At 52.8% G+C, this 56,045-nt stretch overlaps 1 protein-coding gene across 2 annotated transcripts; it reads left to right on the top strand.

Annotated features, from left to right (window-relative positions):
- The first annotated feature begins 11,715 nt into the window (after positions 1-11,715).
- On the top strand, positions 11,716-43,880 carry PRMT2 (protein arginine methyltransferase 2). Of its 2 annotated transcripts, none has more exons than XM_004780258.3 (11): positions 11,716-12,157; positions 14,325-14,423; positions 19,795-19,902; positions 20,794-20,976; positions 23,945-24,106; positions 25,038-25,202; positions 37,012-37,187; positions 39,636-39,765; positions 40,832-40,968; positions 42,468-42,639; positions 43,297-43,880. In XM_004780258.3, the coding sequence occupies exons 2-11, from the start codon at positions 14,385-14,387 to the stop codon at positions 43,327-43,329; spliced, it is 1,305 nt and encodes a 434-aa protein (XP_004780315.2). In that variant the 5' UTR covers positions 11,716-12,157; positions 14,325-14,384; the 3' UTR covers positions 43,330-43,880. The 2 variants fall into 2 exon arrangements, with proteins under 2 accessions (XP_004780315.2, XP_044940206.1); XM_045084271.1 differs by lacking the exon at positions 11,716-12,157 and adding an exon at positions 13,229-13,361.
- The last annotated feature ends 12,165 nt before the right edge of the window (positions 43,881-56,045 follow it).

The following is a 56,045-nucleotide window of genomic DNA, read 5'->3' as shown; positions in this document are numbered from 1 at the left end:
GTCAATCCAGAAGCCCGATTCCTGGTGGTTTTCTATCGTAGAGCAATATTTTTTGCTTTTTAAAAACAAACTTTAAGTTAAAGATGCTATAAAGAGTCCACATTATATTCAACATTTTTGTAGAACTGAAATATATACAAGGGTTGATTTATGATCTAATAGGTCAAATGAGTGCTAATATAAACAGAAATGTACAGAATACTTAGAAGAGATCATAGGAAGGATAGACAATATTTAGAAATTGAAACCTTAAATAATAATATAAATAATATAAAATGATCTCTTTGTAGACTTTTAAATGTATCTTATGTAATATTTTTGCCTCCCTAGCTCAACTGATGAATTTCTTTTTTAAAGATTTTATTTATTTATTTGACAGAGAAAGAGAGATCACAAGTAGGCAGAGAGGCAGGCGGGGTGGGGGGGGCAGGCTTCCCGCTGAGCAGGGAGCGGAACTCGATCCCAGGACCCTGGGACCATGACCTGAGCCAAAGGGCAAGGTTCAACCCACTGAGCCCCCCAGGCGCCCTCATCTGATGAATTCTTAATATATTGAAACTTGTTAAAAGATGCCTTGATGAGGCTCTTGCAACGGGCTCTGGGGCTTCTCTTGGCCTCACGCTCGCGCCCTCCCATTTCCCGAGCCAGAGCCCCAGGCCTCCAACGAGGACCCCAGGATGCAGAGGCGCACAAGGACAGGACTGGTTCATGTCATGGTAAAGTGCAGACCCGGGGCCCAGGAGTGGGCGTGTGTCTCTGAGAAGGTCCTGTGGGAAAGGAGAGATTGTTGGAGGCAAGTCTGGGAAATACGCTGGTGTGCTCTCGGGCCGTCCCCCACGCACGTGCAAAACCAGCTCCCAGGACCTCCAAGGCCTCGCCCCGCCGGGGACGCCAGCGCCCCAGACCTCAGCACCCACCTCAGGCCCGGGCGGATTTGAGGCTCCTTGAGGGGGACGCATTAGGAACAGCTTCTCCAGGGTGTTCGCCGCGCAGCTGAAGACACGAGGGGCCCGACCCCAGTCCCCAAGCAGGGGCCTGCTGTGTCCCCAGGGACGCTTCTCCCTAGCTTCTGGCCCCACGCTCTGCGGTCTTGACTCCATCCTCTAAGTCTTTCTTCCCTTTCTGTAGAAAGCAGCCCGTGCTCGCCGCCGAGGAGTGTCCCGAGCCTGCGGCCCGCTGCGGGGCTGCGGCCTTCACCGGCCTCTCTCCGTCCTGCCGTCTCTGCTCTTGCAGCCCAGGCCGGAGTGGACGCCGCGGGTTGGCCCTGGCAGCGGCGTCTCGTACGACGTCACCGACTGTCACTCCACCAGGCAGAACCGACACCCGAATCCCTTTGACACGGGCCTCTCCTCTCCGGGGCCCGGGGCCCGGGACCCGGTTGCGGCCGCGGCCTTCGGTGGCGAGAGGGCTGGCGGTGAGCGGCACCGGAGGAGGGCCCGGGAGGCCTGGACCCCTCCGAAGGGGTCAGCGAGACGCCCACTGAGCTTTCTGGAGCCTTCACGGGGGCTCTCCCGTCCCTGCCCGCCTCACTGTCCTCCGAGGCCGCCCTTTCCCTGCAGGGCCGTGGGCGCCGGCTTTGCTCTGGGCGCTCCCCTTCGCTGGGAATGTTCTGCCGGGAGAGGAGGCGGTGAGCTCTGGGCCTTTGCCGTCTGGAAGGGCTGCGTGAACACGGAAGCGCCTCTCTCTCTCCGGCCCTTACTCTCTGCAGGCCCGAGGCTCCTCTCCACCCTGGTCACCCCGCCTGGAGCCTCCTTGACCAGCCCCACCGGCCGACGGGCACTTTCTTCCCCCGGCTCCGCGCAGGCAACAAGCGCACTAGACCTGCCCCCACCAAGGAGCGAGGGGCTTTTCCTTGCTTTTCGCGGGGCCTTGCCGACGGCCTCTGCGGGCCAGAGCTCCTGCCACGGGCCGTAGCCTGCGGACGGCAGCTTCCCGCTTCGGAGTGCCCAGTCCTGAGCCAGCGGACCGCATGCCAACCTCGACGGCTTTCTTATTCTCACTGGGCCTGGGGGACGGCTCAGAGGGGCTCCACAGTGCTCGGGGCCTCAGCGGGCAAGACCAGCACAGCCGGTAGGGCTCAAATGATGGCGGTGGGACCGCCTAGTCCTCAGTCCCCTGGCAAGAGTCAACCTGAAGGCTGGGCTCCGCCGGGCCTGCTGTCTGAAGCACGGCATGGGAGGCTTTTACAATGACTGGGTCCCAAGAGCCAGCATTCCAGGAGAACCAGAAGACACCCCATGGCCTCTGTGACCTCAATTCAGAAGTCGCTTCTGGGGGCACCTGGGTGGTTCAGGGGGTTAAAGCCTCTGCCTTCGGCTCAGGTCATGATCCCAGGGTCCTGGGATCGAGCCCCGCATCGGGCTCTCTGCTTGGTGGGGAGCCTGCTTCCCCCTCTTTCTCTGCCTGCCTCTCTGCCTCTTGTGACCTCTGTGTGTCAGATAAATAAATTAATTAAAAATCTTAAAAAAAAAAAAAGAAGAAGAAGAAGTTGCTTTTGGTCTTGTATTCTGTTGGTTCCAGTAGATACAGGCCCACCCAGATCTGAGGAGGGGGATGCGCAGCCTACTTCCTGATGGGGAGGGCTCACAGCCACTTCAGAAGTCACCACAGTGGGGACACCTGGGTGGCTCAGTTGGTGAAGCGACTGCCTTCGGCTCAGGTGGTGACCCTGGGATGGAGTCTGACATGGGGAGCCTGCCTTCCCCTCTGCCTGCTGCTCCCCTGATTGTGCTCCCTCTCTCTCTGACAAATAAATGAATAAAATCTTAAAAATAAAAGAAGTCACCACAGTTCACCTCTAGCACAAGGTATTTACAAATCATAGAGGGCACACATCTTTTAAAGACATTGTAAAGATTAATTTCAGTTGAAGTATACTTCAGTTGTGTGAGTTACATAGGGTACTGCGCGACTTTACCCTTTAATTGTACGGGACATTCCGGCAACCCTTCCCTTCACTGTGAACCTTTCTTGTCTTTGCCGGACAAGTGCGTTCTGTGCGTGTTTTTGGAGAGCGGACACACCTAGGAGAGGGATTACTGAATTATGGGATCTGTGTAGGTCTCACTCTACTAGAAACTATCAAGTAGTTTTCTAACATAATTATATTAGTTTGCACTCCTCCCAGCCAGAGAGGAGACCTGGTCAAGAGACTCACCAACTCTAAGTATTTTTGATTTTTTAAGATTTAACCACTCTGATGGGTGGGTGGTGACATCTTATTGTGGTTTTAATTTTTTTTAAGATTTTATTTATTTATTTGACAGACAGAGATCACAAGTAGGCAGAGAGGCAGGCGGGGGCGGGGGAAGCAGGCTCCCCGCTGAGCAGAGAGCCCGATGTGGGACTCGATCCCAGGACCCTGAGATCATGACCTGAGCCCCGATCAAGAGTTGGATGCGCAACCGACTGAGCCTCCCAGGGACTCCTCTCTGCGCAGTTCCAACACTGGCCTCATCTGGCCTCACTCATTTATCTGTAGTTACCATTGGTCATTGGAGTGGCTCTGCTCTTTGCTCATTGAGGAGGCTGGGCGTGTGTGTGTGTGTGTGTGTGTGTGTGTGTGTCTGAGAGTGGGAGAGAGACTCTGTCAAGAATGAGGATGGAAAATGGCCTCTTGAACCCTAAACTTTATTGGCGTTTGTAGCCTCTGCAGGCGTGTCGCTAGACCGGCCCAGAAGCCGAGGTCCTCCTCTTGCTGGAAAACCCCTAGAGCATTACGGCCATTTTGGCAATCTTCCCCACTCAGCTCTCTGGCCTCAAACGCAGAACATCGCTCCTCTTATCTCAGGAACCCCGAGGTCTCATCGAAGCCTGAAGCTCAGGTCCCATGATTTAAACCAGGCGTGGAGGCTGCCGAGGCTCCAGGCACAGCTCTGGTCCCAGAGGCCTGTGCTCTAGGAGAGCAGGTCACTCTGTGACACACGCCCAGCATGTCAGCGAGACGGGGGAGGGAGACCACGGGATGCTCCATTCAGACGGGGGCTGGATACTCAGTCCTGGTTCACCGACGTCCTGAAAGGCCTGCAGGGTTCCCCAGGTCCAGGACCTAATTACGTTTGGATTATAGCCTGGTCAGCTCCCTAAAAGGGGCGCACAAACACAGTGGTCCCCAGGGCTCCCTGGGAGGGGGCACCCCAGCCCACTGGTCTCTGCCTGGTGAGATGCCCTTCCTTTTCCGTAAAGAACGGCTCGTTTGTTGAAAGTTTGGGGCAGGTGGGCCTCATTTCATTTGGAACTAGCTCCATCCAAGCTTCTGCTTTTGCCAACACAAATTTCCCGTCATGTTCCATTGTATGAAGATAGTACACTTGTGTGTTCATCTCCGACTGACTGGCGTCTGTAATGGTACCAGCATTTTTGCTGTCGTAAATAAAGTTGTTACGAACATGCTTGGATGAGGCGTTTTTGGATGTATGTTTTCATTTCTCTCGGACAGACGCCCTGCAGTTCCCCTCCTGGGCCATGAACTTTAGGAACGTAGGCCTTTGATATGCAGATGTTGGAGCTACAACCCCTAGGTGACTGGAGACAGGGTTATCTGGGAGGTAATTACGGTTGATGCAGTCCGAGGGGGGGCCCCAGTCCTTCATAAGAAGAGGAGGAGACACCAGACTCTCTGTGTCACGGGAGGACATGAGAACGCAGCCACCTACAAGCCAGGAAGAGAGCTCTCACCAAACTGAACTTGCTGGCACCTTGGCCATGGACGTCCAGTTTCCAGAACTCTAACAAAATAAATGTCTGTTGTTTAAGCCAACCAGTCTGTGGTATTTCATTAATGGCAACCAGAACAGACTTCTATAATATGCTTAACTTGTTAAGAAAGTTGAGAAAAAAACACAAAAAGCAAAAACCAAACTCCACAGCTGTACAAAAAAAAAAAAAAAAAAAAAAAAAAAAAAAAGGTTGGTGGGCACCTGGCTGGCTCAGTCGGTAGAGCGTGTGACTCTTGGTCTGGGGGTCCTGGTTCAGCCCCACGTTGGGCATAGAGCTTCCTCTAAAGAAACAGCGACTCAGCTGCCCCCATCACTTGCGTGCTGTCTAGAGCTGTCCTCACGCTACAAAGGTGATGGTGAGTAGTTCAGACGGAGACTCTGTCTGCAAAGCTGAACATGTTTACTACCTGGCCCTTTAGAAAAAAAATATTTGCTGACCCCTGGTCCAGTTCTCCGACTTCTACTTCTATTGTTAGTGCTTTTTACATCTAAGGAAACTTTGCTGCCGGAAGCCTGGTTGTACCTTTCACGTTTGCGTCTGTGATGTGTCCCAGTGAGTTCCGCGTGGTGTACAGTGGACACCGGTGACATCAGTTCCGAGCAGCCTGTTCCTGGGGCCCGTCCTCTGGGGAGGCTTCCCCGTGGAAGTCGTGACTGTGAGTGAGTGCGTCTCTTTCTGGACTCCCCGCTGCCCCACGGAGCTCTCTGCTCGTTCTGCCAACATCGCACGGCCTTGGCCTCGAGTCCTGTATCTTTACCGTCATTCTCCAAGTCAGAGGATGTGTATCTTTCGGTACTGTTCCCGTGAGACCGTTCCGTGACTGGAGGTCCTCTGCACTGCTCCACACGTTGTGGAATCAGTTTGTCAGCTTCTAGAAAAAAGGCCTGTGGGGATTACGTTGAGTGGCCTGATCACGATGTGGAGAATTGACCTTCAGTGTGCGGAGTTTCCAGCAGGTGACGTGGGCTCTCACACTACTCAGCCCCCTTGATCTTCCTCTCAGTGCTCAAACAGTTTTAGTGTAGAAGTCGTGCACATATTCACATATTTTGTTGAATCTATTCCTAAGCATTTATCGTTATACATCTTATCGTTGATGTTCATTCTGCATTCACCTGGGCCTATGGCTAGTGAGGCCGCCTGCCAGAAGTGCCCGGCGCACTCAGCGGCACACCCCACCCTGCCCCGGTACGGTTTGTGGCGAGCTTCCACTGGGTCTTCCCCAGGTGCAGCCAGTGTTGTGGCTGGGCCAGCCCTTGCTCTTATTAGGACTGCAAGGCGGTCCTGGCAACAACCATCAGGGAACTCAAAGACGGTTATCACTCACAGTCCCTGGAGGGCACCTTCCCAGGGCCACCCAGGTCGGGCAGGGGCAGAGGAAAGGGGTTCTGACTTTGTTGGGGTCAAGGCCAGTGGTCTAGGGTTTCAAGGGTTCATTCTTTGCTGGTGAATTTGGAACATTAATCACAGGAAAGGAAAAGCAAGGGACCAGAGGTCAGCTAGGTCAGCTAGTGCTTTCTGGAAAAGGGAACTTGATGGGTGTGGGGGTGGCTTCATGGCGTTTCATGTGGTGTGTAGTTGCTGGGGGTGGATGTCTGTGGAGTGGATGCCTTGGACTCAAAAGCTTAATGCAGGCGCTTACCTTATAGGAATGTAATCGTCAGGTGGTATACAGGGTTTTAAAAAAAAATCTGTATTTTAAAGATTTTCTTTATTTATTTGAGAGAGAGAGTGAGTGAGTGGTGGGTGAGCAGCAGAGGGAAAGGGACAAGCAGACTCTGCACTGAGCCCAGAGCCTGGAGTGGGTCTCGATCCCACAACCCTGAGATCAGCCCTGGGCCGAAATCCGGTCAGACGCCCCACCGCCTGAGCCGCCGGGGGACCGTACGTGGGTTTTTTAAAAAGTTCATTTTTGATGTTTTGCTCCTAGTAAATAAAAAATACACATCTTTTTCTTTTTAAAGATTTTATTTATTTATTTGAGAGAGAGAGTGAGCAGGAGGGAGAGGGAGAGAGAATCTGAAGCAGGTTCCGCACCGAGCACAGAGCTCAGTGATCACCACACAGGGCTCCATCCCAGGACCGCTAGCTCACGCCCTGAGCTGCTACCAAGGGTCGGATGCGTGAGGGACTGAGCCACCCAGGCGCTCCTATACACACACCCGTGTTTTTCTACATAGACCTTTATCCTGTGATCTTGGTAAACTCACTCATCTGTTCTAGTAGTTTGATGATTCCTCAGGCTAGTCTATGCAAACAGATTCAAGTTTGTATTCATCTGCGAATACACCTAAGTTCGTTTCTTTTGTTCTAATAGTTATACCTTTTAATTTATTCATTGCTTTACTCGCATCTTGTGCTGGTCAGAGTTTCCTACAAAGTGCTGAGTAGAAGTACTGAAAGTGGAAACGTTTGCTTGTTTTCAACAAAATCTTTCAGTGTAACATCACTAAGCATGATTTTAGAGTTAGGGTTTCTGACAGATGCCTTTTTAGAGAGAGAAGATGTTCTGTTTTTACCGAAGAAGCAGGAGGCTGAAGGGAGTCTGTTTGAGAAAGGCTGTCTCTGCTGTTTCTCTGCCAGGCCCCACTTACGCAGGCCCCACTTTGCCCTTGAACAAGCCAAAGGAGCCATGTGCCCAGTTCAAGGGGCAAGCAAGAAAGGTAATCATTCTCTGAGTCTTGTCCTGGCCCCAAACACCTGATACCATCTAAGACAAGCCAGATCCCAACTGTGCTCCACGACGCTAACTTCCAACATAACTTGGCTGATGCTGGAACCAACACCCTCCACCTTCAGGACAACACTGTCGGGGCCCGTCTCACTCCTGGGAGCTTTTTCTGTATCCTGGCTTCCTAAACTTCTGTTGCTTTACCCGCAAAACAAAAACAAAACCACAAAATCATGCTCGACCTTCAGTGATTTGTGGCAGACCACCTGTCACTCATTGAACTCTTCGATCGGACCCTACCTTGGATTCCCGAAGGAGCCTATCCTACAGACCCCTTTCCAGTAGTAACCCTGACCCACGTGAGGACGAGGCGCTGTCATCTATCCTTCCCAAGCCTGCCAGACACTCCACCTGCTACTCTCTGTCACGAACACTATTCAGTAAACTCTGTTCACTTTCTCTGGCTCACATCTGCTGTCTAACCTGTGGGAACCCAAGGACCCTCTTGGCTGGTCCTGTGAGACCTCTCCTCTGGGTTGTCTGACCCAGTCTTCCTGTATTACTGATATTAAAAAAAATATCATGACTGGGGCACTTGGGTGGTTCAGTTGGGTAAGCTTCCAACTCTTGGTTTCCAGTCAGGTCATCATCTGGGGTCCTGGGTTGGGCCAGATTGGGCTCCATGCTCAGAGGGAGTTTGCTTGAGATTCTCTCCCTCTGCCTCTTCCCCTGGCTTGTGCTCTCTCTCTCTCTCAAATAAATAAATAAATAAAATCTTTTAAAAGATCATGATTGGGTATTGGATTTTGCCAAATTCTTAAAAAAAAAATTAATGAGTAACCGTATAGATACTCTTCTTTATTCTGTTAAAATTGTGACTTGTAGGGACACCTGGGATGCTCAGTCTTTGCGGGTCTGCCTTTGGCTCAGGTCATGATCTCAGGGTCCTGAGATCTAGCCCTGTGTCGGGCTCCCTACTCATCGGGAAGCCTGCTTCCCCCTCTCCTGCTCCCCTGCTTGCATTCCCTCTCTCGCTGTGTCTCTGTCAAATAAATAAAATCATAAAAAATTGTGAATTATATTGATTTTCTTTCTTCCTTTCATATTTTATTTATTTATTTGACAGACAGAGATCACAAGTAGGCAGAGAGGCAGGCAGAGAGAGAGGAGGAAGCAGGCTCCCCGCTGAGCAGAGAGCCCGATGTGGGACTCGATCCCAGGACCCTGAGATCATGACCTGAGCCAAAGGCAGCCACTTAACCAACCGAGCTACCCAGGTGCCCTGAAGTATATGGATTTGCAAGTGTTAGTCCAATTTTGCATTACTAGGATAAACTTCAGTTGACCTTAGTAATATATTATCTTGTCTATTTATTATTGGGTTGATTTATTAATATTTTGTTAAGGATTTTTGCATCCATTTTTATGAAGGATATTTGTCTGTAATTTTCTTGTATTTGTCAGGTGCTTGTATCAGAGTTTATAAAAACAAATTTCATAAAACAAATTGGGTGCCCATTCCCTACTTTCTTAATAGTTTAATACTGGTATTATTTCTTCCTTACACATTTGATAGAATTCACCAATGAAACAATTTGGGTTTGACATTTTCTTTGTGGGAAGATTCTTTGATAATGCATTTAATTCATTATATTTTTTCTTTTCTTTTGTGTCACTTTTGAGAAGTAATGCCTTTAAAGGAGTTTGTCTATTTCATACAAATTATCAAATGTGTTGGCATAAAGTTGGTCATGTCTTCTATTTAACTGTTTTTAAGTTTATTATTTTTTTCGTAATCCCTACCCCCAATGTGGGACTTGAATTCACAGGCTTGAACTCACAACCCCAAGGCTAAGAGTCCCACTCTCGTCTGACTGAGCCAGCCAGACCCCCTATTTATCTTTTTAACATTGGTGTGGTCTGCGAAGACAAACCCTTTGTGTTTCTATTATTGGTTTTCTTTTTACATTTTTTTCTCTTGATAATTCTTGCTAAAAATTTATCAATTCTATTAATTTTTTTTGAAGAACCAACTTCTTTGTTAAAATTTTGTTTAAATTTTAAACCATCCTTTAAACCGCTTTTGAATTTTCCTTCCATTCTAACATAAGCATTGAAAACATCAGTTTCTTTCAAAGCTCTGCTTTATCCACATCCCCCCAAATTTTAATATGTTTTCTAGTCCATTTGGGTTGCAATAAGTGGCATGGTTTACAACCAGTACACATTTATTTTTCACAGTTCCGGAGGTTGGGAAGGTCAAGATCATGCAAATTCGTATATGATAAGGGTTTCTTGGGTCATTGAAGGTCATTTTTTTTTGCTGTGTCCTTACATGGTGGAAGGGGTAAGGTGTCTGTGGGGTATCTTTGTAACTCCATTCACAAGGGTTCTGCTCTAATGATCCAGTCTCCTTCCAAAGGCCCCACTTCTGACCACCACCCTTTTGGCGGTTAGGATTTCAATGTAAGAATTTTGAGGGGACATGGACTTCAGACTATAGGAGTACATTTTCATTAGCTTTCCATTTTTAAAACTCTCTGGTTTCTTCCTTTGACCCATGGGTTATTTAGATGTGTACGGTTTCATTTCCAAATATTGGGGACTTTTCTAGATTTATTTTCTAATTTTATTTATGATCAGAGAACATACGCTTTAAGATTTCAACCTTTGCAATTTATTGTGACTTATATCATGGTCCAGCATATGGTCTGTCTTGGTTAGCATTCTGTGATCCTAATAATGTGTTCTGCACCTGTTTATGATGGGTAATTAGATGATTGGTGGGACAGTGTTTAGATCTGTATCCTTGTGAACATTTGTCCTGTTTTGTCAGCTACTAAAAGAAAGATGACATTTGATGTTACTTGTTGCTTTTGCACTTGGTTTTTTAGTCTGCACTTTCTGTTCATTGCTACTGTATTGGCCCTTCATCGAGACCAGAATACTCACTCATCAATTACAGTACTTTATTTGTAGACTATTTTGGATTATCTGCAAACACAATCACAGTACCTGTGAATAATGATTTTTTCTCGAGTCTTTACCTTGTCTCTTACCTTCCTGCATCACTGTACACAGCTGAATGGAGGTTACGGAGGACACCCTCCTCTTCTTCCTGAATCCAGGGGAAAGCACTCACTCTTTTGCTTTTATTTGTTTTTAACAGATGTCTGAGATTAAGCTATTCCTTTCTTTTTTGTTTCTAGTTTTGTGAATTTGGTGTGTTGAGTTTTAGGAAATTTTTTTCTGCACCACCTAGATGCTCGTATGGTTTCTGCCCTATCATCTGAACTGTGGAAATATTTTTAAATTTTAAACCATCCTTCGGGGCACCTGGGTGGCTCAGTGGGTTAAGGGGCTGCCCTCGGCTCAGGTCATATCTCGGGGTCCTGGGATCGAGCCCCGCATCGGGCTCTCTGCTCAGCGGGGAGCCTGCTTCTCCCCCTCTCTCTCTGCCTCTCTGCCTGCTCGTGATCTCTGTCTGTCCAATAAATAAATGAATAAAATCTTAAAAAACCCAACCCTCCTTCGTTCCTGGAGGAAAGCTTGGTCATGACGTGTGCACGTCTCTCCCTCCGGCTGTTGCGCAGTCGCGCGGGCCTAGAACCGGCCGAGGACGACACTTGTCGTTCGATCCTGGAAGCATCTGGGTCCCGGCCGTCCGTTTTCTGCCCGGAAGGTCGGGCCCTTCCCAGCGAAGCCGTCCGGCCCGGAGTTGCCTCGTCAGGTTCTAAACGACAGACTCCGTTCCCGCAACAGTGCGGAGGCTTGCGGCTTCCCCAGGACCGTTTCCCAACTCCGGGGGTTCGTGAAGATCCGGGCCGGTTTCCGACCGTCAGTTTATTCGCTTCAACCCTGGCCCCCCGCGCCGGCCGCTCCCCCGCGCGCCGAGGCCCCTCGTCCCGCTCCCCCGGGTCGGACGCGCCGAAGCGCCCGCAGCCCCCCGCAGCCCCCGCAGCCCCCGCAGCCCCCGCCGCCGCCCCGCAGCCCCGCCCCACGCAGCCTCTCCGGGGCAGCCTCCAGCCGCGCACCCCGACGCGGAGACCCGAGCGCAGATGCAGGCCCGAGCGACCCCCGGCCCGGCCCGACCCGGGCTCCCCGACGACAGGGCGGGCCCCTCGCCGCCCCCGAGGCCGCCGCACACTCGGGGCCCTGAGGTCCCCCACCTCCGTTTCGGTCTCAGACGCGCCCCCGGTGACGCAGCTTCCCCGTCCGTCCGTCCGTCCGTCCGTCCGTCGGTCCGGTGCGGGGACGCGGCGGACCCCCCCCGCGCAGACCGGATTACGCGGGAAAGCAGCCGAAACCGCGTCCCGCTCCCCAACCTGCCGCTCCCGTCACTCACAGGGGGTCCGCGCGGCCCAGGCCAGCCTCGGTCCCGGGGCCCCCTCACCTCCCCACCCCCCGGGCCCCGCCGCGACCCCAGCGCCCGCCCGTCCCAACACAGGGCTCGGCGTTCCGCGGGCGCCGCGGCGGGCAGCGCAACCCGAGAAGTGCGCCTGCGCGCGGCCCTCGTCCCTCCCGGAGCGGCCTGAGCGACCGCGCCTGCGTGCGGCCGACGGCGGCGGCTCCACTCTCCCGACCGAGGGACGGGCACGGACTGCGCAGGCGTGGGGAGCGGAGCCCAGGGAGGGGCTCCGTCCGCCGCCGGCCTGCGCGCATTGCGCCTGCGCGAGCCGAGGGCGGCGGCTCGGGCTGCTGGCAGGCGCCGTCCGCCCCTCCGCACCGCGGTGTGGACGCAGAGCTCGGCGGGGAGAGGCGGCTGAGGTAGGTCTCCCGTGGGCAGCTCGGGCGGCTGGACGTGCCCACTGAGTCCTTTCCGGGCGCGTGCGTCAGTGGGTCGACCGAGGCCGCGGCCCCCTCGAAGACCCCCAGCCTTCCCGGCTGTGCGCGGGGCGCTCCCGCGGCTGACCGCAGGCTGGGCCACCGCAGGGCCACGCCCCTTCCTCCGAGCCACGCCCACCGCTCCGCTTACCCCCCCTTTTCCCGTGCCACGCCCTGCGGCGCCGCGCCCCTTTCCCCAGCCACGCCTCCCCGGAGCCGCGCCCACCGGCCTTCCGCGGCGCGGGCCCCGGAGCCGTCCCGCCGGTCCTCCCCGCGCGGTGCCCCGCGCCGAGCCCCCCCACCGCACCCACTGCCGCTGGCCGCTCGTCCCTGGCATCCCAGGGCCTCTGCCCCCACCGCCCGCTCGGCTGACCTGGCCCCGCCCCGTCCCCCAGGCCCTGCGGGGTCAGCCGGTCCCCGGGGCCCTGCGGGGTCAGCCGGTCCCGGGGGCCCTGTGGGGTCAGCCGGTCCCCGGGGCCCTGCGGGGTCAGCCGGTCCCCGGGGCCCTGCGGGTCAGCCGGTCCCCGGGGCCCTGCGGGGTCAGCCGGTCCCCGGGGCCCTGCGGGGTCAGCCGGTCCCCGGGGCCCTGCGGGGTCAGCGGGTCCAGCAGCCCCGCCCCGGCGGCCGTCCCACCCGGGCCCCAGTCGGGCTTCGCCGGGGAGGAGGCGCTCGTGCCGCGAGAAACCGGCGCCGGCGGGTGCGGGAGCCACGGTCCGGACGAGGGACCGGACGTAGGGGCGTAGGGAAGAGGCGAGCCCGCAAGACCCGCCCCTCCTCTCCTCTCGGGCCGCCCGGAGCGCCCCTCGCTGGCCTCGCAGCTCCGGCCCGCCCGGGGCCCGCCCTCCCCGGGTTGCGCGGACGGACGTCACGGAGGACGCCCCGACCCCGGCCGGCGGCGCGCGTGTCGGACCCAGCCTTGTGCGGGGGGAGCCGTTCGTGCGGGGCATCGTGTGGGCCCGCGGTCGCGGCGCGGCAGGGGGACGTGCGGCGGGGAGGGGGCCCTCTGCGAGGTGTGCGTCGCGGCCCCTGCTAGTGCACCTGGAAGTCCCCGTGGATGACCTTGAAAATAAAGCGGCCGGTTTTTTACCCGCAAAACGGGTTTATTCGGAAGTGACCGGAAGTGCAGTTTCAGGCCTGCGAGCTCCAGGCAGGTCTGGCTGAGGGCGGGCGGGAGGAGCTGCTTTGAAGGAAGAGTGTGGGGCGGGGACAGCCTGCCCGGCGGGGCTGTGGCAGCGTCACAGTCTCCTGTTGCCTGGGCGGTGACACTGTGACAGTCTCCCATTGGCTGGGCTGTGACACTGTGATGGTCTCTTGCTGGCTGAGCTGCGACAATCTCTCACTGGCTGGGCTGTGACACTGTGACAGTCTCCCATTGGCGGGGCTGTGACACTGTGACAGTCTCCCATTGACCGGACTGTGACACTGTGACAGTCTCCCATTGACCGGACTGTGACACTGTGACAGTCTCCCATTGGCGGGGCTGTGACACTGTGATGGTCTCTTGCTGGCTGAGCTGCGACAATCTCTCACTGGCTGGGCTGTGACACTGTGACAGTCTCCCATTGGCGGGGCTGTGACACTGTGACAGTCTCCCATTGACCGGACTGTGACACCGTGACAGTCTCCCGTTGGGGGGCTGTTGCCTGGGTAGATCTTCCTCCTGCTGTGGTGGTTAAAATAGCTGTCTCCTGTTGGTCTAGGAGTGTGTGGGGGTTAGAACTCCCCATGCTGGTCCCAACTCCATTTCAAACGAGGGTTCCTTTATTTTCACAGTAGGGAGTTTTAATTGAGGTTCTAGAAAAGATTTGACATTGATTAGTTGTTTTAAATCAACCCAGTAATCTAAAGAAAGCTCAGAGGGTTCATGCAGCAGGTAAGATCAGCACCTTTGCAGACTAGTGAAGAAAGTGTACTCGTAGAAGTTCATAAATTTTAAATGCTTCCCGTTTCTGTAAAACATTGTGTTTAAAAAATTTGATCTCTGTTTCATTCTTTCGACACCGTTTTGCTTCCGTTCGGCATAGGACCTTTACTATGGTCTTTACCAGAACCTTAGGAGTGAAGCAGATATAACGAAGTGTTTTCTTATTGTCTCTCTTTTTAAAAGTAGAAATGGAGGGGGAAATGGAGTATTGAACGAGGCAGCGATGCGGCAGACCCTAGGAGAACCATGGCCACATCCGATGACTGCCTCCAAGGTGAACTGCAGGTAATGTCTGTTTTCTGTGTAAGGACCACGGATACTGCGGAGAGCACGGCTCAGCCACTAGCCGGGGGCCGCGTAGTTGGAGGAGATGCGGTCTTTGTGAGGGTTACATGTGACGTTCCGAATGGAGCCGTGTGCCTCCCGCCGCGACTCCCCCCTTGGCACCTGTGCTGTGAAGCGCGCACACTGTTTTAGTTTGGTAAAGTCCCAGGCATAATATCTTAAAAGCAGGCTGGACACTTTAGAATGATTTATTTATTTATATCTTTTTCGGCCTGGGACATACGTCTAGTTTCATTCAAGCTATTAGTTAAAAAAAAAATTACCCTAAATTTCAATGAATGTTGAATATATAAGATTAAAAACCAGATGGATACTCTAATAAATGTTTTTTAAAAAATCAACTATTTTCATAGCCGTGATGTCAACTTTGACATTTTTTCTCTACCCTTCCCGTGGTTGGTATAATCCCATTTTGGCTTTTATATATAGGAATTTGATTCATAGTTGTGTCGCTTCATTAATCTGTTTCTTTTTTTTTTAAGATTTTATTTATGTATTTGACAGAGAGAGAGAGAGACAGCAAGACAGGGAACACAAGCAGGGGGAGTGGGAGAGGAAGAAGCAGGCTCCCCACGAGCAGGAACCGCCCCCCTTACGGGACTTGATCCCAGGGTTCTGAGCTGAAGGCAGACGCCTAAGGACTGAGCCACCCAGGCGCCCCTCATTAATCTGTTTCTTAAAATTAATCATAAAACTTAAATTCTGTGGATGCACTCTTGTTCTTTTGAGAAATTTAGAAAATGTTAGAACATTTACAAAATAATGTAAACATCATGTTCATAGCACAGAGAAGTGAGAACTCGTTAACATTTTGTTGGGAATGTCTGTGTATACTTAGGTGTACGTAGTCTGAAGGAAACGTAGGTAAAGCTTGTTCCCTAACCCCAGCCCCATTCCTCTTTCTCTGTTTCCACAGGCAAATACTACTGTGAATTAGAAATTGATCTTTGTGCTTCTGCACCACTTTTTATGCTTTTGTACCTAATATAGGCATCTTGGAACAGTACGTGATACTGTTTGTGTGCACTTCGTAGAATTTGTCTAAGCGGAGTTGTACTCTGTGTCGTCTGCAACTTGCCTTTTCCCAGTGTTTCTTTGGGGGTTTGCCCTTGATGTGTGTGTAGAGCTAATTTAGCCCTATGAGACGCTTCTGTCGTGTGCTCCCTGACCCTCACGTCCTGCGGCGTCCCCCACCCCGTGTGGCTGTCATGTCCCGCAGAGTGCCCCCATGTGTGACCGTCACGTTCGTGGATCCCCCCCACCCCCCGTGTGACTGTCACGTTTGGTGGATCGCCCCCTGTGTGACTGTCACCGTTGTGTGCGGGTCTGTGGCAGTCCTACTAGTGTACGGTTAGGGTTAGGGTTAGAGTTTTAACAGTTTTATCTTTTCAAAGAACTGGTTTTGTCTTTGACTTTCTTTGTTCATCTGCTTTCTGTTTTATTGATTTCTGCTTTTATCTTTATTTCTTTCCTCCTCTGGGTTTCATTTTCTCTTCTTGTAGCATCTTGTGATGGAAATTTGCAACACTGACTTGAACCTTTCTTCTCTAGTACATGTGTTCAAAGCTGTGACTTTTCCTCTGGCCTCAGTTTTCTTGTCTCACACACTTAACTATGTTGTATTTTTATTTTTGATCAGTTAAAATAGTTTATAATATGTCACAGTGGAAATCAGACAGTTTCTGGGCTGTTCAGAAGTGTGCTGTCTATTTCTGGAGATTTAGGGATTTTTATTTATCTCTTTGTTATTTAATTTTGGTTTGCTTATGTTTGGTCAGAAAATATGCTCTGTACAATTTCAGTCTTTGGAAATTTATTCAGGCCTGCTTTGTGGCCTAGTCAAGTGGGCTGTTGTGAGCGCCGCACACGCACCCACAAAGAATCTGTTTTCTGCAGTTGGTGGTTTTCTATAAATGTCATTAAGGTCAAACGTGTTACTGTACTGTTCAAACATTTGTGCCCTTTCTGCCCTATTGCCCATTTGTTGTGTAGTTACCGAGCGGGACTAATGGACGTTCCCCTGGACAGAAATTCCCACGATGGCTGTGCCGGGTCACTCATCAGTTACGTGTCTGACTCATGGTTTTGGCTCTGGTCATGATCTCAGGGTCGTGGGGTCAAATGCCCCCCGCCCCCCTTCTGGGTTCTGTTTCTCTCCCTCTGTCGCTCCCTGCACTTGCTTAGACACCTGCTCTCTCTGTCTCTAAAATAAATAAATACAATTTTAAAGAAATTTCCACTATGATTGTGGGTTTGTCTTTTTTTTTTTTTAAACTTCCTTTTGAATCTGTCACTTTTTGCTTCACGTATTTTGAATCTGTTATTTGACATATACATTCAGGATAGTTTTTACTTTCTAAACTAATTGACTTTTTATTTTTATGAAATCTCTTTTTACCTAGTACTTTTGTTTGTCTTATATCTATTTTATCTTATATTAATATGGGTGTACCAGCTCGCATGGTGCACATACACCTATATTTTGAATCAAAGACCTTATATTTAAAATGTTTCTCTTGTAAAGAGCCTGTAGAAATGTCCGTTTCTTTCCTGTCGGTAATATCTGCTCTTTCCTTGGAGTATTTAGTCTGTTAACGTTGAACATGGTGACTGATGTGGTTGAGTTGGCCATCCTGCTGTTTTCCCTTTCTTCTTGGTACCTTTCTCCAGTGTTACCTCTGTTTGGATTAGTGAAATATTGCTAATATTGCCACATTGTCTCCTCTGTTGGTTTTTCACCTGTATCTTTTATGAATATTTTAGTGGTTACCAGGAAACTGTGATGCGCATCTTTAACCCACCCCAGTGCTGTTTGTGTCCGGCCGCTTCACAGTGTAAGACACCTCCACATTAGCTCTACATACTCGCCCCCAGTTTTGCACTGTTTGTGCTCTTGTAACATCTGTCATAAACCCCACAATAAATAATTAGTGTCTCCTTATACTATTAAAAGTCTTTCTTGCGGAGTATAAGAAACAGTCTTGTTTCCCCACATACTTGCTTTTTCTGGCGTCTCTATACCTGTTGCTGCGGCAAAAATTAAAGACCACGATGGCGCCCGTTGCGTGAGTAGTCGCCGGAGGGTGCTGTCCGCTTCGCTGGAGAAGTGTGGGCACCGCACCCTGTACGGAAGAGTCTCGCAAATGCGTGAATGAAAAGCTTCTGGTCCAGCCTCGGTCATCTGTCTCCTAGAAATAAAATGTCGTCCCACGAGGGTAAATGTGTATGAATGTTGTGGCCGCACCGTGGTAGAGAGCTGGACACCAGGGGAACGTCCATTAGTCAAGGACGACTGAAGAGAAGAGTTCCTACTGCGGAATATTATACAGTTGTTGAAATTTGTAAGTTAGGGTTCTAAGAATTGGGAAGTTTCTCATAAGGTATTATGTTAGTAAAAAAGGCAAAAAAAAGTGTCTGTCACATCCTTCTCAAAAAACTGTGTCAAAAGAACAACTATGCGTGTGTGTGAGTTGTGTATGCGTGTAAAAACATGGCATTTTAATCTGCCATTTCCCACTCCGAAGTTTATCCTAAGAAAATTGTCATGACAGACAAAATGGTATTTTTTAAGAAAGTTCGTCTTAGGGGCGCCTGGGTGGCTCAGTGGGTTAAGCCTCGGTCTTCGGCTCAGGTCATGATCTCAGGGTCCTGGGATCGAGCCCCGAATCGAGCTCTCTGCTCAGCAGGGAGCCTGCTTCCTCCTCTCTCTCTGCCTGCCTCTCTGCCTGCTTGTGATCTCTCTGTCAAATAAGTAAATAAAAATCTTAAAAAAAAAAGTTCATCCTAACATAATTTGTGAAAGTATAAACTGGAAATAGTTTAAGGGTACCAAACTAGGAAATCGGTTAAATAAGTTATGATAATTCACAGAATATTACCAAATGTTAGGAAGTGGTATTTAGAAATAATTTAACAAGGAGGAAAAATGTTAGGAATATAATAAGTGAGTGTTACACGCAACTAATGAATCATTGGATGCTACATCGAAAACTAATGATGTACTGCATGTTGGCAAATTGAACTTAATAAAAAAAGGAATTTAATAAGTGGGACACATATCACAAGGCAGAATTTCATGATCTCAGTAAACACCCTGTATGCACATGCTATGTGTACACTTCAAAAGAGGCCTGGGGGTGCTTTGGTGGTTCAGTCAGTTGAACGTCCGACTCTTGGTTTCGGCTCAGGTCATGACCTCAGGGTCGTGAGGTCGATCCCTGTGTCAGGCTTGTGCTCAGCAGGGAATTGGCTTGAAATTCTCTCCCTCCCTCTCTGGCCCTTTTCCCACACAGGAGTGCTCTTTCTCACTCTCAAAATAAATAAATCTTAAAAATAAAGCCCAACGGATGCCTGGGTGACTCCGTTAAGTGTTTGCCTTCAGCTCAGGTCGTGATTCCAGGTTCCTGGGACCGAGTCCTGTGTTGGGCTCCTTGCTCGATGGGGAGTCTGCTTCCCCTCTGCCTGCTCTGCCTGCCCCTCCTCCTGCTTGTACTGTCTCTCTCTGATAGTAAATAAAGAAAATCTTGGGGAAAAAAAAGGCTGACAAAAAATATAAATGTTAACTTGTTAAGCATCATTATTTCTGACCAGTGGGTGAGATTACAGATGGTTTTAATTTTCCTCTGTGTACACTTGTGCTTCACATGTTTTCCAAAGAACATGAATTACGTGCATGTTTAGGGAACTTCGCTAAAAATGTGTATATATTGGGACAGAGTTGCTGCATTGAAATGGAACACGGGCTTGGAGGTTCTGCTACCTCCAGTGGACATCTTCCAGACAAGCCTCTTCTGACAGAAATTAGAGACTGGGCAGTGTGTGGTCTCAGGCTCCCCTTTTGGGTCCTGAGCAGTCTATATGAGCAGCCTTGAGGTCCAAGTCAGGCCATGAGGGTCGGGCCTGGTCACTGGCACCTTCCGGAAGCCTGCCCAGTTCTGTCCTCCAGTCTGAAGAGGTCCAGAGAGCATGAGGCCCAGAAGCAGGTCTTTCTCTTGGGGCCAGTCACCACTTTCAGAAGGAGTTGCTGGTGATCAGTGTCAGTCACCAAGTAGACACTAAAAGTGCCTCTTTCTTACTTATTTGATGTCCTTCTTAGGATGCAAGTAGTTTTGTGCTAGAGACGAAAGGAGAGGTGGAGTAAGGGTGAGATCCCTCGATCCTGCTGGTGAAGATGACCCAAACTGTGCGATTAACCCTGGTCACGTGGATCTTCATGTGAAACCTTCCTGATAACCAAAGGCTACAGGTTATTAGGATGGACACGGAGAGGAGCCCCGTAGTCATCCCCTGTTCTTCCCTTGGCTTTGAGCAGGAGGGAGAAGGTCACGTGGAGTGCGGTGACCGGGAGCAGCTCCAGGAGGGTGTGCAACCAGAAGAGTTCGTGGCCATTGCAGACTATTCTGCCACTGACCAGACGCAGGTAACCCTACACACTTGCTTACAGGCAGGGGCCTCGGGCCTTGGGTCCATGTTTTATGGATTTGGCTAAATGGCATGCTAGGTGACAGAATTAGGTAAGAATTTTGAGGAAGTCATACCAAAGTTAAGTAAAGAAGTATTCAGATGTTTAGAGCCAAGGGAGACCTGGGAGTGACCCTTCTCCAAGCCTAACAGATTCTGATGCCAAGCCTTAGGTGAAGGATATCTGGGTGAGGAATGGGGGAAGGAAGCACCTGTTGCAGTTTCTTTTTAGAAACTTTGATTTAGAACCTATTCTAGTTAATGACCATTAAGGCTATAAAATAAAAATACCGACTTGAGCATAGTGGCTCAGATGGTTAAGCCTCCGCCTCTTGATTTCAGCTCGGGTCATGATCTCAGGGGTCAGAGGTCAAGTTCAGTACTGGGCTCCATGCTCAGTGCTCAGCGGGGAGTCTGCTGGAGGTCCTCTCTCCCCACTCCCTCTGGCCTTCCTCCCACTCCCACTCTCTTTCTCTCAGATAAATAAATCTTTAAAAAAGATACTGACTTGAGTGGTTTTTTTCTACTCCAGTAAGTGAATCAGCTGCCACATAGCTGAGTTACAGCAAAGAGGAGATAGAGAAATTGTTTTAAGTTGTTCAAAAATGTTTAATCTTTCCTTTAAAAAAATACCAGCTAAGCTGTGCTTTCTTTCATGTAGATGTTCCACAAAAGTCTCTCAATGTTGGTATCATTTTCAGAAATTGTGAGTTTGTGTAATTACCCATTGAGTCTTTTTTGAAATAGCTGATTTGGGCCCCAGTGATGGGGGGCTTATCACTGAGCCACCACTGAAATACCAACTACAGGTTTTTCTTGAATTTTGACTTCTTTGTATGTTTTTTTCCAGCTCAGCTTTTTGAGGGGAGAAAAAATTCTCATCCTGAGGCAGACAACTGCTGATTGGTGGTGGGGCGAGCGCGCAGGCTGCTGTGGGTACATACCTGCAAACCACCTCGGGAAGCACCTGGAGGACTGTGACCCTGAGGACACGTGGCAGGACGAGGAGTACTTCGGCAGCTATGGAACGCTGGTATGGCTGGGGCCACGGAGGTGGCGGTTTCCTGCCTCAGCTTTCGAGTTAGCTTCAGCTGGGCTGCTCCTCTTCGTGGCTTAGTGCAGGGTTCCCAGACGTTTTCTTGGGCTCAGCAGGGCATGTGGCTCCTCGGCTCTGCCATCGTGGTGCGTGAGTGGCCGTAAGACCATGAGGAGATGAGCAAACCCTAACCCTAACCAATTAAAAAATGTGAAAGCCATTCTTCGCTGGCAGACCCTACAAAAGCAGGTGGTGGGCTGGAGTGGCCCATGGTGGTTTAGAGATGTTATCTGAGCAATGAGATGATGAACTTTTCTCAACATTTAAAATACCGTAACACATTTTATTTTAAAAATAAAATACAAAAATGTTATACAAGCCAACAATAATACCTCTAAATAACTAGCTTATTAGTTTTTTGGAGTTTTTTTCCCAGTTAGGACAAAGACCCATAACTGTATGGTCCAGGCAGCTCCTGTTTACAAGTTAAAGCTAGACAAAAGCCGATGCGTGCAGAATAAACCTGGCAGACACAGTGTTGGGGGAAAGCAGCAGGACATGAAACAGTAACTTCCGATTCAGTTATGTAAAGTTAGAAAGCAGTGTTGGAAGAGGTTTAGGAAGGGAAGCGACCAGGGAGCTGGTTCTCTGGGAGTCGGCATGGTGGTTCCTGTTGCCAGGGCGTCTGGTGGCGGCAGCCTTAAAAACAAGGGCCGTACCAGCAAAGTGGGCTTCTTGGGGAGGAGCGGAGGGACCGCAGGGCAGGCCGAGCCCCGGTGGGGAACTGCAGGCAGGTCTGCAGAACCAAGGCCGGGAGGCTTTTCCTAAGGAAGGGGGAGTGGGCGGGGCTGTGTGGAAGGAACGCCCTCTGGAGGGCGGCGGCGGCTTCTCATTGGCCGAGGGCGGCAGTTTCTCATTGGCTGGACTGTTGCTAGGCCAGGAGAAGATCTTCCTCCTGCGGGGGTAGTAAAGCTGCTTCCTTCGGAGTCTGCGGTGGTGGACCGGTCGTGGGTAGCGCCGAGCCGGCCGGCCCTGGCGGCGTCCCTCTCCGCGCTCGGTGGGGCTGGCTCTCCTGCTGCAGGCCCGGGCTGGGCAGGCGTGGGGTGCCGCAGGCCGTCGCGGCGCGAGTGTCCGCCGTGCGACCCTCGGTGTCCGCCGTGCGACCCTCGGTCGCTGCGCGAGTGTCCGCCGTGCGACCCTCGGTGTCCGCCGTGTGACCCTCGGTCGCGGCGCGAGTGTCCGCCGTGTGACCCTCGGTGTCCACCGTGCGACCCTCGGTCGCGGCGCGAGTGTCCGCCGTGCGACCCACAGCCGCAGGGTCCTTTCTCGTGTAGGTGTTCGGTAGGCGCGTCCCGTGTCATGGTTCAGCGCGTGACCGTGAAGGACACCCTCGGCGCACGCATGCCACTAGAGCTTTCAGACTTTGTTTTCCGAAAGATTTTCTTTCCTTCCTGATTTGTCAGGAGGAGCGCGCGCAGGCAGGGGAGCCGCGGGCAGGGGGAGCAGCAGACTCCCGCGGGGCAGGAGCCCGACGTGGGACTCGATCCCTGGACCCTGGGATCATGATCCGAGCTGAAGGCAGACGCCTCACTGAGCCACTCCGAGTCCGTGGAGCTTTCGGACTCTCAAGAGTTAATGAATTGATTGTAAAAGGGCCCTCTTGGTGGTTTGCTTCTTTAACAGCCTTGCCCCGCGACAAGCAGTGCTCCAGTGGGTTTTCTCTTACAGAAAATTGCTAACCTTCTGCTAGAATTTCTCTTGGGTAAATTTGTAGGGTGCATGTGTTTTTTCCCTTTGGCGGGTCTTGCCAGTTTGCCCTCCAGAAAGACTGGCCCCTGGACGCCACCAGTGTACGTGAATGCTCGTTTCCCAGCCGCACATCGCTGAAGTAAATACAGATCTCTCCTCTTAAAGGTGAAACGTGGTATTTCTTGACTTTGATTTCCATTTTTAAAGTCAGATGGGTCATCTTCTATATTTTGTTGGCCTTTTCTATTTCTTCTCTTTTTGGTAAACTTTCATATAATTCCTCATTTTTCTTTCTTGTCCACTTATGTGTACACCTTAGCAACCTAGTTCTGACTTTCTGTCAAGTGGACTGCTCAGGTGGGATGGCTGAGTCCTGATTGTGTCCCCTCTGACCCTCAGTCTTCTGTTTCTCAGCGCTGAGTGTCTTTGTGAGGAGCCACGATGGGCTCGTGAAGGTCCTGTGCAGACTTCCTCTCTGTGCTGACGAGGTCTGGGTAGCTTCAGTGTCTGCCTCGCAGCCGCACTGTGTGCACGCTGCGTGTTCTGCAGCTCGAGACCTGAGAAGTGGGGCATGGGGGCTTTTTGGGCTCTGACTTCCACCTGTGGCTTCATGAACCATTTGGAGGACCCTTTCTCTTTTTCTCTGGGGATTGGTGTGATTCCCATGGGGTGTTATGTTATCTTGGGTTTCATGTGTTTTCCTCCCTCTGGACATGGCTGGAGACCTTGAGCTCACCCCTGTGAGGTTGTCCGCTCCCTCCAGAGCTGTAGTTTCATGAGGGGCCAGTGTGCCTCCTCTGGCATCTGCCTTGGTGGATACTTGGCCAAGTGGCACCTGGTGGGGAATTGGTGGTTTCTCCTGTCTCCAGTGGGAACAGTGGTCAGGAGGGCAGTGTCTGCTCCACTTCCTGAGTGGTCTACCCGCCTGTGTGCTCATCCGGCTGTTGGGGAGGTACAGGGTGAAGCCGTAGGTAGCATCACACTGAACCAGAAGGATTCCAGAAAATTCCATTTCATTTCTTCACTGTTGTGTTTTTATATGCCAGCATATGTAGGTCTTCGGGTCTTGTGTTTTTTTTCTTTGTTGCTCGTATTTTTAGGCATGGTGTGGTGGGCTCAAGGGGATTATTAGCTCGGTCTCTGATCTTCCTTCTTAAACCAGAGTTCAGCACAGTTCATATTACAGGCAGTGATTCCTAATGTGTATTTCCTCTAGAAACTTCACTTGGAAATGTTGGCAGACCAACCGCGGACAACTAAATACCACAATGTTATCCTGCAAAATAAAGAATCCCTGAAAGATAAAGTGATTCTGGACGTCGGCTGCGGAACGGGCATCATCAGCCTCTTTTGTGCCCACTATGCGCAGCCTAAAGCCGTGAGTAAGAAACAGCTCTCCTTCAGCAGCTTCGAGCCGAGTCTGGGGATGTGTCGTCCGCATGCAAAGGCATCATGTTGGTGAAATGGGCAATGTGTTCCTGTGGGCTGAGCCTGTCAGCGGTCATGACCTCGGCTTGCTGAGTCACCAGCAGCACCGAGTAGAGTAGGACAGAGCAGAGAATATCCGAGTTGCGTGTGGTCGGATGTTTTTGGTAACATGCTTATCAGCTAGAGGAACACATGTCTGTGTGCTGGGGCTGGGCCGCTTGTGTAGGTCACTGTCCATGTGTTACCCCTGCACCGAACAAGGACCGTCTGGCAGGGACAGGACAGCCCACTCTCCATGATGCATGCTGGGGTCCTTTCTCCTCTTCCCTGCAAAGCATGTGTGAGGCTCCAGAGTTGAAGCCTCTGAAGTGCCCCTGACACAGGTGGGTGAAATTCCAGTTTATACGGGAAACTGCAGGACAGGGATCACTGGTGTTCAGATGCTGTCAGAACCAAGACGTAAGACTCAGGACCTTCCAGTGACAACCTGGGCTTGAAGCTGTCTCAGCCAGTGGTACCCTTAAAGTCCGATCATTCTCAGGCCGGTGTGGGAAACTCTGGGGTATATGGCTGTGTGTATGGGAGCTGGGCCACCAGGTCTGACCCACAGGGCCTCTGCAACGGGTACCCGGTGTGCATGTAGACTCTTCTGTCCACCGCAGTCCCCATCTGTTTTAGACAGAAGGTGGAGTTAAGATGGGAGGTAGCTCCCTTGTCAGCTGTTGGAGGTCTGTCCCTGCTATCCAGCGCACCTCTTTCCTTCTGTCGCTGTTTTCTTTGAGGCTGCCTCTGGCTTGGCTGGAGCCTTGGTCCCAGGGAGAGTGGATGCCAGGCTGCTCTGTGGATGGGACTCTTGCTGATGGCCCTTCTGTGACATGCAGGTGTACGCGGTGGAGGCCAGTGAGATGGCCCAGCACACAGGGCAGCTGGTCATGCAGAATGGCTTTGCCGACATCATCACTGTGTTCCAGCAGAAGGTGGAGGATGTGGTGCTGCCGGAGAAGGTGGACGTGCTGGTGTCCGAGTGGATGGGGACCTGCCTGCTGGTAAGGGGCACCGGGCCACGCGGGATGGCCGTGGACGGGCGCTGGGCCACGTGGGATGGCCGTGGATGGGCGCTGCGCCACGCGGGATGGCCGTGGACGGGCGCTGGACCATGCGGGATGGCCGTGGATTGCGCCAGGGAAGTGCAGATTCCAGGGAGGGGTGTGGACTGGGTCTGGAGGGGCTGTTGTGAGCAGAACATCTTGGGGAGAGCCGTGGCTGTCGTGCTGAATGAAGCCACCTGGTGCTTGTCCGGGTGCTGTCTTCTGTTTTGTGCCGCATGGCCATGAGCCACGACACCCTGCCGTCCGTGATGTGGACAGACCTTGAAGGCATTATGCTAAGTGAAGTAAGTCAGACAGAGATACATCGTATGGTCTCATTTATACGTGGAATCTAAAACCAGCAACACAAAACTCACCCACCAGACTCCTAGAAAGAGATCAAATTTGTGGTTAGTGGAGGGAGGGAGGGTGAGGGGAGAAAGAATTGGAGGGCTGTGGTTGAAAGGTCCAGACTTTCAGGAACCACGCAGGTGAGCACTAGGGCCGCCACATACAGCGTGGCAACCCCAGTGACACTGCTGTGCGATGCACTGGACGGTCTTACCAGAGGACCGTCGACCCTCGAACAATGTGGGTTTGAACTGTGTGGGCTCTCTTATACATGGGATTTTTTTTTTTTTGATAAATATAGGACAATGCTTTATGATTTTAACATTTTTTTTCTCTAGCTTACTTTGTCAGAATGCAGTACACAATACAAATAACATAAAATGCCTGTCAACTGTTTATGTTCCTGTTAAGGCTTCAGGCCACGGTAGCCTATTAGGAATCTAGTTTTCGGGGAGTCAAAGGTTCTGTGTGGATTTTTGACTGCGTGGGGTGTCAGTGTCTTAATCCCTGCTTATCCCAAGGTCAGCCATAGATCTAAGGGTTGTTTTTTTTTTTTAACTTTTTTTTTTTAAGATTTTATTTATATATTTGACAGAGATCACAAGCAGGCAGAGAGGGGGAAACAGGCTCCCCACTGAGCAGAGAGCCCGATGCGGGGCTCGATCCCAGGAGATCTAAGAGTTTTTATCACAAGGCGAAGTTTTTCTATCTTTTCAGTGTGTCAGTAGGAAGTGATAGATAACCCTGTTGTGATCGTTTAACAATGTATGTAAACCAAATCACCAGGCTGTACACCTTCAACTTGTAATAATCTTAGAGAAAAGCCATAGGTTGGTGGAATTAAAAAAAAAAAAAGGCACAAAAAAGCATGTACAACATGAATCCAGTTTTGTTTTTAAAAATCATACATACTGGCGCCCTCAGTTAAGTTTCTGACTCGGTTTTGGGCTCGTGTTGTGATCTCAGGGTTCCGAGATCGAGCCGTGCACTGGCCTCCCTGCCGAGCGTGGCGTCTGCCCGAGACTCTCTCCCCCTCTGCCCCTGTTCCCTGTGCACTCAGGCTCTCTGTCTCTCCAGTGCGTAAATAAAGAAGAAAATCATACGTAGCCATGAGCTTGCTTTGGTTCCCGGTAAGATGGAGTTAAGTACACCCCACCCTGTCTCTCCACGTAATGCAGCTTTTGGTCCAAGACAGGGCTCAGGGAGACGCTGTTGCAGGACTTGGAACGGCATAGGAGCAGGCAGGCTGGGAAGGAAGACCGGGGTTTGAAGTACACTGAGCTGGTCTTGGTTCATTGTCATTCTTCCTCTGGCTCTCTCCCCCCAGACACAGCTTCAGAAATGTAGATGAAACATCCATTCTTCTGAAATCTGCAACCTTCCAATTAGAGGGCTGCTTCTAACCTACAATGAAGTAGATAACCTGAATAATGCAATAACTAGTAAAGATATTGAACTTACAGTTGAAGACCTTCTGAAGGGAAATCTGTAGGCCTAAATTATTTCACTGGTGAAATGTGTGAACACATTCTAGGAAAGAATAACACCAGATCTGAACAGGGTCTTTCAGAAGATGGAAGAGGACAGACTTCCAGCTCACTTGGTGAGACCTGCATGACCTGAATACCAAACCCTAACCAAAAACCAACCCAGTAACTCCTGTTCATAAATGCAGAAGTCCTCAGGAGTACTAGCAAGTGTAGCCCCGCAGTCCACAAAAGGAATAACGTTCTAACAGAGAAGAGGTTATCTTTGGAATTGAAGGCTGGTTCAGTATTTAAAGATGAATCTGTGTGGGATGCCTGGGTAGTGGCTCAGTCGTTGGGCATCTGGCTTCAGCTCGGGTCATGATCCTAGGTCCCGAGATGGGGCTCCCTGCCCAGCGGGTGGCCTGCTTCTCTCTCTCCCACTCCCCTGCTTGTGTCCCCTCTCTTGCTGTCTCTCAATCTCTGTCATATTAAAAAGAATCTGTGTAATCTATATTAACATATGAACAGTTTACAAGATAAAACATGACTCTATCAGTTAATGCACAAAGGGTTTAGCGACATTCAAAATATTTTTAAAAATTCTACTGAGATTTCTTCTTTGATCCTGTATTTGTTTTTTTTAGAAATACTTTTTCATTTCTCCACTGACGTTTGATTATCCAGCTATCTTTCTGTTTTGATTTCTGGCTTAACTCTGTTAAAACTGTGGTCTGAGAGCAAACATTGTATGATTTCTCTTCTTTTACATTCGTGAAGATGTGTTTTATGGTCCAGAGCGTGTGTCTCTTGGAGAGTGCTCTGTGGGTGCCCAGGAAGGACAGAACGTGTCTTACGGAGAGCGCTCCGTGGAGGCCGGGAAGGAGGTGTATTCTGCCCTGGATGAAGCGGTTTGTAGATGTGCAGCACATCCCGGGGTAGATGGTAGTGGTGAGTTCACCGTGTCCTTGCAGGCTTTCTGCCTATTGGATCTGTTCTTCTCTGGGACAGGGCCGCCGGCTGCTTCTCTCTCCTTGCAGCCCTCTGTGTTCCCCCTCACACATGGTGCTCTGTGGTTAGGGTGTATAAGCTCTTGTTGGAGAATTGAGCCCTTCGTCGTTTTATCTCTGATACCTTCCTTCCTCTGAAGTCTGCTCTGTCTGAAAGTAACAAGGTACTCCTGCTTTTTGTGGGTCAGTGTTAGCATCGTATGCCTGTCTCCGTCCATTTACTTTTAATTTCTGTGTATCAGTATATCTATTTGTTCATTTTATTCTTAACTTTCAAAGAACATTTCAGTAATCTGTACACCCCATGTGGGGCTCGAACTCATGACCCTGAGATCTAGAGTTGCACACCCTTCTGACTGAGCCGGGCGGGTGCCCCGTCAGTGTATTTGGAGTTTCTTAGAGATAGCACCTTGTTCGGTCTTAGTTGTTTTTTTTTTTAAATTTTTTATTGTTTTATAAACATATGTATTTTTATCCCCAGGGGTACAGGTCTGTGAATCGCAAGGTTTGCACACCTCACAGCACTCACCATGGCACACGCCCTCCCCAATGTCTCGGTCTTCGTTTTTGAACCACTCTAATAATCTCTGTCTTTTAATTGGTATATTTAGACCATGGGCATTCAAAGTGATTGTTAATATAGTCGATTAATTTATACACCATATTGTTACTGTGTTCTATTTGTTGCTCTTTGTTCCTGTTTTTTTCTTACACTCTTTTTTCTTTTTGTTTTTTTAAGCAAATAAATAAAGGGAATAATGAGTATAAATTAAGGGCGAGTTAATTTAATCCCCAGAAGCGTGTTGGTTTAGAACCTGACATGAACATGCCTTGATAATGTAAGCAAGATTCATACTTTCATAAATTGATGTTATATTCGCTTTGTAGACCATTTCCAGCTTTTAAAAAATATTTCTCAGATGTAATCTCTCTTGAAGCTCACTTTTTTTTTAATTTTTAAAATTTCTTTTCAGTGTACCAGAATTCATTGTTTATGCACCACACCCAGTGCTCCGTGCAGTACGTGCGCTCCTTAATACCCACCACCAGGCTCACCCAAGCCCACACCCACCTCCCCTCCAAAACCCTCAGATTGTTTCTCAGAGTCCATAGTCTTTCATGGTTCAACTCCCCTTCCAATTTCCCTCAACTCTCTTCTCTCCATCTCCCCATGTCCTCTGTGTTATTCCTTATGCTCCACAAATAAGTGAAACCATATGATAACTGACTCTCTCTGCTTGACTTATTTCACTCAGCATCGTCTCTTCCAGTCCCGTCCATGTTGCTACAAAAGTTGGGTATTCGTCCTTTCTGATGGAGGCATCATACTCCATAGTGTATATGGACCACATCTTCCTGATCCATTCGTCTGTTGAAGGGCATCTTGGTTCTTTCCACAGTTTGGTAACCGTGGCCATTGCTGCTATGAACATTGGGGTACAGATGGCCCTTCTTTTCACGACATCTGTATCTTTGGGGTAAATACCCAGTAGTGCAATTGCAGGGTCATAGGGAAATTCTATTTTTAATTTCTTGAGGAATCTCCACACTGTTCTCCAAAGTGGCTGCACCAACTTGCATTCCCACCAACAGTGTAAGAGGGTTCCCCTTTCTCCACATCCTCTCCAACACATGTTGTTTCCTGTCTTATTAATTTTGGCCATTCTAACTGGTGCATGGTGGTATCTCAGTGTGGTTTTGATTTGAATCTCCCTGAGGGCTAGTGATGATGAACACCTTTTCATGTGTCTGATAGCCATTTGTATGTCTTCATTGGAGAAGTGTCTGTTCATGTCTTCTGCCCATTTTTTGACGTGATTATCTGTTTTGTGTGTGTTGAGTTTGAGGAGTTCTTTATAGATCCTGGATATCAGCCTTTTGTCTGTACTGTCATTTGCAAATATCTTCTCCCATTCCGTGGGTTGCCTCTTTGTTTTGTGGACTGTTTCCTTTGCTGTGCGGAAGCTTTTAATCTTGATGAAGTCCCCAAAATTAATTTTCCCTTTTGTTTCCTTTCCCTCTGGAGACATGTCTTGAAAGAAGTTGCTGTAGCCGATGTGAAGAGGTTACTGCCTATGTTCTCCTCTAGGATTCTGATGGATTCCTGCCTCACATTGAGGTCTTTTATCCATTTCAAGTTTATCTTTGTATAGGGTATAAGAGAATGGTTGACTTTTCATTCTTCTACACATAGCTGTCCAATTTTCCCAGCACCATTTACTGAAGAGACTGTCTTTTTTCTACTGGATATTTTTTCCTGTTTTGTCGAAGATTATTTGACCAAAGAGTTGGGGATCCATATCTGGGCTTTCTACTCTGTTCCACTGGTCTATGTGTCTGTTTTTGTGCCAGTACCATGGTGTCTTGGTGATCACAGCTTTGTAGTAAAGCTCGAAATCAGGCAACGTGATGCCGCCAGTTTTTTCTTTTTCAACATTTATTTAGCAATTCAGGATCTCTTCTGGTACCATACAAATTTTAGGATTATTTGCTCCAGCTCTTTGAAAAATACCGGTGGAATTTTTTTTTTTTTTTAAAGATTTTATTTATTTATTTGACAGAGAGAAATCACAAGTAGATGGAGAGGCAGGCAGAGAGAGAGAGAGAGAGAGGGAAGCAGGCTCCCTGCCCAGCAGAGAGCCTGATGCGGGACTCGATCCCAGGACCCTGAGATCACGACCTGAGCCGAAGGCAGCGGCTTAACCCACTGAGCCACCCAGGCGCCCCTACCGGTGGAATTTTGATTGGAATGGCATTAAAAGGTTAGATTGCTCTAGGCAGTACAGACATTTTAACAATGTTTATTCTTCCGATCCTTGAGCATGGAATGGTCTTCCATCTTTTTTTGTCTTCTTCGATTTCTTTCATGAGTGTTCTGTAGTTCCTCGAGTACAGATCCTTTACCTCTTTGGTTAGGTTTATTCCCAGGTATCTTATGGTTCTTGGTGCTATAGTAAATGGAATCGATTCTCTAATTTCCCTTTGAAGCTCACTTCTTTTTCTGTAATCTGTTTATCTGTTGTGTATCTTCTCTTGCACTGAGGTATAATTAGGAGATAGTAAGATAGCAAAGTGTGCAGTTTGATGACTTGGTGTTTGTGTACTTTACCGACAGCTTCCCCATTGCCCCACTGCCCCATTGAGTTAACACATCTGTCACCTCCCCATGATGGTGTTGTCATCTGTAGTCACCTGGGTATGTAATAGATACTCAGACCTTCCTCATTTTATAATTGATAGTTTTTTGCCAGTGTCTCCCTATTTTCCTCACCCCTGAGCTCCTGGTAACCACTTTTTTACTTTCTGTTTCTATGGGCTCAGTTAAAAAAAAATTTTATTTTTAGAATTTCACGTGTAAGTGATAGGATGCAGTGTCGATCTGTCTCTGCGTGGCTCACTTCAGTAGCTGAAGGCCCTCTAGCATCATCCGTGTTCCTGCAGACGGCTGGCCTTCCTCCGTCCCAGGGCTGAGGGGTTCCCCACCATGTTTGTCCGTGTCTAGAGTGTGTGTCACGTGGTCTCAGGAATGCATCTCCTGCTTTTTCTTTGATCCGCTCGTCTGTCAGGGCATCCCCAGACTGTTGTCCTGGCTTGGTTATTGTGAGCACAGGAGCACCTCTCTGAGATAGTGGTTTTGTTTCCTCTGGATATAGCCCGGAAGTGGGATTGCTGGGTCTCGTGGTGTTTCTAGTTTTGATTTCCTGAGGGTCCTCCACACGGGTTCCCACAGTGGCTGCGCCGGTCTACGTTCCCACCAGCGGTGCGAGAGCCTGCCTTTTCTGCATATTCTTGCCAGCATCTGCTATATGTTGTATTATTCTAAAGATTTATTTATTTATTTTAGAGCAAGGGAGAGAGAGCACAGGGGGAGAGGCAGAGGGAGAGAGATAGGGGCAGACTCCCCGCTGAGCACGGAGCCTGACATGGGACTCAGGCCCACGACCCTGACATCATGACCTGAACCGAAACCAGGAGTCAGATGCTCAGCCGACTGCACCACCCGGTCATTCCACCTGTTGGCTTTTTGATAATTGACGTAGAGGTATGATGTCACACCTCAGTGTGGCTTTGATTTGCATTCCCTGATGCTCAGTGACACTGAGCACCTTTTCATGTGTCCGTTGCCCTCTGTATGACTTGGGAAAACAAGTCCCTTTGTCCAGTTAAAATACTTTTTTTTCTGTTGGGTTGTATGGGTTCCTTATATGTTTCGGGTTTTCACCCCTTATTGGGTGAAACTTTATCTTTTTGTTGCTGATGATTTCCTTTGCTGTGCAGACGCTTTTCAGTTTGATGCAGCCTCACTTGTTTATTTTTGCTTTTGTTGTCTTTGCTTTTAGTGTCTAATCCAAAAAACGACCTGCATGGTTAGTTCAGGGGCTTATTCTCTGTGTTTGCTTCTAAGAATTTTTTGGTTTTAGATTTTATAATCAAGTCTCTAATCCATTTGGAGTCGATTTTCGTGTGTGTTGTAAGACAGTGGTCCTGTTCACTCTTGGGCGTGCAGCAACCTGGTTTTCCCAGCACCATCTCGAAGACTTTCTCCTCTCCACATTGTCTGTTCTTGGCTTCTTTGTTGAAAATTAATTGATCACATATGCATGGGGTAACTTCCGGACTCTCTGTTCTGTTCCGTTGACTTACGCGTCTGTTTTTATGGCAGTACCATATTGTTTTGATTCCGACAGCTTTATAATACAGTTTGAACCCAGGAAATGCTACGACTCTGGCTTCGGTCTTCTTTCTCAAGATTGCTGTGTTCAGTTGGAGTCTTTGGACCTCTTTTCCTATTTCTGTGAGAAATGCCATTAGGATTTCGATAGAGATTGAATTGAATCTGTGGATTGAGAAGTGTGGATAGGTAAACAATTCTGATTCTTCCTGTCCATGAGCAGGGGATGTCTTTCTGTTTGTTTGTGTCTTCTTTAAGTTCTTTCTTCATTGTCTTTTTTACTCCCCTTGGTTAAATTTATTTTGAGGTATTTTTAAATTATTATTATTATTTTAAAAGCTTTTATTTATTCATTTGACAGAGAGAGATCACAAGTAGGCAGAGAGGCAGGCAGAGAGGAAGCAGGCCCCTGGCTGAGCAGAAAGCCCGATGCTCGGGACTCAGAGCCCAATCCCAGGACCCTGGGATCATGACTTGAGCCAAAGGCAGAGGCTTTAACCCATTGAGCCACCCAGGCACCCCAAGGTATTTTATTATTATTTTTTTATTTTTATTTTTTTTGGTATTTTATTATTTTTGATGGAACTGTAAATGGGATTATTTTCTTAATTTCTCTTTCTCATAGTTTATTGTTAGTGTTTAGAAGCACAAATGATTTTTGCATATTAATATTATATTCTGCAGCTTTATTGAATTTGTTATTCTGAAGGTTTTTTTGGTGGAGTCTTTAGGATTTTTTTTTTTAAAGATTTTATTTATTTATTTGACAGAGAGAGATCATAAGTAAGCAGAGAGGCAGGAGAGAGAGAGAGGAGGAAGCCAGGCTCCCTGCTGAGCAGAGAGCCCAATGCGGGGCTTGATCCCAGGACCCTGAGATCATGACCTGAGCCGAAGGCAGCGGCTTAACCCACTGAGCCACCCAGGCGCCCCAGGATTTTCTATATATAATACGTCATCTGCAAATAGAGACAGTTTTACTTCTTCTCTTCTGCTTTGGATGCTTATTAAATTTCTTTTCCTTGCCTTGCTGTGGCTAGGACTTTCAGGACTATGTTGAATGAAAATGGTGAGAGAGGACATGCCTGGCTTTCATGTGATCTTACAGGAAAGCTTTCTGCTTTTCACGGTCGAGTATGGTGCTAGCTCTAGGCTTGACATATGTGGCTTTTATTATGTTGTGGGATATTCTCCTAATTTGTAGATTTTTGGTTTTGATCATGGAATATAGTTGAATTTTATTAATGCTTTTTCCGCACATATTGAAATGACTATATGATTTCATTTTGTTGATGTGGTATATCACATCCACTGATTTGCTGTATGTTGAACTGTGTTTGCATCCCAGAAGTAAATCCCACTTGATCGAGGGTTAGGATCCTTTTAATGTACTGCTGGATTCAGGAGGCTAATTTTTGTTTGTTTGTACACTAACAGTGTACAGTAGCTTTTGCAGTAGTCCCCAGATGTGAAATACTTAGAAAGGCAACAAGACATGTACAAGTTTTATAGGCCAAAAACTATAAGGTGCTGATGAAAGAGGTCACAGAAAACCCGAATAAATGGAGAGATACAGTGTTCATGGACTGGAAGACAAATTGGTAATGATGTTCATACACTGGTCTGTAGACAGAACACAGTTCCAGTCAGGGTCGGTGCAGGGTTGTTTGGTCTGTGTAGACGACCTCATTGTAAACTTTATTTGGAAAGTACAGAAACTAGAATAGTTGGTACAATTTTTTAAATTTTAATTTAAAAAATTTTTTAAAAAAATATTTATTTATTTGACAGAGAGAAATCACAAGTAGATGGAGAGGCAGGCAGAGAGAGACAGAGGGAAGCAGGCTCCCCGCTGAGCAGAGAGCCCGATGCGGGACTCGATCCCAGGACCCTGAGATCATGACCTGAGCCGAAGGCAGATGCTCAACCCACCGAGCCCCCCAGGCGGATACAATTTTTAAAAGAAGAATAAAATCTGAAGGATTACGTGCCTGACTTTAAAACTTAGTGTAAAGCTGTGTGGTAAAAACAGTGCGGTACTGGTGACAGGACAGACACATGGGTCGATGGCTAAAGTAGAGACATCGATCCCTAAAAACATGGTTAACTGATCTTTTAACAGGGGAGCAGGATCAGTTTAATGGAGAAAAGATAGTCTTTTCATTGGAAGATACTGGCACAGTTAGCTGGCCATCCACATGTGAAAAAGAAAAGAAAAGAGAAAAAGAACTTCATTTTTAAGCCTCAGATGTTCTTCCAAAAAATTCAAGATTGATTCTAGATCTAATAGCATAGACTGTAAAACTATAAAACTTTAAAAGGAAATCTTGGGAGAAAATTGTCATGGGTTAGGCAAAGAGTTTTTGGTTGATTCTTAAGTATGATCCATTAAAGGAAAAGTGCATATGCCAGACTTTACCAGAATTAAAAATGTCTGCTCTGTAAAAGAAAATGAAAAAACATGGTAAGAGTGGGAGAAAGTATTTGCAAATCACATATTTAATATGTGTCCTGAATACACAAACAGCTCTCAAAATTCAACAGGAAGAAAGTAAACAACCTAAGTGGAAAATGTGCAAAAGATGTGAACAGAGAGTTTGCCAGAGTATACAGATGTCTGAGAAGGGAGTGTGTGAAAAGACAGGAAGCAGAGCAGTCACCAGGGGACACAGACTGAGGCTGTACGCGGTGCCACCACACGCCTGCCGGGGTGGCTGCAGTTTCTGTGATTCCGAGTGCTGTGGGCCACCGAGGCTCCCGGCACTGACGCAGCCACTCTGGGGCCATTGGGCAGTGTTCTCTGGAGGTGCCGGTGCACTTGCTGTGTGACTCGGTGATTCCAGTTCTGGGTACTGACACGGAAACGCCGGCTGTGCCCACACACAAACCTGTACGTGCTTACACTGCTCCAGTTAAAATTGCCAAAAAGCTGGAAACAACCCAAATGTCCGCCGGCAGGTGACTGGATGCGTGTCTGGGGTACATCTGCACCAGGGCTGCTGCTGGGCGATGAAGGATGAGCGGCTGGTACTCGGATGCCAGGGAGCTGGTGGCATCAGTAAGGGTAATGGAACCAGTGTGATACCGTAACGAGGAAAGACGTAGGACAGGATGGAAAGCACAAGACAGAAGCTATTAGTGTAGAAAACAGTTGTTCCATTTGTGTGACATTCTCCAAAAGAGCTGCGGGGAGGCCGCTGAGCGGTTTCCAGACGTCGGGGGTGGTGGGAGGAGGGTTTTGGGGTCATGCAGCTGTTCTGTGCACCGAGTGTGGTTACACAGATCCATACGAGGGTCATGCAGCTGTTCTGTGTCCCGAGTGTGGTTACACAGATCCATACAAGGGTTAAAATCGGTAGACTGGCTGATTGACCATAGATAGTTTAATAAAATAGAATCAAAAATTATCTGTATATGGTTTTCACCTGCGTGCATGTCTGTGTACGTGAAGAAAAGTCCTTGGGATAAAGTGCCAAGCGAGCAGTGGTTCCTTGGGTCCTGGGTTTACTCATGACTTTTGTTTAGGTTTGTGCTTTTCTGACTTTTCTGAATGTTTCCATACTGAACATCCACTACTTCTGAAATGAAAACCGCCTGAAATTATTTGAGAAAAAACCCTTAGTGGCTTCCCTTTAGCTGCAGAACGAAGTGCCTCTAGCCTTCCCTGCACGCTCCCCGCACGCTCCCCGCACACTCCTTGCACACTGGCAGCACACTCCTGGCACCGTCCCCTCTTGCTCCCCGCACGCTCCCTGCACTCCCTGGTTCTGACACAAAGGCTGGCTTCCTGCCGCTGCTGTCTCAGGCTGAGGCATCGCTCCCGCCTGTCCGGGGAGCTCTGAGGGCGTCGGGAGCTGTCAGGCTGCTCTTACGACTTAAGTACCATGTGAACCTCCGCAGCGCGTCTGCTTTTAATGTCTCGTGTTTTTAGGAGGTGATTTCAGTGAACTTACAGGATTGTGAAAATTCTGAGAGTACCCCAGGCCAAGTTTACCCAGTCTGACAGTGAAAACGCTGCGGCCTTTTGGGGCTGTTAGAAACGGGGTAGCAGCTGGCGTGGGGTGGCGGGGGACGGGGGACGGGGTGAAGTTGTCTCCTGACCGGCGGCCGCCTGGCTGTAGACTCAGTCTCACGGGGGCTGGTGGGACTCTGGCTGAGGCCGTGGTAAGGGTCAGCGCCACCGCTGCTGTGGGTACAGGTCGGCCCCCAGATAACGGGTCCCAGACGCAGCCTCCGCCGCTGTGTGCCCTGTGTGTCTCCCTCCTGTGCAGTTTGAGTTCATGATCGAGTCGATCCTGTACGCCCGGGACGCGTGGCTGAAGGAGGGCGGGGTCATCTGGCCGACCACGGCCGCGCTGCACCTGGTGCCCTGCAGCGCCGACCGGGACTACCGCAGCAAGGTGCTCTTCTGGGACAACGCCTACGAGTTCAACCTCAGTGCCCTCAAGTGAGTGCGGCGGGCCGTGTGCCGGCTGTTCTGCTGCGCGGGCTGGGGAGACCCCGAGTGTGGAGCCCGCCACGGCGCTGGGGGGGTTCACGCCAGGCCAGAGAACTTGGCAGGCCGACCCTCGAGCCTTTACGCCGGTAGCAGATGTGACGGGAGTGAGCAAGGCTCAAATACGGCGGGAAAATGTGATCACGGCTACAGATGAGGCCTTTACCGGTGCATGGTCTGCTAACACACAATATGTGCTCCTACTAAGAGCTGTTCAGTTTTAAAGGATCAGAACAGGGTATTTGTGAAGTCATCCCTGGCAGTTTGCAGAGGAAGCGACGTCCCACAGTGCGCGCTTTCCTCCTTGTAGACACGGACGCACTTGCACCGCTGAACTCGGTTGTAATCTAAGATGATTGGTGGATGAGCCCTTCATGTTCCCACTGTTGCCGCTCGTTAGAGGATGGTGACAGAAGCTGGTGTGCCTTGGTTGTCCGGGGGTGCCAGCGTCAGCCCTGGGAAGTAGGGGGCCCCACGGCTCAGTACTGCAGGACGTCTCACGTACGCCGTGAGGGCGTGGTGAGCATGGACGTCTGCTGGGTGCAGAGGGAGGGAGGCTCTGGGCCCTTTTGGCCTTTATTAAGCAACTCAGAAAAAGAGACGATAATGCCAAGGGAAGACGCCTTCCCCAGTTAACATGCTGGACCACTGCACTCTCAACCCAAACCCCACAGAGGATGGGGAGGACAGGTCCCCGGCAGAGCCGGCCCCTCATTCATCGAGGGCCAGGTGTGAGGTCTAAGCTGGGGACCCAGTGATGAAGGCAGAGTGGTCCTGAGCCAGGAAAGGACAGAGCAGAGGCACAGGATGGGCCCGCACAGTGTGTGTGGGAGACCTGGGGCGTGAGGGGCACAGGCGGCAGAGCGCTCTGGGCCACGGATGAGCCGCTTGAAACTTCTTTCCTTCTCTCATACTGTGCACTGAAATTTAATTTCCCATGGATTTAAGAGTTTTGTGTTAAACTCTGATGCATCTGCATCAGCTCTCGGAATCGGTGGGGGCCCATGTGTCAGGTTTTGGATGGAAAGAAAGTGGCCAGAAAGAAGGAAAGCGCCGCTGGACTTGAGTCTGTACAAACGGACAGCCTCCGCGAGTCGGCAGCTGAACACGGTTTAAAAGGCAGCCGCGGCTTGGAGGGAGGTGCCAGCTGGCAGACCCTAGAGTGAGTCAGCAAAAGCTGAGTGTCCAGTGAAATTATAGCCCAGTCACAGGAATAAGCAAGTCACAAAAACTAAATAAAGTCACCAATAAATATTTGAAAGAAATCCCAGCATCATTAGTGATTGAAACGCAAATTAAAGGCCATTTTTGCCAACCGGATGGACAAAGATCACATTAAAACGGCAGTTGGTGCTGCCTGAGCTGTAGGTGAGATGAGGGAGACGCACCCGTGTGCCCAGAGCTGTGGGTGCGGGGGACATCCGCCCCCTTCCCCGTCGGTCCCGCCACGGCGTGCTCCTGAACACACAGCACGGGGAACAGACGGTCCCGTAGAGCGTGGTGGATGGCTGTACACCCGTCCGATGGATTAGGACATGGTGACACCGGGGGGGGGCACAGACCACATACGCAGAATGCCTTCTGCTTGCATAAAAACACACAACTAGAGCTCCAGGGGGAAAATGACTGTAGCAGAGTGCCGAGGCAAGGGCATGGGAGACTCAGGGTTTTTCTTTGGACTTTTCTGTATTTTCCCAATTCTTTATATGTGCATAATTATTTTTATCAGAAAAATATTTTTTAAAACGTGGCCATATCGTGGCGTCATTAAAATGTTGACTTTTAATTGTTATTTTAGAAGTTAGTGCTGTGCTCAATTTTTGAACCATTTCCCGTGGTAAGTGGCAAGCACCATGTTCCGCAGTGGGGTCAGGCGCAGTGACGAGGGACGGTGCGGGGGCTCAGCCCGTGTGCGGGGACCCCTCCTGAGAGTCGGGCTGATGCGGGTCAGAGAGGGTCACCTAGAGCAGGAGTGTCCCATTTACTGTGGATATCTTACTGTCCCGTACTCACCCTTCTCGTGCCGTGAGAGGACGTGTCCATGGGATGAGGTTGGGTCGGGCGAGGGAGCCGCGCTGGGCTCCCACGGATGCTGTCCACGACTCAGGAGGAGGGCGGTGGGATGGGTCCGGGCGCTGCCTGCCAGGGACGGTTGGTTTCCAGGAGCTCAGGCCCTGCGCAGAGGGTGGAGCTGGGAGACGCTCGCACTGCGGTCTCGCCAGGCCGCCTGTGGGGACCTCCAGCCCGTCTCCGTGTCCTTGTGCCGCAGGCCGTGGCTTGGAACTCCTGCGGATGCTGGAGAGAAGCCGCAGTGCTGGGGTCGTGCGTGCGTGCGTGTGTGTGTCAGAGCCCGAGACGTCGGTCCGCGCCTCTGAGCAATGCCTTTGACTTTTTCCCTAGATCTTTAGCAATTAAGGAGTTTTTTTCGAAGCCCAAGTATAACCACATTTTGAAACCAGAAGACTGTCTCTCGGAGCCATGCACCATATTACAGCTGGACATGAGGACTGTGCAGATCGCAGACCTGGAGGTGAGACCAGACGCGCTTCCCTCTCGTGTTGTGAGCGGCGCCCGTGCACCGAGACTTCTCTGCGGATGTCATGAGCCTTGCTTTGATTTTCCCAGAGTCTTTGCTTCTTTATATTTGATTTTGTATTTTATATTTTTAAGTTATTTTCTTTACCGCTGGCCTCTTCAACATCATCCGTTCTTTTCAGATTTATGTTTAATATTTTCAGCGTCTTTGGATTCTAATACATCGTATCCAGTTTCTTCAAGGACTGAGTTAAAATTGTTTTCACTACGGTTGAGGACAGAAGTCTTAATTCTTACTTGTACTTCCCCCTGTTGCCACGAGGTGGCGCGTGTGGCCGCGGGACCTCATTGGAGGGGGTGCGGGGAGGTGCAGGAGCAGCGAGCGAGTGTGGGGGTCCCGGGCAGCCCTGCGGGGTTCCGACGGGCAGAACAACGTGGAGACTGAACTCTTTTTTTTATTTTAAGATTTTTAAATTTATTTGTCAGAGACAGAGAGGGGGAGAGCGCGAGCACAGGCAGACAGAGAGGCAGGCAGAGGCAGAGGGAGAAGCAGGCTCCCCGCGGAGCAAGGATCCCGATGCGGGACTCGATCCCAGGACGCTGGGATCATGACCTGAGCCGAAGGCAGCCGCTCAACCCACTGAGCCACCCAGGTGCCCCGAGACTGAACTCTTGACTCTGTACGTAGTTTTGCAGAATAGAGACCGGCCTGGAGCTTCATTTATGCAAAGAATTGAGAGGAAATTCGGTTCCACTCCTGTCTGGGCGGATGAGGCCCAGATTGCTTGAAACCTTTTCCCATTATCTGCAGCATTTGGATTTATGATGCCAGTTTTAGTAGTTTCAGGAGGAGGAAATTTTACGTGGTGTTGAGGTGTTCAGCTAAACCAGCAAGTCCTGTTGCCGTTGCTGAACTAGACGGTTCTGAGGGCAGGGCAGGGCGGTGGGATCCGTGGGGCGGGCCCGGGTGGACAGTTGCTAGTTCTTGCTCGGGGGGACCCTCGTGGCCCAGTCCTGCGCTTACAGAACCCGTGTCCCCTTCTTACCGTCCGCTTGAACAGACGATGAAAGGCGAGCTGCACTTCGAGATCAGGAAAGCCGGCGCGCTGCACGGGTTCACGGCCTGGTTCAGCGTGCGGTTCCAGAGTCTGGAGGAGGACGAGCCCCAGCTGGTGTTGAGCACAGGCCCCTTCCACCCGTGAGTGTGCGTCTCCCGCGGGGGCCCCACCAGCAGCCCCGGGAGGAGCTGATGCGGCTGGCCTTCCTTCCGGTGGTCAGCCCTCTGGCCGAGCCCCAGTGGTCCTGGGAGCCTCGGAGCAGGGAGTGCAGGCCCTGGGTGGGCAAGTCCAGGCAGGGCCCCACCCGTCCCCGCGCTGGGCTCTCCTGGGCTGCCCTCTGACCCCTGCATGACTAGGAGAAGCAGACTTGGTCTTGGCCCTGGAGGCTGCTTTAGTGTCCTGTGGTCTCATAGAGCTCTACGGGCTTTCCACTCCAGCTGTCCAGGGGAAGGTCAGTGCTTCTTGAGACAAATTTCTTAAAAAGAGATTTTATTTATTTACTTGTCAGAGAAAGCACAAGCAGGGGGAGCGACAGCCAGAGGGAGGAAGCTGGCTCCCCGCTGGGCCAGGGAGCCCGATGTGGGCCTCGATCCCAGGACCGTGGGATCATGACCTGAGCTGAAGGCAGAGGCTTCGCATACTGAGCCCCCCCAGGTGCCCCTTGAGACAACTTTTCATGCAGTAATGTGATGCCGCTCACTTGCTCGACACACTGGGAAGCTTCCGTGGTCGACAGCAGCCCCCATGGGGATGCTGCCTCCCTCTGACGCCTTTGTTGTCCTGTTCGGTAACTGGTCTGGACCAGTGAGGGTTGCGGCAACACCCAGTTAGATGCCAGCTATGGCAGTGGGCCCAGGAGGACCCCAGATGCCCTTCTGGAAAGTGGGGGCAGAGGTGAGGGGCTGTGTGCCCTGTGTCCTGTGGAGGAGGCGGGGCTGGGCTCTGGCCAGCTTTCCGTCCAGGTCCCGCGAGCACAGATGCGAGGTGAGGGTAGGACCATGGCAGACACCCAGGGGATGGTCATGTGCCGGGGTGGTCTCCCCCAGAGTGTCCACACACAGGTGGTGTGGGCTTGCAGGGTGCAGACACGGGACGGGCGCTCTGTGAGGGTGGAGAGAGACCCTCCCAGTGGTTGGGGCAGGAGGAAGGGGGGGCCGGTGAGCGGGACCATGGGCTGCATGTCAGGTGTGGGGCAGAGGCGGCAGTGGGTGGTCGGGCCAAGCTGTCCGAGCCAGTAAGACCTGAGGAGCTCGGGAGTGTGACTGTATCTCCCGGATGTTACGTCTGTCCCGCTCACCTTCCCCCGGGCTTGCACGGGAACGAAGACTTGTTGGGCCGCAGAAACGGGGACTCCAGCACGGGCGGCTCAGGAACCGAGCAGGGGACTTTGGGAGGTATGGGTCTGTGGCAAGGAGCGAGGGGCCTGGGCCCGGCCGTGTGTGCTCTGAGCCACCAGTGCCAGCTGCCCTCCCCTGCCCGGAATCCGTGCCGTGTCCAGGAGCTGCCGCTGCCCTGGGTCGTAACTCAGTCCCTGTCCCCACAGAGGCCGTCCGGGTTGTCAGGCTGGGGTGTGTCTGTCCTGCGGGGAAGCCTAGAGGGTCCGGCTCCAGCGCAGTGACCCCTGCCCCGTGCCTTGCAGAACCACCCACTGGAAGCAGGTGCTCTTCATGATGGACGAGCCTGTCTCTGTCGTCCCCGGGGACGTGGTCACGGGCTCAGTTGTGTTGCAGAGAAACCCGGTGTGGAGGAGGCACATGTCCGTGGCGCTGAGCTGGTCTGTCACTTCCACGCAAGACCCCACGTCACAGAAAGTGAGATACTTAGCTGTAAAGTCAGGGGCGGGGGCGCTGGTCCTGGGAGACGGGTCTGGGGTGATCACGGTGGCCAGCCCTTGACCAGCCAAGACACGGCCTTGTCCACTGCATTATTTTTCTGATCCTCCTGATGGGAAGAGGATGCTTTTATGTGCAGAACAGGAAATAGAGGGCAAGAGGGTGAGCCTGACGGCAGAGCCCGGCCCGGCCAAGGTCCACCCTTCCTGTGGCCAGGAGGCCCCATGGAGAGCTGGGGAGGCTGGGGGCGGAGGCGGGGCCGGTGGCGTGTGGCGTAGGGGTGTGCTGTGGGTCGTCTGACCATGGCGGTGGTTGGAGGGTGGTGGAGCCATCCTGCCCACCGTGACGCTGTGGCCCGCAGGGCCCTGGGGCTTGGAGTCTCACAGAGGCTGCTGCGCCGGGGACACTCATGGGTTAGTGTAGAGCAGGAAAGAAAATCAGATGGTTTGTATGCTTTAATACCTCTTTTGTACTTTGTTTATGCTGATTTCTTGTTAAAAGTTTTATCGTGTCTTCAGGAAAATTTCTGCACCTGAATGTCGTTCTTTGGACGACATTCAGTTATTAGGAAACGCTGCACGTTATCGTCCTGCAGTGACAGCTGATTTGATGGCTTTGTCGCGCTGTCTCTGCCAGGGCGGAGAGAAGGTCTTTCCCATCTGGAGATGACAGCGGACGCTCTGTGGGGAGCGGGGAGCTGACACTGCGGGAAGGAGCCCTGGGGCAGGAGCCCCCGTGCTCACCGCCTGACCCGTGACAGCACCCGCCTCTGCGGGCTTGGTCCCGTCGTCAGAGTCACCTGCGACCACGCCGGGCTCGGCGGGAAGTCCCTCACCACCGTCACTGCCTGTGTCCGTCCTCTAGAAGTAGCTGTGTTTGCAGGTGTCCACCAGTGGTGTCCACAGTGCTGGCTTGTGGGTGAGTTGGTGGCACAGTGTCCCTAGCTAGGTCTAGTTCTAAGCTCGTAGGACACACACGCATCACCCTTGTCGTCCTGTGAAAGTGACTGTTCACGCATCGTGTGTCGTGGTGTCCTAGACCCCCCTCGCCATGCAGGAGGTGGGGCTGTCCCAGGCCGTGCGGGCCCCGGAGCTGGCCGTGCATGCGACGGGACTCTGCATGGGTAGTACAGTCGTAGAGACGTCTTCCAGATCCGTTCTGTGTCGGCACATCGCACGTGTCCAATAAATATTTTTAAATAAATGATGTTGGCGTGTAAACCATTGCTGTGCGCACGCTTTGTTTACAAGCATGGGGTCATGCTATATGCGTTGCTTCGGAACCTTTCTCCTCTGATAGAAACTTCCGTGCCTGGGGGGACAGGTCCACAGTTTCTTGTATTGTTTAGGGACTGGGTCAGGGTCAGGGCCAGGGTTCAGGTCAGGTCCAGGATTAGGCTTAGGGTCAGAGTCAGGGTTCAGTTAGGTTCCAGTTTAGAGTCAGGGTCAGAGTTAGGTTCAGGGTCAGGGTTAGGGTCAGGGTTAGGGCTTGGGGATAGGGTTTGGGTTAGTGTTAGGGTTGGGGTTAGGGTAGGGTTAGACAGGGTTAGGGTTAGTGTAGGGCTTAGGGTTAGATTGAGAGAAAGGGTTAGGTTTCGGGTCAGGGTCCATGTTAGGGTCAAGGTCAGGGTTAGGGTTAGGGTCAGCGTCATCGGTGTTACGGTCAGGGTTAGGGTCAGGCTCACCGTCAGCGTCAAGGTCAGTGTTAGGGCGAGGGTTTGTTTCTTGGTTAGGGTCAGGGTCACCTTCAGGGTATGGTTAGGTTTAGGCTCAGGCTCACAGTCAGGGTCCTGGTCAGGGTTAGGTTGTTAGTGTTAGGGTTCTGGTTTGGGTTCAGGTTTACGATTTGAGGTTAGGGTCTGGGTTCGCGTTGAGATTCAGTGAGGGTTATGGTTTAGGGTTCGGGTTCCGGTTCAGATTCGGCTTAGTATTAGTGTTCTGGGTCAGGGTAGGATTAGGCCCTGCATGGTGGCTCGGGGCTGGTCCATCTGTCCTCCCAGTGCTGACCTTCCTTGTCCTAGGCCCTCTGTCATCCTGGATCCTCTCTACGTCCTCCTTAAACTATTATGAATGTCCCCAGGAGCAGGGTGGCAGGAGTGGGGTCTCAGGGGGGCTGCCTCGATCCTGTGCCTCAGACAACACTGAGAAAGGAGCCCCAGGACATTGTGTCAGGAGGACGGGGATGAGGATCCCCTCCATCTCCTTGGGCACGAACACTGTTCCATTCCCTGCTGTCTCACCACTGCTGTGCCCAATACTACTGAAAACACATCCGTGGCCAATCGAGCCAGAGTTTCTGGGGGTGAGTCCCAGGCTGAGCCCTCCTAGGTGATAGGTGGGCCTGTGGCCTGGGATGGGTGCCGCTCACTGTTGTCTCAGACAGGGGTGCCTGTCCGCCTTCTCTCCAGGGGCCCTGCATCGGACCTCTGCTTCCTCACGTTCTCCCCAGGGCTGCTGGTCCCCAGACCAGACACCTGCCAGTCTGAGGGTGACCAGCACTGCCTCCCCAGGGTTTCCTTTGCCTGAGTCCTTCCCCGGGAGCTCCTGCATCTCCTGACACATACTCCCTGTGTGCCTCTCCTCCCCCTTGAACTTGCACGAGTCTAGTCTATGTCTCTGTCTCTGTCCCTGTGGGACCCAGAGACTTGGAGCATGGAGTGGAGCAGACCCATGGGAGACCTTTCTCTGGCCTAGGGTTGTGAGCGATGCTTTTGCGCTCCGCGGTGTGTCTTCCAGCTTTCTGCATTTCCCTGGTTTCTGTGTGGGCCACAGGAGGAAACAGCCGTGTCCTGTCTGGGGCCCGACTGTGGTGTCCCAGCAGGAACAGGGGCCTTGGCCCCGAGATTGTGCCCAGAATTCCTAAAGGGGTCCCTAGGATGACATCTCCTCTGTAATCCATTGGGCATCTCAACAACCAAGAAGGGAAATTCTATGTCAAACAGAGAGAAGAAACAAAAACCAAACCTAACCAAACCCCAAACAAGGGCCCTTTGAAAATAGGTGCAGACACAAAGGCACCTATTGAGGGATTCCACTTCCAGAAACCTCCAGAACACGTGCAGGAACAGAAAGAGAAAGCAGCTTAGGGCTTGCGAGGGGCCAGGCTGGGGGGAACAATGGGCAGGAGGGCTTGGGCTCAGGGTCTCCTCCTTTGGGGAAGGAGGTATCCTGCAACGATGCTCTGGGGCGTGGTGGCACAGCGTTGGGAATGCACTTCATGCTCATGACGTGTTCCAGGGAAAACAAGAACTTTTATTTAAAATAAATAATACACGGCATAGAGGAGATGGACGGCGGCGAGAACGGTGACTCCATACAGGAGAGGAAGAACACAAGGAGGGGGGATGAAACATTCTGGGGGGATGTCGGGGTCAGGGGATGGAACTGACGGCATTTTTCTGGGAAGATCTCCCCGCAGAGCTGTGGGCTCTGGATGCGGGTCTGGGAGGCCCGCAGGAGAAGGTGTTGGGGCAGGGGTTGGGCTAGGGGCGGGGACAGGGTCAGCAGTAGTGGCCGGTGCAGGATCCAGAGCAGGAGCTGGGTCAGAGGCAGGAACAGGAGCCCAGGCAAGGGCAGGGAAAGGAGCAGGAGCAAAGGAGAGGGACTGGGTCTGGGGCGGGAACAGGGGCCTAGGCAGGGCCAGGGGAAGGGGCAGTGGTCCTGGCAGGGCCAGGGGAAGGGATGGCGGCAGTTGAAGGGGAAGACGCAGGGACAGGGCCTGGGTCTGGGGCAGGAACAGGGAAAGTGGAGGCCTTCCTGGCAGGGGCAGGGGCAGGGGCAGGGGCAGACGCAGGGGCAGGGGCAGGGGAAGGGGCAGGAGCAGGAGCAGGAGCAGGAGCAGGAGCAGGAACGGAGGCAAGTGCCTTGGTGATGACTGGTGCAGGGTCAAGGGCAGGAGCTGGGTCTGGGGCAGGAACAGGGGCACCGGCAGGGAAAGAGGAGACCTTCCTGGCAGGGGCAGGGGCAGGAGCAGGGGCAGGGGCAGGGGCAAGAACAGGGTTAGGATTTGGGTCTGCGGCAGGTGTAGGGGCAGGTGCAGGGGCAGGACCTGGGTCTGGGGCACGTGCCGGGGCAGGTGCAGGGGCAGTGGCCGTGTCAGGGACAGGAGACGGGATAGGAGCAGGGGAATGGGCAGGGGCAGGAGCTGGGGCAAGGGCTGGGGTGATGGCCTGGGCCAGGTCAAGGGCAGGCAGGAGCTGGTCTGGGGCGGGAACAGGGGCCTAGGCAGGGCCAGGGGAAGGGGCAGTGGTCCTGGCAGGGCCAGGGGAAGGGATGGCGGCAGTTGAAGGGGAAGACGCAGGGACAGGGCCTGGGTCTGGGGCAGGAACAGGGAAAGTGGAGGCCTTCCTGGCAGGGGCAGGGGCAGGGGCAGGAGCAGGGCAAGACCAGGGCTAGGACCTGGGTCTGGGTCAGGTGCAGGGGCAGTGGCCCTGGCAGGGAAAAAGAGAAGGGACAGGGGCAGGGGCAGACGCAGGGGCAGGGGCAGGGGAAGGGGCAGGAGCAGGAGCAGGGCAGCAGGAGCAGGAGCAGGAACGGAGGCAAGTGCCTTGGTGATGACTGGTGCAGGGTCAAGGGCAGGAGCTGGGTCTGGGGCAGGAACAGGGGCCCCGGCAGGGAAAGAGGAGGCCTTCCTGGCAGGGGCAGGGGCAGGGGCAGGGGCAGGGGCAGGGGCAAGAACAGGGTTAGGATTTGGGTCTGCGGTAGGGGCAGGTGCAGGGGCAGGACCTGGGTCTGGGGCACGTGCCGGGGCAGGTGCAGGGGCAGTGGCCCTGTCAGGGACAGGAGACGGGATAGGAGCAGGGGAATGGGCAGGGGCAGGAGCTGGGGCAAGGGCTGGGGTGATGGCCTGGGCCAGGTCAAGGGCAGGAGCTGGAGCTGGGTCTGGGGCAGGAACAGGGGTTACCGGCAGGGAAAAGTGGAGGCCTTCCAGGCAGTGGCACGGGAAGGGGCAGGGGAAAGGGCAGGAACAGGGTTAGGACCTGGGTCTGGGGCCGGTGCAGGGGCAGGTGCCTGGGCAGTGGCCCTGGCAGGGAAAGGCGAAGGGCTAGGGGCGGGGGCAGGGGCAGGGGGCAGGAGCTGGGGCAAGGGCTGAGGTGATGGCCTGGGCGAGGTCAAGGGCAGGAGCTGGGTCTGGGGAGGGAACAGGGGCCCAGGGAGGGGTCGGGGAAGGGGTGGGACCAAGGGAGGATCTGGGTCAAGGGCCAGAACAGGAGCACAGGCAGGGGCAGGGGAAGTGGGAGTCGCTCTGGCAGGGGCAGGGGCAGGGGGAGCGGCAGGAGCAGGGGTGGGGGCAGGAGCAGGAGCCAGCTCTCCCCGGACAGCATCAGCATCTTCGTGGGCAGGCGCCCGGGCACCTGTGGGCTCCCGGTCTCCCGCCGAAGTGACTCCAGACACCATGTGCCCCTCCGGAGTTGCTGAAGTTGGGAGTGGGTCTAGCTCCTCCACTGGAGAAGCTGGGAGAGGAGAGAAGGTCACCCGCGGGCCTGCCTCTCCCTGTGGCTTTGCAGAGACAGAGCCCAGCCCGGGGCCTCCCGGAGAAGCCGCAGCCACGAAGGAACCCTCCCCGGGACGTCTCCCCCGAATGCAGTCCACCCCCTGGGTGCTCCGAGCCAAGTCGAGGCTCCTGGCCCCACACCGGCCTGTGGGGGCTTCTCCCTGTGGGGCCCAGCACCGACCCCTCCCCCACACAGCCACAGGCACCCCACCCCAGCCTTCTCACCCTCGGACTTGGCCTCCGTGGGCTCCGTGTCCAGGACCGCAGTGCAGTGGAGTACCGCGGGCAGTGGTCTGGGAGGTAGCGAGGGCCTTCCCAGGACCGGGGACTCCGGGGTCGGGGAGGGGTGCGTGTCTTCCCGCCTCCTTCCTAGTTCATCCGTGGCCTGCCAAGGCAGAGACGGGGAGTGTGCAAGAGGCGTCAGAGCCCTGCCCGGCCATACCCACCGTGCTCCTGCCCAGTGCCCCTGCTTCTCCCAGATCCCACGCAGACCTGTGCGTGCACAGCCCCGCGCCTGGGTCAGTGACCCGTCCCTGCAGGGTCTCAGGATCAACCCTGGGCAGAAGGGTGCAGCCCCCACACTCCGTCCCATGACCTGCCCACCAGGCATCTGACCCCTCATCAGCCTGCTCCTGCTTGGGGCGTCTCCACCCCCCCATGAGCTCTCTTTACACACACACACACACACACACACACACGCACACACACACACATCCACACACGGGGAGGAGCCCTAGGCCTACACGGGTCGGTCAGAAGGTGTGGGGCCGTCTGACTTGAGCCTCCCGGTATCACCTTTTGATTCTTTTTGCCAAAGGGCCAGAGTCGTCGGGGAAGCCTGACACGACCTGCGCAGTGGGGGGACGTGTCTGGCGGGCGAGCTCTCCTCTGCCTGCATCCTCTGGGCTTCGGTAGGCAGCAGCAGAACATGGCGCTTCCTTCAGGATCTGCCCAGAAATGAGCTGGGCAGGGGGTTTTCTCTGGAATGTGGGTGCCTGGATACGTGGGTTCCAATTCCGTTGGGCTGTGTCGTCAGGGAAGTGAGGTCACCACTGCCTGGGGGCTCCTTCCTGGACTTCCTGCTCCCACCAGAGCTCCCTGAGGGTTAGGGTTAGGGTTAGGGTTAGGGTTAGGGTTTGGGTTTGGGTTTAGGGTTAGGGTTAGTGTTAGGGTCAGGGTCAGGTTCACGGTCAGGGTTAGGCTTAGGGTCAGAGTCAGGGTTTAGTTAGGTTCCAGTATAGGGTCAGGTCGGGGTTAGGGTTAGGGTTACGGTCAGGGTGAGGTTTAGGGTCAGGTTTAGGGTTTGGGGTTAGGGTTAGGTTTAGTCTTAGGGTTGGGGTTAGGGTAGGGTTAGACAGTGTTAGGGTCAGGGTTAGGGCTAGTGTAGGGGTTAGGGTTAGGTTTAGAATCAGGGTTAGGTTTAGGGTCAGGATCCGTGTTAGGGTCCGGTTCAGGGTCAGGTTTAGGGTCAGCGTCATCGGTGTTACGGTCAGGGTTTGGGTCAGGCTCACCGTCAGGGTCAGGGTCAGTGTTAGGGTCAGGGTTTGTTTCTTGGTTAGGGTCAGGGTCAGCTTCAGGGTATGGTTGGCTTTTGGTCATGCTCACAGTCAGGGTCTGGGTTAGGGTTAGGGTTAGGATTAGGGTTATGGTTAGGGTTAGGGTTAGGGTTAGGGTTAGGGTTAGGGTTAGGGTCAGGGTCAGGTTAGGGTTAGGGTTAGGGTTAGGGTTAGGGTTAGGGTTAGGGTTAGGATTAGGGTTAGGGTTAGGGTTAGGGTTAGGATTTAGGGTTAGGGTTGGTGTTAGGGTCAGGGTCAGGTTCACGGTCAGGGTCAGGCTTACGGTCAGAGTCAGGGTTTAGTTAGGTTCCAGTATAGGGTCAGGTCAGGGTTAGGGTTAGGGTTAGGTTCAGGGCAGGTTTAGGGTTTGGGGTTAGGGTTAGGTTTAGTCTTAAGCTTGGGGTTAGGGTAGGGTTTAGACAGTGTTTGGGTCAGGGTTAGGGTAGTGTAGGGGGGTTAGGGTTAGGTTTAGAATCAGGGTTAGGTTTTAGGGTCAGGATCCGTGTTAGGGTCCGGTTCAGGGTGAGGTTTAGGGTCAGCGTCATCGGTGTTACGGTCAGGGTTTGGGTGAGGCCCACCGTCAGGGTCAGGGTCAGTGTTAGGGTCAGTGTTTGTTTCTTGGTTAGGGTCAGGGTCAGCTTCAGGGTATGGTTAGGGTTGGTTCAGGCTCACAGTCAGGGTCCGGGTCAGGGTTAGGAGTTACTGTTATGGTTAGGGTTAGGGTTAGGGTGGGTGGTTTAGGGTGTGGGTTAGGGTGTGGGTTAGGGTCATGGTCAGGATCAGGGTCAGGTCATGGTCAGGGTCATGTTTAGGCTTTGGGTCAGAGTCAGGGTTCAGTTTGGTTCCAGTTTAGGGTCAGGGTCAGGGTTAGGGTTAGGTTCAGCGTCAGGGTTAGGGTCCGGGTTAGGGCTTGTGGTTAGGATTGGGGTTAGTGTTAGGGTTTGGGGTTAGGGTAGGGTGAGACAGGGTTAGGTTCAGTGTTAGGGGTTAGTGTATGGATTAGGATTAGGGTTAGGTTTAGAATCAGGGTTAGGTTTAGGGTCAGGATCCGTGTTAGGGTCCGGGTCAGGGTTAGGTTTAGGGTCAGCGTCATTTGTGTTACGGTCAGGGTTAGGGTCAGGCTCACCGTCAGCGTCAGGGTCAGTGTTAGGGTCAGGGTTTGTTTCTTGGTTAGGGTCAGGGTCAGCTTCAGGGTATGGTTAGGTTTAGGGTCAGGCTCACAGTCAGGGTCCTGGTCAGGGTTAGGTGTTAGGGTTAGGGTTAGGGTTAGGGTTCGGGTTTGGGTTCAGGTTTGCGATTTGAGGTTAGGGTTTGGGTTTCGCGTTGAGTTTCAGTGTGAGGGTTATGGTTTAGGGTTCGGGTTCCGGTTCAGATTCGGCTTAGTATTAGTGTTCTGGTTCGGGTTAGGATTAGGCCCTGCATGGTGGCTCGGGGCTGGTCCATCTGTCCTCCCAGTGCTGACCTTCCTTCTCCTTGGCCCTCTGTCATCCTGGATCCTCTCTACGTCCTCCTTAAACTATTATGAATGTCCCCAGGAGCAGGGTGGCAGGAGTGGGGTCTCAGAGGGGCTGCCTCGATCCTGTGCCTCAGACAACACTGAGAAAGGAGCCCCAGGACATTGTGTCAGGAGGACGGGGATGAGGATCCCCTCCATCTCCTTGGGCACGAACACTGTTCCATTCCCTGCTGTCTCACCACTGCTGTGCCCAATACTACTGAAAACACATCCGTGGCCAATCGAGCCAGAGTTTCTGGGGGTGAGTCCCAGGCTGAGCCCTCCTAGGTGATAGGTGGGCCTGTGGCCTGGGATGGGTGCCGCTCACTGTTGTCTCAGACAGGGGTGCCCGTCCGCCTTCTCTCCAGGGCCCCTGCATCGGACCTCTGCTTCCTCACGTTCTCCCCAGGGCTGCTGGTCCCCAGACCAGACACCTGCCAGTCTGAGGGTGACCAGCACTGCCTCCCCAGGGTTTCCTTTGCCTGAGTCCTTCCCCGGGAGCTCCTGCATCTCCTGACACATACTCCCTGTGTGCCTCTCCTCCCCCTTGAACTTGCACGTGTCTAGTCTCTGTCCCTGTCTCTGTCCCTGTGGGACCCAGAGACTTGGAGCATGGAGTGGAGCAGACCCATGGGAGAGACCTTTCTCTGGCCTAGGGTTGTGAGCGATGCTTTTGCGCTCCGCGGTGTGTCTTCCAGCTTTCTGCATTTCCCTGGTTTCTGTGTGGGCCACAGGAGGAAACAGCCGTGTCCTGTCTGGGGCCCGACTGTGGTGTCCCAGCAGGAACAGGGGCCTTGGCCCCGAGATTGTGCCCAGAATTCCTAAAGGGGTCCCTAGGATGACATCTCCTCTGTAATCCATTGGGCGTCTCAACATCCAAGAAGGGAAATTCTATGTCAAACAGAGAGAAGAAACAAAAACCAAACCTAACCAAACCCCAAACAAGGGCCCTTTGAAAATAGGTGCAGACACAAAGGCACCTATTGAGGGATTCCACTTCCAGAAACCTCCAGAACACGTGCAGGAACAGGAAGAGAAAGCAGCTTAGGGCTTGCGAGGGGCCAGGCTGGGGGGAACAATGGGCAGGAGGGCTTGGGCTCAGGGTCTCCTCCTTTGGGGAAGGAGATAGCCTGCAACGATGTTCTGGGGCGTGGTGGCACAGCGTTGGGAATGCACTTCATGCTCATGACGTGTTCAAGGGAAAACAAGAACTTTTATTTAAAAATAAATAATACACGGCATAGAGGAGATGGACGGCGGCGAGAACGGTGACTCCATACAGGAGAGGAAGAACACAAGGAGGGGGGATGAAACATTCTGGGGGGATGTCGGGGTCAGGGGATGGAACTGACGGCATTTTTTCTGGGAAGATCTCCCCGCAGAGCTGTGGGCTCTGGATGCGGGTCTGGGAGGCCCGCAGGAGAAGGTGTTGGGGCAGGGGTTGGGCTAGGAGCGGGGACAGGGTCAGCAGTAGTGGCCGGTGCAGGATCCAGAGCAGGAGCTGGGTCAGAGGCAGGAACAGGAGCCCAGGCAAGGGCAGGGAAAGGAGCAGGAGCAAAGGAGAGGGACTGGGTCTGGGGCGGGGGGGACAGGGGCCTAGGCAGGGCCAGGGGAAGGGGGCAGTGGTCCTGGCAGGGCCAGGGGAAGGGATGGCGGCAGTTGAAGGGGAAGACGCAGGGGCAGGGGCTGGGTCTGGGGCAGGAACAGGGGTCCAGGCAGGGAAAGTGGAGGCCTTCCTGGCAGGGGCAGGGCCAGGGGCAAGACCAGGGCTAGGACCTGGGTCTGGGGCAGGTGCAGGGGCAGTGGCCCTGGCAGGGAAAGGAGAAAGGACAGGGGCAGGGGCAGGGGCAGACGCAGGGGCAGGGGAAGGGGCAGGAGCAGGAACTGGGGCAAGTGCATTGGTGATGACTGGTTCAGGGTCAAGGGCAGGAGCTGGGTCTGGGGTGGGAGCATGGGGTCTAGGCAGGGCCAGGGGAAGGGGCAGTGGTCCTGGGCAGGGCCAGGGGCAAGGAATGGCAGCAGTTGAAGGGGAAAAACGCAGGGATAGGGCCTGGGTCTGGGCAGGGGCCTAGGAACAGGGGCGCAGGCAGGGGGCAGGGAACATGGGGCCTTCCAGGGGGGCAGACGCAGGGGCAGGGGCAGAACCAGGGGCAAGACCAGGGGTATGACCTGGGTCTGGGTCAGGTGCAGGGGCAGGGCCCTGGCAGGGAAAAGAGGCAGAGGGTTAGGGTTTAGGGTTAGGGGGGGCAGACGCAGGGCAGGGTCAGGGGCAGGGGGGCAGGAGCAGGGGAAGGGCAGGCAGGAGCAGGGGATAGGAGCAGGAGGGCAGGAGCAGGAACGGAGGCAAGTGCCTTGGGATGACTGGTGCAGGGTCAAGGGCAGGAGCTGGGTCTGGGGCAGGAACAGGGGCCCCGGCAGGGAAAGAGGAGGCCTTCCTGGCAGGGGCAGGGGCAGGGGCAGGGGCAGGGGCAAGGCAAGAACAGGGTTAGGATTTGGGTCTGCGGCAGGGGCAGGTGTAGGGGCAGGTGCAGGGGCAGGGACCTGGGTCTGGGGCACGTGCCGGGGCAGGTGCAGGGGCAGTGGCCCTGTCAGGGACAGGAGACGGGATAGGAGCAGGGGAAGGGGCAGGGGGCAGGAGCTGGGGGCAAGGGCTGGGGTGATGGCCTGGGCCAGGTCAAGGGCAGGAGCTGGGTCTGGGGGGGGGAACAGGGGCCCAGGGAGGGGTCGGGGAAGGGGTGGGGACCAAGGGAGGATCTGGGTCAAGGGCCAGAACAGGAGCACAGGCAGGGGCAGGGGAAGTGGGGAGTCGCTCTGGCAGGGGCAGGGGCAGGGGGAGCGGCAGGAGCAGGGGCAGGGGCAGGAGCAGGGTTAGCCAGCTCTCTCCCCGGACAGCATCAGCATCTTCGTGGGCAGGCGCCCGGGCACCTGTGGGCTCCCGGTCTCCCGCCGAAGTGACTCCAGACACCATGTGCCCCTCCGGAGTTGCTGAAGTTGGGAGTGGGTCTAGCTCCTCCACTGGAGAAGCTGGGAGAGGAGAGAAGGTCACCCGCGGGCCTGCCTCTCCCTGTGGCTTTGCAGAGACAGAGCCCAGCCCGGGGGTTCCCGGAGAAGCCGCAGCCACGAAGGAACCCTCCCCGGGACGTCTCCCCGACTGCAGTCCACCCCCTGGGTGCTCCGAGCCAAGTCGAGGCTCCTGGCCCCACACCGGCCTGTGGGGGCTTCTCCCTGTGGGGCCCAGCACCGACCCCTCCCCACACAGCCACAGGCACCCCCACCCCAGCCTTCTCACCCTCGGACTTGGCCTCCGTGGGCTCCGTGTCCAGGACCGCAGTGCAGTGGAGTACCGCGGGCAGTGGTCTGGGAGGTAGCGAGGGCCCTCCCAGGACCGGGGACTCCGGGGTCGGGGAGGGGTGCGTGTCTTCCCGCCTCCTTCCTAGTTCATCCGTGGCCTGCCAAGGCAGAGACGGGGAGTGTGCAAGAGGCGTCAGAGCCCTGCCCGGCCATACCCACCGTGCTCCTGCCCAGTGCCCCTGCTTCTCCCAGATCCCACGCAGACCTGTGCGTGCACAGCCCCGCACCTGGGTCAGTGACCCGTCCCTGCAGGGTCTCAGGATCAACCCTGGGCAGAAGGGTGCAGCCCCCACACTCCGTCCCATGACCTGCCCACCAGGCATCTGACCCCTCATCAGCCTGCTCCTGCTTGGGGCGTCTCCACCCCCCATGAGCTCTCTTTACACACACACACACACACGCACACACACACACATCCACACACGGGGAGGAGCCCTAGGCCTACACGGGTCGGTCAGAAGGTGTGGGGCCGTCTGACTTGAGCCTCCCGGTATCACCTTTTGATTCTTTTTGCCAAAGGGCCAGAGTCGTCGGGGAAGCCTGACACGACCTGCGCAGTGGGGGGGACGTGTCTGGCGGGCGCGAGCTCTCCTCTGCCTGCATCCTCTGGGCTTCGGTAGGCAGCAGCAGAACATGGCGCTTCCTTCAGGATCTGCCCAGAAATGAGCTGGGCAGGGGGTTTTCTCTGGAATGTGGGTGCCTGGATACGTGGGTTCCAATTCCGTTGGGCTGTGTCGTCAGGGAAGTGAGGTCACCACTGCCTGGGGGCTCCTTCCTGGACTTCCTGCTCCCACCAGAGCTCCCTGAGGGTTAGGGTTAGGGTTAGGGTTAGGGTTAGGGTTTGGGTTTAGGGTTAGGGTTAGTGTTAGGGTCAGGGTCAGGTTCACGGTCAGGGTTAGGCTTAGGGTCAGAGTCAGGGTTTAGTTAGGTTCCAGTATAGGGTCAGGTCGGGGTTAGGGTTAGGGTTACGGTCAGGGTGAGGTTTAGGGTCAGGTTTAGGGTTTGGGGTTAGGGTTAGGTTTAGTCTTAGGGTTGGGGTTAGGGTAGGGTTAGACAGTGTTAGGGTCAGGGTTAGGGCTAGTGTAGGGGTTAGGGTTAGGTTTAGAATCAGGGTTAGGTTTAGGGTCAGGATCCGTGTTAGGGTCCGGTTCAGGGTGAGGTTTAGGGTCAGCGTCATCGGTGTTACGGTCAGGGTTTGGGTCAGGCTCACCGTCAGGGTCAGGGTCAGTGTTAGGGTCAGGGTTTGTTTCTTGGTTAGGGTCAGGGTCAGCTTCAGGGTATGGTTAGCTTTGGGTCATGCTCACAGTCAGGGTCTGGGTTAGGGTTAGGGTTAGGGTCATGCTCACAGTCAGGGTTAGGGTTAGGGTTAGGGTTAGGGTTAGGTGTTAGGGTTAGGGTTTAGGGTTAGGGTTAGGGTTAGGGTTAGGGTTAGGGTTAGGGTTTAGGGTTAGGGTTAGGGTTAGGGTTAGGGTTAGGGTTAGGGTTAGGGT

This window comes from Mustela putorius, unplaced genomic scaffold, assembly GCF_011764305.1.
Source record: "Mustela putorius furo isolate JIRA1106 unplaced genomic scaffold, ASM1176430v1.1 tig00000765_pilon_pilon_pilon, whole genome shotgun sequence".
Lineage (NCBI taxonomy): Eukaryota > Metazoa > Chordata > Mammalia > Carnivora > Mustelidae > Mustela > Mustela putorius.
Note: the sequence above shows the minus strand (reverse complement) of the source record. Positions and strands in the feature narration are given on the sequence as shown.

Bases quoted from the DNA above. Each gene is read 5' to 3' on its own strand.
- PRMT2 (XM_004780258.3), top strand. From the start codon at position 14,385: ATGGCCACATCCGATGACTGCCTCCAAGGTGAACTGCAG. The intron at 37,188-39,635 runs GTGAGTGCGGCG...CTTTTTCCCTAG, and splicing joins TTCAACCTCAGTGCCCTCAA to ATCTTTAGCAATTAAGGAGT. The intron at 42,640-43,296 runs GTGAGATACTTA...TGTCTCTGCCAG, and splicing joins AAGACCCCACGTCACAGAAA to GGCGGAGAGAAGGTCTTTCC.